A 60,948-nucleotide genomic window follows, 5' to 3' on the forward strand; every position below is an offset into this window, starting at 1 on the left:
AACTGAAACTGTAAACAGCATGGTCCAATGATCGTGTGCACTCTCATTCAAGGACCTTCACCTCAAAGAAATAACCCAATATGAACATCAATGTTGATGTATGACATCACTACCGGTGACCGACTTTTACAAAATGGCGTGTTCACTGTCAACAGTACGCGGGATTTTACGAGGGGACTTTCTCTGATTCAGGGATCGTATATACATAAATGTGACATGTAAGTAATCAGAAACATTTTGACAATCTATGTACTGTTATTTGTTGTTATATTTTTCATTAAAACCAACGGAAGAAGTCAGAAATTCCGATAAATACCGTTGACGTTGTGCGTTATTTTGCGTCAGTCATGGCGTCACACAGGACGGTAACTTTGACAATTTCTGTTGAAAATATCAAATCACTGCAATGTATCTATTTTAGATTCCCTAATGCTACCTACGATTCTCTTCCCATGCATATTCTGAAAATTGAGCTAATATCTTGAACGAATAGACGAATGGATAGTTCAAAATAGGAGAAAATGCTACACTGTGTAAAATCTGAATTTTGCTTTGTTTACATTTCAAACAAGTGCAGTTTTTCGAGCACAGCCTTCGTTTTCACAACTAACATATTTTGCTTGATTTCATCTAGCCCCTTTGTATTGGTGACAAAGACCATTGGTCATTTGATTCTAAAATGTATGAGGAATTCAAGGATGTGTGTATCGCAGCTAAGTTTGAAATATACGTGATGTTACAGGTGTCTCATAAACGGTGTGTAAACACTATCCAATATGGCGGAAAGTTCACTTTGGCGTTCGTGTTTGCGTATTTTCCAAAACATTCGAAACGATTGTAGGGTTATCGGAGACGTTTTGGAATGATCATTGGTGATTTGATAAAATACAGATACCCGTGATGCGATTTTTGAAATTCATTTCTCCGAGTAAATATCCGAAATTTAGATTTCAAAACATACTGTGAATAACGCCGTTGGTGGTGATTTAGTAATGTGTAAAAAATGTCGACATTTACGATGTACATAATTTTCAGAGGTAATGTTCAGTACTTTTGCTTGGCCTAAACTATCAGTGGATGATATCACAGAACACCGAATTTCCCGCCTTATTCAACACTGTGAAGTGTATTTGTGTGGGTGATGTACTTTGAATTTTATTCGACTTCAAAGTGAGGATTGTAGAGGAGGGAACATATATGTCCCTGTGGCATCCAGGGGGTTAAACTTATTCAATGTAGCTACCAGAATAATGTGTCTCGTCAAACTGGAACAGTCCATCGCTGTTGGATGGGTAAGTCTGGTTTCTCCTTCGTTATTGCCCCTCTTCGTGCCTATTACCCTGCAGTCAATGGACCGGAAGGGGTGTTTTAAGACTGTAGTCAGAATGAAGGGTCACTGACATGACGAGGATATTTTCAAATTTGACGTTTTACTGACTAATTCCCTATTTTAACGTGTATCATATGTTCCGGTGTTTGTTCATGGGGGCACTTGACTCGTGTTTATCGCAGATGCCACCGGACACCTGGTATCATCACTATTTGATAGTGATCCATAAACACATGCTTATGACTCTGCTTTATGCAGACATGTCATGATTATGGAAAGGGATTTGTCGGTGGATAGTATTACGTCACAATTGACCTAAAAGGGTTTTCATGTTATACATGAGGTAACTCGAAATGGTCATATTCGATCAAACTTCGACAAACTTAGTTCCAGAATATACACGGAATATCATAAATACTTCGAGATTACCGTGACTGTTTATTTGAAAAGGATTTTACTGCTGTTGCTTTCAGAATGTCTGGTGCCAGCGTTTCTGCCAAGGAAGGGAAATAACTGTACTTAAATTTCGAAAAAGGTGTTTGAAATCAGACTATTCACTCTTTGGTTATACGATCGAGTCTCTTTGTTTAATAGTTACGTAGACAATGTGTCTTTTATGCCCTTAGTGTCAGAATATAGCTAAGACTGACAAAAGTTATATATCTATATCCGTATAGATAACGTTTTTTTTGTATACTGAATCAATGCATGAAGGGAAATATTTATTGAAGGAACTTGCGATAGATATATGTTATAAGAATATATTACTATTATAGAGAGTTTTTCGCTTTGAAAAACCAGTAGAACCATATGAATGTGTTTCCGGAACAGTTATGTACAGCCGTGTTATAAGTACTCTCGCCATGTGGAGTCGTGTTATTGCCACGTCTTGTATAAGTACTCTCATGGTCTCGTGTTATTGCCATGGCTTGTATAAGTACTCTCATGGTCTCGTGTTATTGCCATGTCTTGTTGTATAAGTACTCTCATGGTCTCGTGTTATTGCCATGCCTTGTTGTATAAGTACTCTCATGGTCTCGTGTTATTGCCACGTCTTGTTGTATAGGTACTCTCATGGCCTCGTGTTATTGCCACGTCTTGTATAAGTACTCTCATGGACTCGTGTTATTGCCATGGCTTGTTGGATAAGTACTCTCATGGTCTCGTGTTATTGCCATGTCTTGTTGTATAGGTACTCTCATGGCCTCGTGTTATTTCCATGTCTTGTTGTATAAGTACTCTCATGGTCTCGTGTTATTGCCACGTCTTGTATAAGTACTCTCATGGTCTCGTGTTATTGCCATGTCTTGTTGTATAAGTACTCTCATCGTCTCGTGTTATTGCCATGGCTTGTTGTATAGGTACTCTCATGGCCTCGTGTTATTGCCATGTCTTGTTGTATAGGTACTCTCATGGCCTCGTGTTATTTCCATGTCTTGTTATCCCCCGCCGCGCGAAAGCGCGAAGCGGGGGATATAGTATTCACGACCGTCCGTACGTCCGTCCGTACGTCCCACCTGTTTGTTGCCGCGATATCTCAAGAACTAAACACTGGATTGTCTTCATATTTGGAACTATGGTGTATATACAGACTCCGCAGACACCAGTCGGTTTTGGTGACCTTGACCCCATTTTCAAGGTCACAGCAGGCATATCTGCTTTTGGAGTTGGAAAACAGTGTTGCCGCAATATCTCAAGAACTAATCTCTGGATTGTCTTCATATTTGTAACTATGGTGTATATACAGACTCCGCAGACACCAGTTGGTTTTAGTGACCTTGACCCCATTTTCAAGGTCACAGCAGGCATATCTGCTTTTGGAGTTGGAAAACGGTGTTGCCGCAATATCTCAAGAACTAATCTCTGGAATGTCTTCATATTTGGAACTATGGTGTATATACAGACTCCGCAGACACCAGTCGGTTTTGGTGACCTTGACCCCATTTTCAAGGTCACAGCAGGCATATCTGCTTTTGGAGTTGGAAAACGGTGTTGCCGCAATATCTCAAGAACTAATCTCTGGATTGTCTTCATATTTGTAACTATGGTGTATATACAGACTCCGCAGACACCAGTCAGTTTTGGTGACCTTGACCCCATTTTCAAGGTCACAGCAGGCAAATCTGCTTTTGGAGTTGGAAAACAGTGTTGCCGCGATATCTCAAGAACTAATCTCTGGATTGTCTTCATATTTGGTACTATGGTGTATATACAGACTCTGCAGACACCAGTCGGTTTTCGTGACCTTAAATTAATTTTCAAGGTAACATTAACTTAATTTTCAAGGTAACAGACTCCGCAGACACCAGTTGGTTTTGGTGACCTTGACCCCATTTTCAAGGTCACAGCAGGTATATCTGCTTTTGGAGTTGGAAAACGGTGTTGCCGCAATATTGGTGACCTTGACCCCATTTTCAAGGTCACAGCAGGCATATCTGCTTTTGGAGTTGGAAAACGGTGTTGCCGCAATATCTCAAGAACTAATCTCTGGATTGTCTTCATATTTGGAACTATGGTGTATATACAGACTCCGCAGACACCAGTCAGTTTTGGTGACCTTGACCCCATTTTCAAGGTCACAGCAGGCATATCTGCTTTTGGAGTTGGAAAACGGTGTTGCCGCGATATCTCAAGAACTAAACACTGGATTGTCTTCATATTTGGAACTATGGTGTATATACAGACTCCGCAGACACCAGTCGGTTTTGGTCACCTTGATCCCATTTTCAAGGTCACAGCAGGCAAATCTGCTTTTGGAGTTAGAAAACAGTGTTGCCGCGATATCTCAAGAACTAATCGCTGGATTGTCTTCATATTTGGAACTATAGTGTATATACAGACACCGCATACACCTGTCAGATTTGGTGACCTTGACCCCATTTTCAAGGTCACAGCAGGCAAATCTGTTTTTGGAGTTGGAAAACGGTGTTGCCACAATATCTCAAGAACTAATCGCTGGATTGTCTTCATATTTGGTACTATGGTGTACAGGCGGGGGATATTTCGTCACTCTGTGACAAATACTTGTTGTATAAGTACTCTCATGGTCTCGTGTTATTGCCATGGCTTGTATAAGTACTCTCATGGACTCGTGTTATTGCCATGTCTTGTTGTATAAGTACTCTCATGGTCTCGTGTTATTGCCATGGCTTGTGGTATAAGTACTCTCATGGTCTCGTGTTATTGCCATGTCTTGTTGTATAAGTACTCTCATGGCCTCGTGTTATTTCCATGTCTTGTTGTATAAGTACTCTCATGGTCTCGTGTTATTGCCATGTCTTGTTGTATAAGTACACTCATGGTCTCGTGTTATTGCCATGTCTTGTTGTATAAGTACTCTCATGGTCTCGTGTTATTGCCACGTCTTGTATAAGTACTCTCATGGTCTCGTGTTATTGCCGTGTCTTGTTGTATAAGTACTCTCATGGTCTCGTGTTATTGCCACGTCTTGTTGTATAAGTACTCTCATGGTCTCGTGTTATTGCCATGTCTTGTTGTATAGGTACTCTCATGGCCTCGTGTTATTGCCGTGTCTTGTTGTATAAGTACTCTCATGGCCTCGTGTTATTGCCACGTCTTGTATAAGTACTCTCATGGTCTCGTGTTATTGCCATGTCTTGTTGTATAAGTACTCTCATGGTCTCGTGTTATTGCCATGGTTTGTTGTATAAGTACTCTCATGGTCTCGTGTTATTGCCATGTCTTGTTGTATAAGCACTCTCATGTTACCGCAATGTTTTGTTATATAAGTGCTCTAGCCATGTGGAGTCGTTTTATTGCCACGTCTTGTTGTATATGTACTCTCATGGTCTCGTTTTATTGCCACGTCTTGTTGTATAAGTACTCTCATGGTCTCGTTTTATTGCCACGTCTTGTTGTATATGTACGCTCATGGTCTCGTGTTATTGCCACGTCTTGTTGTATAAGTACTCTCATGGTCTCGTGTTATTGCCATGTCTTGTTGTATAAGTACTACTCTTTGCGTGTTATCGCCATTCGTGGCTTTATTGTTATTGTGCATCGTTGTATCGCAGTTCCGCATCCTACTATCGCTTTATCACGATATCGTGTGGGTTTCGCAAAACGATACAGCGATGGTCCCTCTCGACTACACCATATTCGATTTCCGCCCCGAACAGCTTCGACATCTGGTTAGAATCTGAACAGGAAATGACGATGATACATTTTGTCTTTAGTGATTTGAGTGAGTGAGTTGGGTTTAACGCCGCTTAGAACAGTTTTTCAGTTATATTACGACGTGTCAGCTTAAAGTGATGCAGGCCTCAGGCGTTTACCACTTTGGTGAAACCCACGAGCACGGGTATGGTGCTGACAAACCTAGAAACATAATCGGGGCTAGCCATGATTCGCACTCATGACCATAGTTTTCTGGCGTGCCCAAGGGACGCAACTAACAGCGAATTGCGGCGCCTTAGACGACTGATTTACTGATTGGAGGTATACCCGTACAAAGTTTTGATGACTAACATGCACGGTCAGAAATATTAACTCGGATATGTACTTCAGTTATAAGGGATTATAAGTGAGTGAGTTATATTCATCGCCGCTTGGAACAATAATTTTGTTATATCACGGTGTGTCATCTTGATGCTGGAGGAAAGCCCGAGTGATGCAGATCTTAGATGTTTACCATTATGATGATACCGTAGAGGACTAAGTGGTACTGACAAACCTAGTATCATTACTAGGCTAATCCTGGATTCGAACCTACTATCATAGATTTCTGGCGCGTCTATGGGACGCAAATCAGCGAATTGCGGCGCCTCAGACGACTAGGACACTCGCTTGTACTGATAAATGTACGTATGCATTATTTGTTTGTTTGTTTAGCAATATTCCAGCTATAATTATGACGGCGGTCTGTAAATAATCCAGTCTGGACCAGACAATTCAGTGATTGACATCACGAGCACCGACCTACGCAATTGGGATACACTGACATGTTTCATCCAAGTCAGCAAGCCTGACCACCCGATCCCAATAGTCGCCTCTTACGACAAGCATAGTCGCCTCTTACTACAAGCATGAGTTGCCGAAGACTAAATGGATCCTCACAGGTCGAAATGTATGCCAAACTATACAAATCCATTTGCACTTAAATGTCATAACAGATGTGCAATCAAACCTATGCTAACAGCCGACAAAAAAGATGAATCTGAAAAGATAACAGCCAGAATGTACAATTCTTAACATGCACAAGTAAAGAATTAAAAAAAACCCCAAAAATTGCAGATAAACATAAAAAATGTGTAAAACATTTACTTTTTTGCCTTATACATACCCCCGTTGATTGTTTCTAAATTCAAGGTAACCAGGAAATTACACACACACACACACACACACATATATATATATATTACCTATTGGTCGACAGCATCCTAATCAACAACGAATATCAACAATTTAAACTCTACACTTTACATCACATAACACCATGACATCACACCCACGTGAAAATGCCAGCAGTACACGTATACATCGATTTATTGTCTACATATTATATAATATATATGACCGCCCTCATATAGTTGAAATATCGCTTTGTGTGACGTTAACAATATCTTCTCAGGTTTTCTCAATAGAATGTCTGAAAATCGTAACACTATATAGGTCATGTGTGATTTTGTCAGCCTCAGATTCTTGCACAAAATCAAAGAAACTGCTCACAATTCATACCATTTTATTAAGTACATTCATGATAAAAACAAATTCCCTTCGAGCTATTAGTCATCAATCCCATGATAAATAGTCGTTAACAGTGTTGTCAACCCTACGGGATTTACATTGCAGAGGGTCGTCATGCTGTTCCGGACATATGAATGAATCATATATTCAGACATTGAAAAAGTTCGATGCAATACAGTCAGATGCGACACTAATTTATTCACATCTACAATCAATGAATAATTTATATCTAGATATGCATACATTGACTAAAAGAGAGAGTTTGGTTTAACGCCGCTTTTGACACTATTCCAGTTATATCACGGCGTGTCAGCTTAATGTAGGAAGTCCGAAGTGATGCAGGTCTTAGACGTTTACCACTTCAGTGAAACCCACGAGCAGGGGTATGGCGCTGACAAACCTAAAAATATAATCGGGGCGAACCGGGATTCGAACCCACTATCATATGTTTCTGGCGTGCCCAAGGGACGCAACTCTGCAAAGCGACACACTGTATCTTGAACGTGGACGAGGCGTGATCGGGCTTCCTGTGTTAACGTTTTTGTATTGCTTTGTACCACTTGGACGATGTTTTCGAATGGAATAAGTGGTAGAGGTCTTTGTTAAATAAAAGCGACAAACCCCTTTTCACAATAATGAACAATATCTGCCAAATGACGATTTACGATGCCGACAATATCATTAGAATGTCTTCAGCAACCCATTCTTGTTGTAAAAGGCGACAATGCTTGTCGTAAAAGGCAACTGTAGAGATCGGGTGGTCAGGCTCGCTGACTTGGTTGATGCATGTCATCGTATCCCAATTGCGTGGATCGATCTTCATAAATTCAGTCTCTGGATCGTCTGGTCCAGTCTCGATTATTTACAGACTGCCGTCATATAGCTGGAATATTGTTGAGTGCGGAGTCAAACAACAAACAAACAAAACACAAGTGACAATAACAAATGATGTCAACAGACATTAATTAACTTAAGTTAAATGAAAACATGAAATTATCTTTATTTATGTTTTACATATATAGTTCAATCAGTTTAAAGATAACTGCCACTTTGTTTGTTTTGACTTGTGTAACGTAGACGATAATTAAACAGTTAGAGAGTGTTGTTAAGCATTCGATGCAAAGATAGTTTCACTAAAGTCTTGGAACCGATGGCGTTATCCTGCGTTTCCAAACGTTATAATAACAAATCTGAAAACCAGATAGCAGAACACGCGCCCTTTCAGTTTACCTTAAAAGTTTGTATTTCACGACCTCATAGTCTCTTTCTTTTTCCGTAATCAATAAATGTGATTGTTTGCACATGACTATATTTTCATTATTGACATTTCACTTAATTAAACATGCTACACACATGTATTGAGCAAAGGTAATATTAATCAAATATAGCAGTTTTACTATGCGTTTACATTGTGACGATCACACATAGTTCATTGAATGATAGTGTTCACAGCCCATCTTTTGACATTAGCATTTCCAGAATATATAAAAAATACAATACGAATATTTATATATTTAGGTGCGTTTTGATTACCTGTGCATTGATACAATGCTAGAATTGATTTGATCATAGATAATTGAGAAGAAATATGTTTGTTATCAATATGTTAATATGTCTCGTAAATGCACATGCATATTTGTTTTATTTCGTGTTCGGAAAAGCTCATAAATTATTGTTCCATCATTTGCTAATCTATAATTTGTCATGAATTTGAAGACAGCAAACGAGATCACCACGACTGTAGACTTCAATGATGTACAGATAGTTTGGTGGGGGGAATAATGTCCAAATAAAAATGCGTTACTTTTTCATTGCGAGCAAGGATCCGGAGGGGTCCAATTTTAGCATTTAAGTCATCAATTCCCCGTGTACAACATATACATACATGGACCTTTTATTTCAAAATATGATTATGTAACAGTGATGGAAGATAAATGTTTCAGATAACTTGTTATAAGTAACATTTCAATATGAATTCGTGTCATCAAGCCATGATCTACCAACTAAATCAGAGTCGTCAACGCCAGACAATAATCAGTCGCGAATAACTACCTAAACAGATTCCACTGGCGTATAAGGCAAAATAGCGATAGCACATGTAATCTGAAGTAATGCAGCAGAAACGCTTTTCTTTCAAATTTCATGTGATATTAAATCTTTTTGAGCTACCAAATCAGTTTTGGTTGTTTTGGTTGGTTATTTGTTGCTTAACGCCGCACTCAGCAATATTCCAGCTATATAACGGCGGTCTGTAAATAATCGAGTCTGGACCAGACAATCCAGTGATTGACACCATGAGCATAGATCCACGCAATTGAGATCGATGACATGCATCAAACAAGCTTAAGTCAGCAAGTCTGACCATCCGATCCCGTCAATCGCCTCTTACGACAAGTATACGGCAAGCATGGGTTGCTGAACACCTATTGACGGGTCTACAAAATTAGTAGTTAAAAACTATCATATTCCTACAGTACAAAACTAAATTATTTCAACAATAACGATATTTATGCTGATGTAAGTTGACAACCCTTTGATGAGAAAAATGAAGGAACAGTAGAAGCATATTTATTTTTGTCAGGGTACTAATTATTCAGACGCGTAAGTACGCTTACACCAACATATCCCAAATGCACCTCGCAATAGTTGCAACACAGAGTAAATACAGACTACAAAGAGTCAGATTGTAAAAATAGAGATGTGTTTTACGTTGGGTAATGTTTGCGTCACTCTCCATTCCTGAAGGAAATTTTTTTCTCGCCTCCGTTAAGGAATGGGCAGTATATTGGACATTCTCCGTCATATCATAATACACAAAGCATATTATAATAAAAAAAAATTAAGCATACATATACACATACATGCCCATAAGAAAGGATATGATAGCGCATAGCCATTGAAACTTTCATTTTGAAAAAGGCCATGATGATCTTCGAGAAGCACCGTAGGTTCAGGCAAATTGGGAAATATTTAACGTTAGTTGATCAATTTCGTATTTTCATGTCGGCATGCCATTTGGTGAACATAAAGACATGTAAGTTTTAAAAAATGACAATTTTACATGGGAATATACATGTAAGAAGCAGTACCAATCCTATGAGCATTGTTGCATCGCTCATGTCCTTTAACACATATAACATGTCCCCTGCGGTACCTCTTTCATCGCAGTTGTTTCTATTGCATATTTCATATTTCATACAGAGAATCTCACCCTCGTGACCTTCATATCAAATAGCGAAAACACTTCTAGCGACCTGTTTTTCGCCAAAAGACGAGGGTGAGGTTCTATCTAACATCCAATATCATTCCTCCAACGTTTCCGTTTGTAAACACTAATAACCAATGATTGGGGGTAAAAAGTACAGCTAACCAGCCTCAGGGGCTGAGGGGTAATTTAAAGTGGGACAATGGTAACCAATGACACATTGGGATGCTATTTCACTGCAGCGATATCTCTCAGAAGATATTGCTTGATCTAACTCTTGCGACATCTCCCGTGTTTGGCTTGATAAACGTCATATTTCATATTTAGTTCCTACAAGAACGTTAATTTCGTCACCAATTGTTTCAGTAAATCATTCTTGTCTTTATGAATATAGACATTGACGTGACTCCTGAAATTCAAGAAGGATAAAAGTCCTAAAACATTTTTAACACAACAGTAAAGCATATTCTGAAGGCAATGTCAGTGGGATATTTGTAATCAGCCTCCAGACATGTACAGTGGAAATCATAATAAAAGACTGAAAATGACAAATCCAAAGGTACGGAAACTTCTTACCTTCCAAAATGTAGTTGCAGGTTTACCACTTCACTTATGCGCTGGTCACAATATGATTTGCAATGATCCAGGAACCATTACCACGTTTGATGTTACACGTGGCTGTTATGCACGACAATGCCAGACATATAAAGATAGTATGACACATAAACAACCGTGAAAAGGTACCTTCAAAACCCTTTGTAACACTATGCATGGAATCTACTTTGAATATATCATCTAACAAGACAAACCGCACAGGTTGTTATTAACAGGTGTTCATTTTTAGATGCCACAGAGTTACAGGTGTTAGCTGTGCACCGCATAGAGTGATAACTCATGGATTTAGTTATGGATTTCCAAAATAGGGTGTGACACTTCAACCTGTATGCCATCGATTACATACCTGTGACGCAGGCTTTCCTGCCATAAACGTAATGCATATGTAAACCTATTGATAAAATGTATTGGTTCACGGAAAGTACATATTCACTAAACTACGTTTATAACGAACACGCTTATAACGAAATGACGGATATAACTGCTTTATTTGTCCCGGTCATTTGTTGTATATATGTTTATAAACTACAGACTACGGTTTTAACGAACTACAATTAGTGGTCCCTTTGAGTTCTTTATAACCGTAGTTTACTGTATTTCGAATCTGGTAAGAAATCTATATCAGAAATATGTTTTAAGTTTGACACAAAAATACTAAAACTTCATGTGTAAGTATGATTCTGAAAATTGCAAAGCTATTATCTGGTGGAAGCGTTTGTGTCTATAAGAAACTCCTTAGGAAAATCGACAGACAACTCCATTTCAGGCGCGTATAGTCGAAACGGAACATGACAGATGATGAATACGTGATATTTGTTTGTGTATAACAACATCGACATTTCTAGGCCCCTTCATTAGATGGCCGTATTGAGTTTACGCTTACGCACGCACACACGCTCGCACGCACACACGCACGCACACACACGCACGCACGCACGCACGCACCCACCCACATATATATATGTTCACATAAGGTTGTATTTATGTACAATAATAACAATATTTCATTGGCAGCAAACAAAAATTCTCCATACCAACTTCAACTTTAATCACTGGAAAAATGGAAGTGCAAGAAACTATTGAAATACAAAGAAAGAAGACAGCCATTCACAGAGACCAATGCTAACGTAAAATTACAAAATATCCTTTTTGTAGAATGTATGATGTTTTCACGTCAACAATATTGTTTATACCTCAACTTTAATAAAACATGATGAACATATTGGGTTTTATCTTTCCTTTTGTGATGAGAGGTGCTTGCAAATTGTACAAATAGCAACATCATAAATTAATTACCTTGTTACTCTAAATTCAGTCTTCATTTATTCAGTCACACTTTGTGATGTGAGGTGGTTGCAAACTGCACAAAAACAACGTTGTCAATCGGTAACACAACAGTACTGTTAGCCCCTCGTGACAAACAGAAAGGGTATTTTACATCAGCCCAAGAGAGGCGGCTGAAACTCACATATTAAATAACAGTTACATTGGATCAAACAGGTTACGGCCGACTTAGCGCTAAGATCGCTTTGTGGAACGGGACCAGATTGTCGTAAGTCTATGTTAAAGTAAAGTATAAGAGTTACGACCGACTTACCGCTAACATCGCTTTGTGGAACAGGGCTCTGCATACTTTGACGTGGGCTACTCTGGGATGTCCATTTTCCCTTGATATTCTCCAATTTTCTTCGTATACATCTCTTGAAGATTATGTTGATACGACAATCACATCGTCGTCTCCACTTGGTCACAACCACTCCTCACAGATTTGTAAGATTCGTAACAGCTCTTGCATCCAGCGCTTCCAAGATCGACTCTGTGGTCAAGTGGTAGAGTGTCCCGCCTGTAGAGCGGAAGGTCTTGAGTTCGATCCCCGGCCGCGTCATACCAAAAGACGTTAAAATGGTACTGACTCTTGGCATTAAAGGGCTAAAATAAGTACTGGTCGGATAGGAGTCAGTATGCTGTGTCTGAGTGGGTTGTGAAACTGCGGCGGTGTCTGAGTGGGTTCTGAAACTGCGGCATGTTAGCAGTATAAAGTGCAGGCTAGTACAAGCATCCGTACACACACACACACACACACACACACACACACACACACACACACACATTGAATTCGGTGAAATGTTCTTCGTCTGTTTTGTAGGAAAGGATAAGATGGCTAATTATCAGAATAGGCGACATCTTCATAATATGGAACGATGTGATTCATAAGTTCCTCCCCTGCCCCGGAAAGTGGAAGATTGGTCGTTCGATACCCTGGTCGTGTCATAGCTGTTATTCTATCCTTCCTGTTGTAACTAAGCCTGGCACTTGACATACAGGGGATAAAACCCTGAGTTAGTTTATAGTGTCTGAGTAGGGTATCCATGTTCAACTGCAGCTAGAACTATAACAGTCCAGTCTGATACAAACACATCGTTTTTTATCACTGAATGAAATAACATATTTCACTTCAACTGTGCTTCTGAGCTCTGCACCTTTTTTCAGACTCTTCTAAATTCTTCGCGAAGGCAGTCTATGGTTTTTAGGGGATCCCAATACTCAAGCATCACTGATGTATCTTGTCCAACTGAATTTACCGTCAAGGCTTTGAAAGGCATTAACAAGTGATACACATAAGGAAGAGAATTTATGGATGTCAACTTCTTTATTATGAGGGATACAACGTTTCAAAGTATATAGTTACTCCTTCAAGTAAATCCTGATGCAGTCGTGATATCTATTCCTCCTAGAAGATTAGAAAATGTGAGAAACTCATGTACAGGATTCTTAGCGGCCTTACCGCAATTCACAGCACGTAACCCTTGGTAGTTTAACAGGAGAAAGTATCTCTTTCACCAGTTTTTGGCGATGTTTACAAACTTGTGATCAGACGTATTTATTCAGTTCTACAAAGAGCTTGAGTTTGGGATAGAAAGCAAAGCAAAGTGGGCAAGAGTTCAACTTGGCGGGAGTTAAAAGCTTTTGAATTATCTTTGAACGTTTTCACAGAAGCTTTGTGTAATCAGACTAACGTGGGTCACAGATAGCAAGGGTTGCTGTCAAATTGCTTCTTTTGATGGATCAGTTCATCGTTACAGGATCTTTTGCTATGTGAGTGAGTGAGTGAGTTGGGTTTAACGCCGCTTTTAACATTATTCCAGTTAGCTTAATGTGGGAGGAAAGCCCGAAGTGGTGCAGGTCTCAGACGTTTACCTCTTCGGTGAAACCCACGAGCACGGGTATGGTGCTGACAAACCTAGAAACATAATCGGGGTGAACCGGGATTCGAACCCACAATCATAGGTTTCTAGCGTGGCCAGGGGAATCAACTCTGCACAGCGAATCGCGGCGCCTTAGACGACTGGGCCACCCGTGCCCCCTTTTGCTATGTCAGTGTTCATCATGGCTAGGATGTCTAACATCATGATAAAGTTAAGCTGGATTCCACGAAATCGACAGAAAGATGCGTTGGGGAAATTTGAAGGAACTGGATTGTTACTGATGCTGTCTTCAGGCTGCGAGATCAAATTTGGGGTGCACACACTGTTGACAGATTTGCTAGTCATTCATTCTAATCCTATGATGGGCAGATTCAATTCCTGATCTTGGTGCCCCGGCAAAAAAGCAGTAGATGTTTGTATACAGTGTTGGCAAGATGATATCAATAAGGTTGTCCACCCCTGTGCATTTTGGTGTCAAGGGTTATTAGATATGCTCTACAAAGTAAAGCAGTAAACATGTACCATCTCGCTGAAACTTCTAATGAATATTTTTCGTCAACTTTTCTTCTGTGAATCGTATGTACTCAAGGTAACCTTTATCATATCCCAGAGTGAGGGAAATCTTTATTGAAAAAATCAAACTAATTGGTGAAGATATCACAAGACCTTCACAGTTTCTTTTCTTGGTGGGAGCGACTGCTGCAGCTAACGCAAGAGTTACAGATATACTTTTCTAGCGACATGGACACTGGGCCCCAGATAAGGCCAAAGACGGTCATGTCAAAGACAATGTATTTTTGAACTGTTGAATGTGTCATCATTGTTGGGATAGTAAAAAGTTAAAATAAATCTGCTACATGGACCCGTTCTTTTAATTCGAGTTGCTTCAGGCATTACCCATGAGTGGAGTGAAGGAATGCTGTGCACATAAAAGTGGTGAAGTGCACTGCAGAGGGCAAGGTGTGTGATGCACCACTTGAGGCCTTCACGTCACACTTGCGAGCTGTCTTTGTCTTTCTTTCATTCCGGAGTAGAATAGGTCTTCAGCAACCCCATGCTTGCCGTAAAAGGCAACTATGCTTGTCGTAAGAGGCGACTAACGGGACTCGGTTGTCAGGCTCGCTGACTTATGTGAAGCATACCATTGTATCCCAATTGGGTGGGTCGATGCTCATGATGTCAATCACTGGGTTGCTGAGTGTGGCGTTAAACAACAAACAAACTAACAGCAGTGGGATTCAAGACGCTCTGCAGAGACACAGAACACTACTGTCCCTGGGTACCTCAGGCTAGTGATAGACAACAGAACTCTGCTTCAGGTAAACGTTGCTTTTCGTTAGAACACACACACACACACACACACACACACACAATGGGGATCGATGCTCATGATATCAAACACTGGATTGTCTGGTCCAGACTCGATTAATTACAGCTGGAATATTGCTACGTGCGGAGTTAAGCAACAAACCAACCAACCAACACGAACCTTTTGCACGTGTTCCTAACTCTTTGGAAACTTGGGTTATGAAATGCATGTCCTAGGGCATGTAAACAGTTCATTTAGGACCCCCCCCCCCCTTTTTATTTCGAAAAATATCTTTATTTCTGTATAAATTGCCATTAAAGACTATAAATAGATCTTAGTTGTGAACCCCCCCCCCCCCCCCCCCCCCTTTTTCAAAAAAGCTGTATCCGCCTCTGTAGTACTTGCCCATGTTGAGCAAATCATGAGCAAACATGGTCCTGATCACGATGAGAGTAATTTCTTTTTTTTTGTTCCATGTCTTTGAACTAAAAGATACCAAATCACACGTACGTACAATGCATAGAGTAACATAAAACATACTGCCAAAAAAAACCCACATATTTCACCGTTCATAAACGGATAAACTATTAGTAAGCAAATATTTAGTTTCTAATTTCATAACGTGTCTTTCATGTCGCCGAGGCAAAATACCACTTTCGTCAGTTACAGTTCGCTGTTAGTTTCGTGTTCTCAGCAAGGGTAATTTTACTGTCTCATTCCATTGTTTTATGTCTCTCATTTGATGGGGCAGCTAAAGGTTTCATCACTCCGAAGACCCGTTAAGATTCTGAAATGACTGCTTTGCGTGAAGCTCATTTCTAAACTAAGCCCATGTTTTCTTGAATGTGACATCAGATCAACATGTGAAGGGCTTTAATATCAAGACCGTGTTGTTTTGGAAATGCTTATCTACAATATGGTATTAATATTACAATTATTGAATCTCTTACTTGTCATTTTCCTCATCTTCAGGATTGCTGTACTTTGTTTATTTATGTTTGTTATCTTGTACGGGAGAGGTCTTTAGACTTTTAGAATTTTATGTATTCCATCCTAAAGTTACCCGTGAAGGTTCCGGGGTAGAATAGGTCTTCATCAACCCATTATTGCCGTAAAAGGTGACTATGCTTGTCGTGAAAGGCGACTAACGGGATCGGGTGGTCAGGCTGGCTGACTTGGTTGATACATGTCATCGATCCCAAGTGCGTGGATAGATGCTCATGATATCAATCACTGGATTGTCTGGTCCAGACTGGATTATTTTACAGACCGCCGTCATATCATATAGCTGGAATAAAGCCGAGTGCGGCGTTAAACAACAAACCAACCAACCAACCATCCCAAAGTAAAGACTCATTTCACAGTAAGGTCTCGAGTATATGATTGAGGTCGCTCTAATACATATGTTTGACAGTGTTGGTGAATGGTGAACAGTGTTCGAAATAGACATCGGCCCGTAGGCCCGAGGCCGGCAAATTTGTCCTCGGGCTGATAGTTTTAAATCTCTGCAGGTCCCTACAGCCTGTAGTATATTTTAAACGGTAATCATGGTATATGAATCATAACACTGACATCGTTATGTGACACAGGGTCCGGCTTTAAAGTAACTCTTTCAACACCGTAGCCACGTCAAAATAACATATAGCTTCATGAACCTACATGTCATATCATTCATTTAATAAATCTATCACTGTTCACAAAGTGAACGTATTTTAATACGTATTTCAATTCAATTAATCATATTTTATCAATAGATTTACAATTGTTAACTATTTCCCGCAATGTTAGTGAAAAAAACATGATCTGGGGCACATGCTTCGACAACTGGTCCATAGCGAACATGATCTTTTTAGCGAGCAATGTAAAGACGTTTCACGAAAATCATAAATATATTAAATAAAGTAATACATAAAATCGTCAAACGTATTTCTAAAAATTGTCAACTTACATCTCAGCTACTTTTTCCATCTTTTCCTGCGATTGTGTAATGTCAAATGACATCTCGGCATTCGTCGACCCAATTTTTAATTTTTAAATGTTGTGATTATATTCAAAACTTTATGAATAATGTAGTGATTATCTGCACAGCTGTGAGAGAAATGCAGCGGTTATCTGCAAAGCTATGGTACTGTACATGAGCAACGAGGTCACCGCGCCTGACCACCAGATCCATTTAGTCGCTTTCACCGACGAGCCTTGGTTGCCGGTGCATATTCTAACCTGGTGTACAAAAAAATTAGATAAATGTGTTAATATGAAAAAGAGCATGAGTGTTCTTGTTTATGTTGGTAATTTTGTATATATATGCAAGAAATTGACTTGTTTAAACATGACATGTACTCATACGTTCAGTGGAGTGTTGAAAAGCATATAGTAGAGTTAACAACCACAGCTAAACACACAATGTTGTTGATGACATTAATCTACATCTATGTTACCTACCAGAAAAAGGTTTTGAACTGACCGAGTAAATGGCGTCGTGGGTGGCGTGGTACATTGCTCGTGTTTACAGCGTGGATCGATGCTCATGATATTAATCACTGGATTGTCTGGTCCAGACTCGATGATTTACAGACCGACGTCATGTAGCTGGAATATTGCTGAGTGCGGCGTAAACCAACCAACCAAAAGCGTTTGTTCCCAACGGGGTTCGAAACTGTGAAACCTATACTTTCAGTGACGACATCAGTGTTAAAACACAAACGAACAAACAAACAAAATTTGACTAAATGATGTCCGATGCAATTCCCTATTTTTTCCAAATTATGTTCCAATGTTTTCAGGTTAACTGAAATACACACTTATGCTAAAGTAGGAATCGTACAATGCACTCTATCTTAGGGTTTTATACAAAGGATATTCACGTATTAATTAAACACATGGGCGAGGGTGGTGTTGGTGTAGGAACACATTGTTTCCATGGGTTAATATAAATCTGTCCCAAGAGAGAGGTACATGCACATGTTTGTTGGTTGCTTATGACATCAGGGAGTCTTGTACCTATTCAGAGTTTCCGTAGCGTAAAGGATGGGGGGGGGGGGGGGGGGGGGGGGGGGGGGGGGGGAGCGGGGGGCATCTGCGCAGAAAGCGGAATGTCGGTGGTTCGATCCCCCGGAGGCGTCATACCAAAACACGTCAAAGATCGTACTTGTTACCTGCCTGGAGCACAACATTCAGGGGATAAAACAAGGACTGGTCGGCAAGAAGTCTGTGTAATGTGTTCGAGTAAGACATCCATGGGCTTGTGCCAGTTCACCGACATAACTCTGGACTGGTATTAGTACTGGTCCACGCACGCACGCAACATGAGTGAATTAATATTAATATCATTTCACCTGGCACAGACTCATAAAATTCACATCTACCGTTGTCGTAATGGCGGGCCAGTGTATCTGTAGCTCTCAAGCCAGCTGAATTGGGCACCTAGTGATCAGGCTCCTTGGCTTGCGAGGCACCGTGTCGTGGAAGCATGTGTCATTACTCATGCTCTCCCCGACCCTTGTCCATACTTTCAATCATGATTTTGACTGATCGAGACTCTCATATGTACAGGCTGACTTGCTGTGGCTGGGATGTTGCTAGCTACGGCGTTTAATAAAATCCATGTGCTTATTATAGCGCTAACATATAGTGTAGGCACTAGATCTACAACGACAACGACACTACAACGTCTGCCAATGTTAAAATTCCAACAGCGTATTGATGTAATTACAATAACACGTTCTCCGTCTACACAGACGAGAAGCGTGCATCCCGATCGTGTAAGTTTAACTGAGTTGTCCTGTATAAATTACTCATTGTCATTTTTAGAAATGAATACAGAAACGTAGCTGAATACATTCCGCACAAGACTAAAGGGTAAAATTTGTGACAATTTACATGAACATTTTTTTACCACTTGTCTAATTTTTCTCGATACGTTCAATGATTACTGAAGAAATACACCAGCCTTGTATCAAATGTGCATACATGTATACAAAAAACTGGAAGTTTAAAAAACCCTATGGTTTTCGCCACCTATGAGTAAAAAATAGATGCAAACAAATGTTGTCTTGCTGAATAATGGATTAAAATCAAACTACTAGTGTCTCACTGAAAAGGTATACATGGACAGTAAGCCAAATGTCGTTAGTCATCTTAAGCAAGCCACTCATGACAACGACCTGCAAATGGGCCCCGTATCACAAAGCGACCGTAGCACTTATGTGATCGTAACTCCCATATACTTTAACATAGGATTGTCGCAGCGCTGGGCTCGCTTTGTGGGACGGGCCCCTGTACTATGGTCGTGGTGTATTGATTTATTAACACAGCGTTAAAAACACAGTTAGGCCTAACAAAATCGTACTTGTACTTGAATGAACGTACAGCGAAAGTTCAACAAAACAGGTAGTTGGATTGTTTTGCAGAATTATTGTCCTTTGTTTACATAATCGTTTGAGTAAGACATTGCGTTCACCTGTTGCCGAATATTCCCCTAAACCACCATGCGCACGTTGTCTCCAAAATCCGTATTCATTACAGGTGCCTATAGGGGTTTGGGGCTGACAATTTGTGAAGTACTTTCTGGGTCTTGCGGACCCCTTTATCCACCTGTTCGCAGCCTGAAGACACCCGGACAAGGCCATGGAGTGTTCGCGTGCCACAATGAACCAAGAAATCGCTGCGTCTATGGCGGAGGTGGAAACAGTTGTTAGGGATGATGCACTCAATCTGCTGCTGAACAACACCGACGTTAACCAACAGGAACATGGCATCGAACCAGTGACACGGGAGAAGATGAATGTTCACTTCGACCGTAATGTTACAGGTAGGTTGAATTATTACTACGCACAAGTAACTGGACATGTTTACAATTAGTGCGCGCACACACACATTCACGAAGCCTAGTAATTCGAGCGGGCACAAGTAGAAACTGCTACCAGTCCTTATTCAAGGTTTCTTTTCGACAAGTCTCCGCCTGGATGTAGGCGATAACGGTAGCGCTAGGTATAACACTTTAAAACACATTATGTGATTTGAATTGATGATGCCGAAAGGGCGATATGAATCCTACAGCGCACATTGGCAGCATTTACTGACGAGTTTAACGCCGGTTTTAGCAATATTCAAGCAACATCACGCCGGAGGACACCAGACAAGGGCTTCACACATTGTACCTCTATTGGGAATCAAACCGGGCCATTGCCGTGCCGAGCGAACGCTTTAACCACTAGGCTACCACACCGTAACTTAGAAGTTGAGATCCATGACCCCAACAGTGGCAAATAGAAAAAAACAACACGTTTACATGAACGAGGGAATGCGATAACGCATCTTGACACATGATCCAGACTAAATTACATTATACCATGAATAGACAATAAACCTGAGAGAATGAATACCATTGAATAACTGATATTAACCACCATCTATGAAGTAACAATCAGCTTTTTAGAACCTTGGTAAAGACGGTTTAATAATGTGATAATGTTGCTACATTTAATCATTTGATACTTATCGTCAACTCATTGCCAAAGGAGACATCGAGGAACAATAAATTAATTCGTTGTGGCTTCATTCATCCAGTCGTCTAAGGCGCCGCGATTCGCTGTGCAGAGTTGCGTCCCTTAGGCACGCCTGAAATCTATGATTGTGGGTTCGAATCCCGGTTCACCCCGATTATGTTTCTAGGTTTGTCAGCACCATACCCGTGCTCGTGGGTTTCACCGAAGTGGTAAACGTCTGAGACCTGCATCACTTCGGGCTTTCCTCCCACATTAAGCTGACACGCCGTGATATAACTGGAATACTGTTAAAAGCGGCGTTAAACCCAACTCACTCACTCACTCACTCATTCAGTGCATTTGCCTGAGGATACGGGAACGAAGATTTTCCGGCCGCTTCTTGGAGTACAGCAACATTTGTTTGTTTGATATTTTACGCCACGTGTACACTCAGCTATATGGATGAGTGAGTTGAAATTTAACGTCGCATCGGCATTATTTCAGCCATATAGCGACTCAGCTATATGGTGGCGGTCTGTAAATAATCGAGTCTGGACCAATGCTGTTATTGATATCATGAATATCGGTCCACGCGACTGGCATACTATCACATGCATCAAGCAAGTCAGCGAGACTGACCAACCGATCTCGTTAGTCGCCTCTTCAGACAAGCATTGTCTGGTCCTGACTTGATTATTTACTGACCGTAGTCATGTAGCATGACTATTGCTGAGAAGGGAGATAAACAGCGACAAAACATATTTTTTGATTAATGAAGGTATTTGTGTTTCGAGCGGTAATTCAAATGCTAAAACGTTTTTCACCATAATTTAATAACCAAGATATGTTTCCGATTATGAATAACTCTGAAAACCGAGACAACTAACTAAAAGTATAACCTTTAAAGCTTATCTACATGGTAGATAAACATTTTATCTGTTTAATTAAGATGTTAATGATGAGATTGACGGTGCATGACGAGCTGTTGCCGCTGTCGCATATCGATCTGCCACGATGCTAATGAGAAACTAACCCTCACAACGATACAACGTCAATTCAATATCGTCGCTAACTTCGTGTAAAGCATTGAGCTTGATAACACAATGATATGATCAATGAAGCTCAATAGGGTCATAGCTTACAAATCTGACGGTCACGATTACCTCCCTTTGTTTACACTGGCCTCCCTGTTTGCAACGGACTCGCTTCGACGACCATGTGCACGTTGTCTCCAAAATCCGTATTCATTACGGGTGCCAATAGGGGTTTGGGGCTGGAATTTGTGAAGCACTTTCTGCGTCTAGCCAATCCTCCCACCCACCTGTTCGCAGCCTGTAGAAAGCCAGACCAGGCCACGGAGTTGACTCAGCTAGCGAGCGAAAATGGAAGTATTCGCGTGGTAAAGATGGACGTCACACAGGATGAAGAAATTGCTGCGGCTGTGGCGGAGGTGGGGAAAGTTGTTGGGGATGATGGACTCAATCTGCTGCTGAACAACGCCGGTGTCAACCAACAGGAACAAGGCATCGAACCACTGACGCGGGAGAAGATGAATTATCACTTCGACTGCAATGTTACTGGTAGGTTAATTTATTATGAAGCCATCGTCACTTGATCGCGTACATGTACGAGAACTCGCGTTTCTTGTTTGTTTTGTTTGTTGTTTTCCTCGTCGATGACAGATGATTGCCTGAGGGTTTTTTTATATACCGCCGTTTCATGGCAGGACTACTGCTATGTGGCGCCAAGCAACGGATCTTTTAATTTTTATGGCGGGGACAGGACAGGACATGCTTTCCCTTTTCGCGAAGACCCGTGAAGATCCGGGGTAAAATAGATCTTCAGCAACCAGTGCTTGCCGTGAAAGTCGACTATGCTTGTCTTAAGAGGCGACTAGCGGGATCAGGTGGTCAGGGTCGCTATATGACGGCGGTCTGTAAACAACCGAGTCTGGACCAGACAATCCAGTGATTGATGTCATGAGCATCGATCCACGCATTTGGGATACAATGACATGCATCAACCAATGACGTGCCTGACCACCTGATCCCATATGGACCGACCATTTCATATTCTGGCAGGGATGGGATTTTGTTTACGAAGCTTAGATAATTTATCAGCTGCATTTGGAAAACCATTTAAAAAAAATAAAATAAGGAGTCTAAATATTTCGATAACGCCGAATTTTGATAAAAATGAAAATAACCCAAAACATTCTGACCCGGAACCGGATTCGTGATACCCAAGATAAGAAAATATCGAGTGGGTCGGTGCTGAGAAAGATGGCTATATTTTATGTGGTCTCACAAGATATGTTCTTTTTTCAGCCCCACTGTTGATTTGTAAAGCATTTCTTCCCACACTGAGACGAGCTGCAGACAAGACAGAGTTCAGCTGCAGCAGAGCGGCCATCATCAATCTCTCTTCTACCTTGAGCCTTATCAACTACGTCAATAAGATAAACGACCTCCGCTACCCCTACAACAGCTCAAAGTGTGCCCTCAACATGGTGACCGATATTCTCGCGAGAGAAGTTTCCCCGGACGGGGTGTTGGTGGCAGGCATCCACCCCGGGTGGGTCAGGACCGACATGGGAGGCCCTAACGGAATGATAGATAAGGAAGAAAGTATTTCCAAGTGTATGAATACATTTGCAGCGCTGAATAAAGATTCGTCAGGGTTGCTGTATTCATACACAGGAGATATCTTTGATTGGAATTCCGGGCCCTAGTCAAATGCAACTATGTGATTTGCCTGAAAGTGAAGTGTACCATGCAAAAGGTTGAAAGGTTTTGGAAAAAAATATAAAGTTTCAGTTCGTTTACCTTGTTGAATAAGCATTATATTTCAATATTTATTCAAATAATCGGATTTGATAAAACAGAGTTTGGGAGCATTCATTTTTTGGAAAATTCAACCAAACTGTTCCTTTTTTCACCACAGTCAACAAACTGTTGATTTCAGCCATATTACTGAACAAACTATCTTTTTGAACAAGCCCCCGCCCCACCACATCAAAAAAATCAAATGGATGTTTCTGATTCTGATTCTAAGTATCCTCTTTTAATCCTCTGGATAGTTGGAATTCCCTCGAGTAATGAGTTTCTGAGTTGTGCTGTAATATACTTTTTGATGCAGGATGAGAATCAATATCAAACAATATAAAGTATACGTGACATTTTCTGAATGTATCACGTACTGGTTAGTTAAGATACCTTTTTAGGAACAGATGAATAAATGTGGTTCCAATCTGAAATATGTTGTGTTTGTATTTCGCATCATTTCAAGGAAGAAGGAATACAGGGTATTGGGACAAGGATGACGGAGCTACCTACAGCGGCCAATTCATTGTTCATAGACTTGCCAGAAACCTATGATCGTGAGTTCGAATCCCAGAGTCGCCTCATTATGTTTTTAGGTTTGTCATCACCGTTCCCGTGCTCGTGTGTTTCAGCCAAGTTGTAAAGCCTGTATCATTGCTTTTCTCCCACATCTCCGCCTGGAACACAGTGATAAAACTGAAATACTGTTCAAAGTGGTGTTAAACAAATACTCACTTAAGCGGGGATTATTCCTCTGTCAAAAGTCCATTATCCTTTTAGGTCCAGACTTCGAAACTGAGACAATGTAACTGCGTACTCAGGTAATTATACACTACTAAATTTGCATACATCACTTAGTATTGGTAAAGAGTGAGTGGCTATAGTTTTACACAGCAATTAACAATATTCGTTTCGTATCAAAGTTTGAAACCTCTAATTTATTAAGCACAATTTCTTTTTCTCCTACAAGTAAATGAATACATTTTGCAGCAATGAATAAAGATTGTATTCCTACACGAGAAGCATTTTCAAATGGATATTTTCCGATTGGTATGATTAAATTTGTTTGTTTGTTGTTTAATGTAATGCCACACTCAGGGATATACCAAATATGTGACGGTGGTCTGCAAAATTCGCGTCTGGACCAGATAATCCAACGACGGACATCAGCATCGATCACAATTGAGACACGATGACATGAATCAACCAAGTTAGCAAGCCTGACCACCCGATCCCGTTAGTCGCCTCTTTCGACTGGTAGACTGCATGTACTTACATCATGCAGTAGATTATCATGTAAAGGAAGAAATTATCAGAAAATGTTTACCTCGTCGGCTACGCATTAAGTTTCAATTTTGATACAAAAAATCCGTTTTGATAAAATATATTGATTCTCTATTGACTCTTTTCAGTAATACTGACAGTTGGAAGGGGACATTTTACAGTAATGAGTTTTTTAGTTTCAGGATAGGAACCACCATGAAACAATATTATGAAGTGACATTTTCAGAATGGATAAAGCATTAATTTACTTGAAGGTTCGATTGTTGGAATATAGGAATAGTTGAATAAATGCGGTTCCGATGACTGTTAGCAGTGTTTATATTAAGCTAAAATAGATTTCAATAAATAAATAAAATTATAAGTGAGTCTTTTTTGAGTACCGTCAAATTTTTTGTTTGTTGTGTAACGCCATACAGCAGTATTACAGCTAGGTGATGGCGGTCTGTCAACCCAGTGATTGATATCATGAGCATCGATGCACGCAATTAAGATACGATGACATGCATCAAGCACGTAAACGAACCTGACCACCCGATCCCGCCGCTACGACAACTATAGGATGCTGAAGATCAATTCTAACCCGGATCTTCAGTTCATGCTTCAGTGTTGACAGGTGACCATCGTAACCGTTATGTTCGGCAAACATATCATAGGAGTAGAGGCAGTGTAGTAATAGTGAGTGGGTGAGTTAAATTCATTCACGGTGTTACGTGTCGATTCCCAAAATTCAGTTTGCAAATTAATGCACAGCAATTACAATGGCAGTAAACAATAGAGTGGTAGTACAATATTCAATGGCAATATATACTCACACGCAAAAGAAACGCAAGTTGAGTATGCAGTATACATGTTATATATTTTCAATAGTAAAGACAAAATATACTCACTGGGCAAGATTGACAAAAATTTGACTGAAGACAGTTTAATGGATTAATGATTATGATCTGATTAATGGCAGACGACATCATTGTTTTTCTCAAATGTTAAGGGCTTACACAGTTTCGGGTCAATACCCAAAATGTCAGTCAATACCTGGTGTACTGAAGTCGTGCTGGTCGATGCCGTGGTTGGAGAACAGGACGACGTGCTGGTCGGCGACATCTGAGGTTGTTGGAACGGAGACGTCGGATCACAGTGTCCCGGCTAATGTGTCGATTATGTGTTCCTATGGTCTTTCGAGCACTTTCACTTGCAGTTAGGAACGGATGTCGCTGGTGTTGACGGGTAATCTGCCGATTTTGTAGAAGTGTGGTGACCCTAGGACGACCGCTCCGAGGAAGGTCATCTGTGGTCTAGGTAGCATTGTTCGATGCAGGAGACGGTAAATTGTGGTTATGTTAACGTTGAAATGACGGGCAACATCTTGGACAGACTCTCCAGCTCCCAAACGTCCGATAGCCTGGTTTCTCTGAATTTGAGTTAGGCGTGGCATTGTTGACCAAGGAGTGGTAGGTCCAAGAATCGGCCACAGTTTTATACCCACTACAGTTCGTGACAGTTCGTGCATTTTCGATTTCGCGAGAAATGGGTGCATGATTGAAATGGTGCGTTTTGGCGATTCGTTTTTTATGTTGCGTTTTTACTCGGGGCTTCCAAAATGCAACCAAAAAATTGATAACACCATCAGGCTTCACAACATGCTAAAACTCGTATCAATCTATGGTTCCGTGTTTGTTACCTATTTGCTTAAAACCACTTGCGTTTCGTTTGCGTGTGAGTATATAATATGATGGCAGTGGTCAGCATCAAATAAAAAATATAGTGGTGATAGCAAAAGTCAGTGATAATAGTATATATTCACCCAGCAGCGACAGTGGTTAAGCTTCCGAGATTGGCTAGGCAGGGAAACGGGTATAATGAGCGATCCTCACATGAAAGCTGGTTCCAAAGCGAACATTTGAGAGGCGAAATGTGTAATAGATACGCAAACACGCTATTGTCCCCTTATATACAATCTACCTATCTACTGGAAAATTCCACCGTGCCTTCACCTGTCCATGGGCACTAGAAAATTAACGAAATTTCACCTACATACTATCATGGTCCGCGTTGTACCAGACAGGAAGTATACACACAACACTAGCATCTAAATGTAGTTGCTTCGTGACGACTTATCAGTGTACAAATACAATGCTATGAGCGTCTACCGATACTCAACCAAAAACAATGTAACACGGTTACAATCATTGTTCAACAATAAAATACACTGCCATATAACTCTCTCCCCCTTCGGTGGAAGAAGGTTTGAACGAGTGATAACTATATTTCCCATTCAACCAACTCGTGACAATGCGCCCGCAATAACTTTGTTTTTCCCTTTGATATGGTTCTAAAGCGATGAAATGCACGAGGTGCGAAATACGACACAACCCGAGCCCGTCAGTCGCCTCTGATGATAAGCATAGGTTGCTGAAGATCATTTCTAACCCGGATCTTCACGAGTTGAGAACAGGAAAGAGTGCCGTAAGTTTGGGTTCAGTGTTGATCAAATGATAATTTTAGCCATTGTTATGTTATGTAAACATATCATAAGAATAGAGGCAATTTAGTGAGTGAGTTAATTAAAATTAAACGCTGCATCGGCATTATTTCAGCCATAAAGCGACTAATGTATTATGTATGTATGAATTATTCAAATGCCATTCAAATGCTGAAGACCCGTGAAGATCCGGGGTAGAATAGGTCTACAGCAACTCATTTTTGCCGTGAAAGGTGACTATGCTTGTCGTAAAAGGCGACTAACGTGATCGGTTGGTAAGGCTCCTAAATTGGTTGATGCATGTCATCGATTCCAATTGCATGGATCGATGCTCATGATATCAATCACTGGATTGTCTGGTCCAGACTCGATTAATTACAGACCGCCGTCATATAGCTGGATTATTGCTGTGTGCGGCGTAAAGCAACAAACCAACCAACTAACCAACTAAATGCTGAAATGTTTTTTCACAGTAATTTTACAACCAAGACATGTTTCCCATTGTGAACTGAGAAAAAAACGAAGCAACTAACAAAGAATAATAACGTTTAAATCTTAGCTACATGATAGATCAACATTTTATCTATTAATTAATCATTTAATGGAAAGGTTGATGGTATATGAGGAGCTGTTGGTGCAGTCGCATAACACTCTGCCACGATGTTAACGATGAACTGACTCTCACAACGATGCAACAGCAAATTGAATATATCGTGTGCAGCATAATGCTTGAAGCGCCAGTGAAATGGTCAATGACTAAGGAATAGCTTTTGGGTCCCCGCTTACAAATCTGACGATCGTAGTTACCTCCCTTAAATTAAACGTCCGCTTCTGCTCCAACGGACTCGACGACCATGTGCACGTTGTCTCCAAAATCCGTATTCATTACGGGTGCCAATAGGGGTTTGGGGCTGGAATTTGTGAAGCACTTTCTGCGTCTAGCGAATCCCCCTACCCACCTGTTCGCAGCCTGTAGACAGCCGGACCAGGCCACGGAGTTGACGCAGCTAGCGAGCGAGAATGGAAGTATTCGCGTGGTAAAGCTGGACGTCAGACAGGATGAAGAAATTGCTGCGGCTGTGGCGGAGGTGGAGAAAGTTGTTGGGGATGATGGACTCAATCTGCTGCTGAACAATGCCGGCGTTAGCCAAAAGGAAGAAGGCCTCGAACCACTGACACGGGACAAGATTAATTTTCACTTCGACATTAATGTTACTGGTAGGTTAATTTATTGTGAAGCGAGCATCACTTGTTCTCATGCATGTACGAGAACTCGCGTTTCTTGTTGGTTTTGTTTGTTTTTGTTTTCCTCGTCGATGGCAGATGATTGCCTGGTTTTTTTAAATGCCACCGTCACATGACAGGTGGACTGCTGTACGCCTGGCAACGGATCCTTTAACTTTTATGCAAATTCTTTGATTGGACAGGACATGCTTTCCCTTTACGCGAACACCTGGTGTCATCACTGGTTTTCAGTGATCCATTCAGATGCTTTTCACCGCTATTTCGCTTCTTACAAACAATGGAATCTGTTTCCACGGATAATCGAGACTGCATCGTTGTTCTCTGGCGTTGACTTTATGTGTTTTGTGTGTGTCGCTGATCATTTTGGTATGTGATTTGTTGACTCTATGGTCATTACCTTGACCTTGAGATTTTACGGCTGCATATTGATTACATATAACAAGCCATGCATTCATAACTTATATTGGACTAGGTCTTCAGTTGAATAGACTTTGATTGGCTTTATTAATTAATTGGCTGAATAAATAAAATCTTACAAACTATTCAAGTTTGAAATAACCCAATCCTGAAATGCAAGCGCATGTCTGTCTTGTATTTAAATATGCCTTACTGACGTCTATGTCGAGGAGAGTAGTCTTTAGACGACATTATGATGACATTAATAAACTATACACGTAACATTCCCACAATTGTTCACAAGTTAAACCCGTTGTGTTATAAAATATGTGCAATGTTGCCCGAAGTCTCGTCACGTTCAACCAGATGTAGGTGAAACAGGTGGTCTTGTGGTCTCAAGCACCGACACTAGATCAGACGGGGGCCGCTATGCGTTGTTTGGATTCCTCTCGACTATGCCCTTTGCTCTATCACCACGTGGCCCGTGCCCGTGCCTGTGGTTTGTTTGTTTGTTGTTTAACCCTACACTCAATGTACCAGCTCCATGACGGCGGTCTGTAAATAATCCGAGTCGGGACCGGACAATCCAGTGATTGATGTCATGAGCATCGACCCACGCAAAGGGATCGATGACATGCATGAACCAAGTCAGCGAGCCTGCCCACCCTAACCTGTTAGTCGAATCTTATGGCAAGTAGAGTCGCCTTTTACGACAAATATGGGTTGCGGAAGACCTATTCTAACCAGGATCTTAACGGATCATGTCCGATTGTTTGTTTGTTGTTGTTTAACGCCACACTCAGAGGGGGTGGGATTTTGTATGCTGCATGTGTAAAACCGGATTAAAAAAAAAATGAACCTAAATATTTCGATAACGCCTTTATGTGGTCTCACAGGACATGTTCTCTTTTCAGCCCCACTGTTGATTAGTAAAGCCTTTCTTCCCACACTGAGACGAGTCGCAGACAAGACAGAGTTCAGCTGCAGCAGAGCGGCCATCATCAATCTCTCTTCTACCTTGAGCCTTATCAACTACGTCAATAAGATAAACGACTTCCGCTACCCTTACAACAGCACAAAGTGTGCCCTCAACATGGTGACCGATATTCTCGCGAGAGAAGTTTCCCCGGACGGGGTGTTGGTGGCAGGCATCCACCCCGGGTGGGTCAGGACCGACATGGGAGGCCCTAACGGAATGATAGATAAGGAAGAAAGTATTTCCAAGTGTATGAATACATTTGCAGCGAATAAAGATTCGTCAGGGTTGCTGTATTCATACACAGGAGATATCTTTGATTGGAATTACGGGGCCTAGTTAAATAAAAAACGTTTGTTATTTTCCTGAAAATATATCATGCAATAGGTTGTAAGGTTATGGAAGAAATTATTCAATCGTTTAATTTTGTTTTCCTTGTCGAAAAAGCTTTATATTTCAGTGGTTATTCAAATATTCGGATTTAATAAAACGGAGATAGGGAAGATCCATGTGATTTGAATATTTCACCATGGCCAACAAACTGTTCATTTTGGCCATATTACTGAACAAACTATCTATTTAAACAAGCCTACGCCCCGCCACCATCAATATACATCAAATGGATGTTTCTGATTCTGATTCTAGGTATCCTCTTTTAATCTTCCGGATAGTTGGAATTCTCTCGAGTAATACGTTTCTGAGTTGTGCTGTAATATACCTGTTAATGCAGGATGAGAATCAATATCAACAATATAAAGTATATGAGACATATGGACCACGTACTGGTTAGTTAAGATTCCTTTTCAGGAACAGATGAATAAATGTGGTTCCAATCTGAATTATGTTGTGTTAGTATTTTGCAAGAATGGTGACATCAATTCAAAGAAGAAAGACGGGGAAATTAGACAAGGATGACGCAGCCAATGCATTGTTCATAGGCAACATTGTTCCTATGATCGTGGGTTGGAACCCCAGATTCGCCTGATTATTTTTTTTTATTTGTCAGCACTGTTCCCGTGCTCGTGTGTTTCACCCAAGTTTTAAAGCCTGCATCATTGCTTTTCTCCCACATCTCCGCCTGGAACGCTGTAATATAACTGAAATACTGTTTAAGTTGTGTTAAACAAATACACACTTACTTAAAGGATTCTTAAAAAGGTTACTACACAGTGACGATTCCGATCTCGACGATGTTTTGCATAGACATCATATAGACTGGTATGCTGGTCATTTGCGTATTATGTGTCATAATTACAGAGTAGATATGGAATTAATGTTTCAGCTGTCACAGTAAAACGTGCAGTCATAATTACCGTAAAGTTACACCACGTCCATATGATACAGTAAATGCTCAAATCGCAATGTACAAGTAAATTATTTTAAGATAATATTTAAGACTTTTATAATGAGATGTTATAATACTTCTTATGACGAAATGTGCCCAGTAGAAGGATCGAATTTGGGCATAAACTTTTCTGTGAAATACCGTTACGTCAGTCAATGCACGGACACTAGCACAGTATCCCTAAATTCGTTTGTGTGACATATCAAAGAGGAGAAGCAATGAAAGAGTGCATCGAAGTTCAGTTTTATGACATTTTCAATTTCCATGAACGTCTAAAATATTGGTAAGCTGTTGTAATATTTATTGTGGAATATACATGTAAAATAAATCAAATAGTGAATGTAAAATGTAAAATAATTATTATATTTTAGTGTGCATTTAAAAACAAATGTGTCATAAATAAGAAATATGCGAACAAACAACAGTCAGGCCCACAAGACGATAACGAACCAATTCATAAGTACGTTCCTTCAAAACTGATAATAACTATAATCAAAGAAAATATAGCTGCATAGATTAGAATTGACATATCCTTATCACTGTTATGCATTAATTATTAAATATAATCGTCAGTGAGTGAAAAAGAAATATTCTTCATTGCTTTATAGTTGTAAATGACATGAATATAGTGATCAGTTCCAAAGCAAGACCTTCAATCAAATTAAGGATTAACTTGCACAAAACTGGATGTGTAAATATTGTATTTGCATACCCTTTTTAACATACAAAAGTGCTCGCAGTGTGACATACCGTCGATTTAACAGAAAATCGATTGTCCCATACCATCATGTGAGGTGAGGCAGGTGAGGCAGGTGAGGCGAGGTGGAATGGGGTTTAACGTAGCGTCCAAGGTTATTGCACTTCTTGCACTTATATAGCGACGTGTGTGTGTGTGTGTGTGTGTGTGTGTGTGTGTGTGTGTGTGAGGGGGGGGGGGGGGGGGGGGGTCTGACTTTGGCGGAGGGCAGAAATGGATGCATGACTGATGAAGGACGGGAGGTACAGTCTGACTGTGATGGACAGAAAGGAGAGTCTGACTGTGATGAAGGGCAGGAAGGAATATCTGACTGTGATGAAGGACGGGAAGGAGAGCCTGACCGTGATGAATGACAGGAAGGAGAGCCTGACCGTGATGAATGACAGGAAAGAGAGCCTGGCCGTGATGAAGAAGAAGAGGAAGTAATGTCTGACTGTGATGAAGGAAAGGAATAAATGTCTAACTGTGATGAAGGACAGGAAGGAGCGTCTGACTTTGACGAAGGACAGAAATGGATGCCTGACTGATGAAGGACGGGGGGTACAGTCTGACCGTGATGGACAGAAAGGAGCGTCTGACTGTGATAAAGGACAGGAAGGAGAGCCTGACCGTGATGAAGGACGGGAAGGAATATCTGACTGTGATGAAGGACAGGAAGGAGAGTCTGACTGTGATGAAGGACGGGAAGGAATATCTGACTGTGATGAAGGACAGGAAGGAGAGCCTGACTGTGATGGACAGAAAGGAGCGTCTGACTGTGATAAAGGACAGGAAGGAGAGCCTGACCGTTATGAAGAAGAAGAGGAAGTAATGTCTGACTGATAAAGGACAGGAATGAATGTCTGACTGTGATGAAGGACAGAAAGTCGAGTCTGACTGTGATGAAGGAAGGAGTGCCTGACCGTGATGAATGACAGGAAGGAGAGCCTGATTGTGATGAAGAAGAAGAGGAAGTAATGTCTGACTGTGATGAAGGACAGGAATGAATGTCTAACTGTGATATGAAGGACAGGAAGGAGCGTCTGACTGTGATGAAGGACAGGATGGATGCCTGACTGATGAAGGACGGGAGGTACAGTCTGACAGTTTTGGACAGAAAGGAGAGCCTGACTGTGATGGACAGAAAGGAGCGTCTAACTGTGATGAAGGACAGGAAGGAGAGCCTGACCGTGATGAAGAAGAAAAGGAAGTAATGTCTGAATGTGATAAAGGACAGGAATGAATGTCTGACTGTGATGAAGGACAGGAAGGAGAGTCTGACTGTGATGAAGGAGGGGAAGGAATATCTGACTCTGATGAAGGACAGGGATGAATGTCTTCCTGTGATGAAGGACAGGAAGGAGAGCCTGACCGTGATGAAGGACAGGAAGGAGCGTCTGGCCGTGATGAAGGACAGGAAGAAGATACTGATCATGATGAATGACAGGAAGGAGTGTCTGATCGTAATGAAAGACAGGAATGATCGTCTGACTGACATTAAGGACAGGAAGGAATGTCTTACTGTGATGAAGAACATGAAGGAGTGTCTGACTGTGATGAAGGACAGGATGGATGCCTGACTGATGAAGGACGGGAGGTACAGTCTGACAGTGATGGACAGAAAGGAGAGCCTGACTGTGATGAAGGACAGGAAGGAGAGCCTGAGCGTGATGAAGAAGAAGAGGAAGTAATGTCTGACTGTGATGAAGGACAGGAAGGAGAGTCTGACTGTGATGAAGGACAGGAAGGAGAGCCTGAGCGTGATGAAGAAGAAGAGGAAGTAATGTCTGACTGTGATGAAGGACAGGAAGGAGAGTCTGACTGTGATGAAGGACGGGAAGGAATATCTGACTGTGATGAAGGACAGGAAGGAGAGTCTGACTGTGATGAAGGACAGGAAGGAGTGCCTGACCGTGATGAATGACAGGAAGGAGAGCCCGACTGTGATGAAGAAGAGGAAGTAATGTCTGCCTGTGATGAAGGACAGGAAGGAGAATCTGACTGTGATGAAGGACAGGAATGAATGTTTGCCTGTGATGAAGGACAGGAAGGAATGTCTGACTGTGATGAAGGACAGGAAGGAGTGTCTGACTGTGTTGAAGGACAGGATGGATGCCTGACTGATGAAGGACGGGAGGTACAGTCTGACTGTGATGGACAGAAAGGAGCGTCTGACTGTGATAAAGGACAGGAAGGAGAGTCTGACTGTGATGAAGGACGGGAAGGAATATCTGACTGTGATGAAGGACAGGAAGGAGAGTCTGACTGTGATGAAGGACAGGAAGGAGTGCCTGACCGTGATGAATGACAGGAAGGAAAGCCCGACCGTGATGAAGAAGAGGAAGTAATGTCTGTCTGTGATGAAGGACAGGAATGAATGTCTGCCTGTGATGAAGGACAGGAATGAATGTCTGCCTGTGATGAAGGACAGGAAGGAATGTCTGACTGTGATGAAGGACAGGAATGAATGTCTGCCTGTGATGAAGGACAGGAATGAATGTTTGCCTGTGATGAAGGACAGGAAGGAATGTCTGACTGTGATGAAGGACAGGAAGGAGTGTCTGACTGTGATGAAGGACAGGATTGATGCCTGACTGATGAAGGACGGGAGGTACAGTCTGTACTGTGATGGACAGAAAGGAGCGTCTGACTGTGATAAAGGACAGGAAGGAGAGCCTGACCGTGACGAAGAAGAGGAAGTAATGTCTGACTGTGATGAAGGGCAGGAATGAATGTTTGCCTGTGATAAAGGACGGGAAGGAATGTCTGACCGTAATGAAGGACAGGAACGAGCGTCTGACTGTGATGAAGGACAGGAAGGAATGTCTCACTGTGATGAAGGACAGGAAGGAGTGTCTGACTGTGATGAAGGACAGGATGGATGCCTGACTGATGAAGGACGGGAGGTACAGTCTGACTGTGATGGACAGAAAGGAGAGCCTGACTGGGATGGACAGAAAGGAGCGTCTAACTGGGATGAAGGACAGGAAGGAGAGCCTGACCGTGATGAAGAAGAGGTGGTAGTAATGTCTGACTGTGATGAAGGACAGGAATGAATGTCTGACTGTGATGAAGGACAGGAAGGAGAGCCTGACCGTGATGAAGAAAAAGAGGAAGTGCAGGAGAGATGGTCTCCCCGACGACCCCGCGCTGAATATAGAGACCATTTCTAGATCTCGTTTCTTCACTCTCCAGGTTTCGCTGAATCGTTCACGAGTGTCTTGCTACTGAATAGTCTCGTTCGAAACTCAGGTTTCGTCAGTAAGTGGTTTTCGGGAGATGGTTCGATCTAGATTCTGGCTTAGTCTTGTTGTACTGAACTAAACTTAGTTACTAAGGTTTGTAATACTCAGTTTTGCTGGTAATCCAGGGATAACCAACCTTCCTGTGATATTGTCTAGCTATAAGTCTGAGTGACTTATTTTAGGGATAGACCGTCTGTGTTTATTTCCCGTTATTTTACCCAGCTGAGATTATTCATTCATCATTGAGTTAATTGACTCAGGTGGTAATCGGCCGCAACCGACTTACTTGGCTGTCTATGCATCTGATCACTATCTTGTCAGAGTGTTGTTTTAACTACTCCTTCTATTGCCGTAATATAATTGTTTAGCTTAATCTTTCTGATCATTCAGTTCCGACGTTCATACAGTTTGGCCCTCACTCTATGAAGGTTCATACCCCAATGAACTCACTCAAAGTGAAAGTTATTTATTAAATGAATGACAAGTCTACTGACAAAACCTACGACATGCGCGAAAACTGTGACATAAAATCAAAGTACAGTAAAACTGATCTACAGCAACAACTCGAATAAATGAAAACCGTGAGAGAGACAAACGAGCATGTGATGGCATACAATTTTCTATTGTAAATCAAGTTCACTCACTTCTATTTGTCCTAACCGCCGTCGCTTCTGAAACCACCACTCACCCCCGCCCGGAGAATTGCCCGTGCCGTCGATAGCCAGGGTAACGCCAGTGAAGCATCCTTAAAAAGCTTGGGTTTACCTTTCGTGTAGCAATACTGTGCCATGAAGTCGGGATCCCATTCATAATTCTTGTTTGAGAAATGTAATTAGCATCATGTCTTTGCTTTTTACATCAGCACGTGGACAATACGCCGGGCATAGCTTTCTTCTTGGCAGATCGCGGGGAAATCCATGAAAATGAAGGCCAGATGTATGCACTTCGTTATATATAGCTTTGCGTCACTTTCTAGTGCGTACCACAATCAACACAAAGCGGTCTGTCTGGTATCACGTCACAGCCACAGAAGGCCGACCGCTAAAAGAAAAATATGCACACGGGTTGGCGGGGCCAAAGTGTTCTTGGTTTGGGTGCACAATTATCATTATTACGAATCAATTTCAAAATTCGATTATGCAGATTTGGTATAAATTCATGTTTGAATGACATTATGTAATAAAAATGTTCAACTCATTCGTAGCCTTTTAAATAATCCTTTAACTGGAGACTATTCCACTGTCGAGAGTCCATTACCATTTTAGGTCCAGGCTTCAAAACTGAGACAATGTAGCTGCCTACTCAGGTTATAATACACCACTAAATTGGCATACATCACTTAGTATTGAGTAAGGAGTGAGTGGGTACCGTTGTACGCAGCATTTAGCAATACATGGGAAGCATTTTTAAATGGATATTTTCCGATTCATATGATTTGTTTGTTGTTTAACGCCACATTCAGCAATATTCCAATTATTTGACGGAAGTCTGCAAAAATCGCCTCTTAACCAGACACTCCCGTGATTGCCATCATGAGCATCGATCCACACAACAGGGATATGCTGGCATGCCTGATCCTGTTAGTCGCCACATACACAAGACACATGTAAGACCACCTCTTTCAAAATATATCTATATCTACCTCTATTTTAACCGCAGAATATTTGTTAACTTTAAATCTAGGGCTAAACTCGCAACAATCGCCAGTAACTTGGGGAAGTGTAAATCCTGCTGGGGAACCATGCAGGTAGCAGAAGTACCGTAAGTCCCCTTGGTCCCCAGTTTGGTGATCTTGACCTTGTTGCTGGTGATCTATAGCCCCATTTTTATATTGTGTCGTACCTCAATAATCAGATATTTTTAATGTTTTACAACTAGTTTTAAGTCCATCTGTGATATATTGCTAGTTATTATACTGTCCCTCGTCGACAGGTTTTATACCTATTGTGTAACTTGTTCAAGTCACATTATGGCTGAAATATTGCCGACGTGACTTTAATTAAACTCACTCACTCACTACAAAAGGCACAGTCGCTGTTCATGGCAAGCATGGCTTGCTGAAGACCTCTTCACGGATCTTCACGGATTGAGAACAGTCAAGAGTGCCAGCAGTTGCTGCAGTCGCATATCTCTGTACCACGGAGTTAAGGATGAACTGACACTCTCAACGATTTAAAAGATCGTTTCTATATCGTGAGCAGCATGACACCTGATAACCGTATGAGATGATCAATGAGAAAAGAATGGGGTCACCGCTAAGAAAATACGATCCTAGTTACCTCCCTTTGTTTACACGTCCGTTTCTGTTGCAACAAGACTCGCTTCGAAGACCATGTGCACGTTGTCTCCAAAATCCGTATTCATTACGGGTGCCAATAGGGGTTTGGGGCTGGAATTTGTGAAGCACTTTCTGCGTCTAGCGAATCCCCCTACCCACCTGTTCGCAGCCTGTAGACAGCCGGACCAGGCCACGGAGTTGACGCAGCTAGCGAGCGAAAATGGAAGTATTCGCGTGGTAAAGCTGGATGTAAGACAGGATGAAGAAATTGCTGCGGCTGTGGCGGAGGTGCAGAAAGTTGTTGGGGATGATGGACTCAATCTGCTGCTGAACAACGCCGGTGTGAACCAACAGGAACAAGGCATCGACCAAGTGACACGGGAGAAGATGAATTTTCACCTCGACTGCAATGTTACCGGTAGGTTAATTTATAGATGAAAGATGATTGCCTGTTTTTTTTACATTCAGCCGACGCTTGGCAGGAGTATTGCTGTGTAGCGCCTGGCAACAAATCCTCTAATTATTATGCAAATTCTGTGAGTGGTGGGGTTCGACGTGCTTTCCCTTTTCGCGAACACCTGGTGTCATCACTGATTTTCTGTTATCAATTCATGTATTTGTGAGAGCTATTTTGCCTGTGACGTACAATAGAATATGTTTCCTCGGATAATCGAGACTGCATTGTTATTCTCTGGCGTTGACTTTACATGTTACGTATGTGTCTAGATGATTCTCTTGGCATGTGATTTCTTGACTTTATGGTCCATTATATTATTATTGAAGCATAGCCAATGAACTCATTACCTTGAGAGGGGCGGTCGGGTAGCCTTGTGGTTAAAGCGTTCGCTCGTCACGCAGAAGACCCGGGTTCGATTCCCGACATGGGTACAATGTGTGAAGCCCATTTCTGGTGTCCCCCGCCGTGATATTGCTGGAATATTGCTGAAAGCGGCGTAAAACCATACTCACTCACTCATTACCTTGAGATTATACTGCTTCATATTGATTACATATAACAAGACATGCATTCATAAGCTAAATTGGACTCGGTCTCCTGCTGATAATACTTTGATTGTCTTTTTAAATTAGTTGCCTAAATAAAAACAAATTACAAAATATTCAAGTTTGAAATAACCCAAACCTGAAATGTAAGATAATGTCTATTACATCATGCTTATAAATATTCCTTACTGACGTATATGTCGAGGCAAGTGGTGTTTAGATGACATGTATGAGGGTATAGAAATATTGTAACATTTCGACAATAGTATTGTCTTTTGAAGCCGTTATGTCACAAACACTGTGTTATATTGCCCGAGGTCTCTTCACCCGCAACAAGATGTAGGTAATATATGTGGTCTAGTTGTCTCAAGTGCTGACACTCTATCAGACCGGTGCGCTCTGCATGGGTTTTATTCTTCCCGATTATGCCCTTTGCTCTGTCAAAACGTGTGCCGTGCCAGTGGTTTGTTTGTTGTTTAACGTTACACTCAGCAATATTACAGCTATATGACGGCGGTCTGTAAAAAATGGAGTGTGGACCACACAGTTCAGTGATTGATATCATGAGCATCGATCCACGCAACTGGGATGACATGCATCAATCAAGTCAACGAGCCTCACCACCCAACCGGTGGGGTTGGGTGGGGTGGGGTTGGGTGGGATTTGGTTTGGCAGCTAGTCAGCTGCAACTGCAATACCAGATTTAAACAAATTATAATTATGAGCCTAAATATTTCGATAACGATGCCCCCCTACCCCCCCCCCCACACACACCATCCCTGATATCAAGAGTGATGTTTTTGTTCGGCAATCAATGAGAAAGGTGGCTATATATATCAAGACAAGTTCTTTTTCAGCCCCACTGTTGGTTTGTAAAGCGTTTCTTCCCACACTGAGACGTGCCGCAGACAAGACAGAGTTCAGCTGCAGCAGAGCGGCCATCATCAATCTCTCTTCTGTCTTGAGCCTTATCAACTACGTCAACAAGAAAAACGATTTCCGCTACCCTTACAACAGCTCAAAGTGTGCCCTCAACATGGTGACCGATATTCTCGCGAGAGAAGTTTCCCCGGACGGGGTGTTGGTGGCAGGCATCCACCCCGGGTGGGTCAGGACCGACATGGGAGGTCCTAACGGAATGATAGATAAGGAAGAAAGTATTTCCAAGTGTATGAATACATTTGCAGCGATGAATAAAGATTCGTCAGGGTTGCTGTATTCATACACAGGAGATATCTTTGAATGGAATTCCACGCCCTAGTTAATTGCAACGTATATGTTATTTTCCTGAAAATATATCATGCAATAGGTTGTTAGGTTATGGAAGAAATTATTATATGTGCGAAAATATTGTTTACCTTGTAGAATAAGCATTATATTTCAATGTTTATTAAAATATTCGGATTTGATAAAACGGATTTAGGGAAGATCCATGTGATTTGAAAATTCACACAAATTGTTCCGTTTTTCACCACGGTCAACAAACTGTTCATTTTAGGCATATTACTGAACAAACTATCCATTTAAACAATCCCCCGCCCCACCACCAGCAATAGAAATCAAATGGATGTTCCCATACTGATCCTCTTTTAATCCTCAGGATAGTTGGAATTCCCTCGAGTAATGTGCTGTAATATACTTGTAGATGCAGGATGAGAATCAATATCAAACAATATAAAGTATATTAGACATATGGACCACGTACTGGTTAGTTGAGATTCCTTTTCAGGAACAGATTAATACATGTGGTTCCAATCTGAAATATGCTGTTTTTGTATTTTGCAAGAATGTTGGCATCATTTCAAAGAAGAAAGACAGGCTATTGGGACGGAGACACCTACAGCGGCCAATTCATTGTTCATAGGTTTGTCAGGAACCTATGATCGTTGGTCCGAATCCCAGAGTCGCCTGATTATGTTTTTAGGTTTGTCAGCACTGTTCCCGTGCTCGTGTATTTCACCCATTGCTTATGTCAAGCTGGAACGTCGTAATATAACTGAAATAAAAACAACATAACATAGCTTTCGGCCATGGGAGCCATGTCAGAGGGGTACTCAAAGTACGTTATCTAGACTACCAGTTGTCGGACTTTCATTTTTGTGGAAGCCTCGGTGGCTGAGTGGGTGCCTCACACTGGCAAGTGTGGGTTCGAATCCCGGATGTACTTCACTAAGAAAGTGTTGTCCCAAATATAACATTTGTTACATTTGACCACTTTCTAAATGGCATTGTGTACTTATAACTGAAATACTGTTGAAAGTGGTGTTAAATAAATACTTACTCACTCACTTAACTGGAGACTATTCCACTGTCGAGAGTCCATTACCATTTTAGGTCCAGACTTCGAGACTGAGACAATGGACATGCACTACAGTTATAACGAACTAAAATTAGTGGTCCCTTTGAGTTCTTTATAACCATAGTTTACCTACACTGTGAAGTAGTTTTGTGTGTGTGGAGGTATAAATGTAAAAACCGGTCATTCGTCACCACTCCCCTCTCTCCGTAACCTGCAAGAAGACTCGTCCTCCTATCCATGAATGTTATTTGCGAAAATTCGAGAAACCAATCAGAATGCGCGTATGATTTCAAGTTCTTCGTCAAAGAATCCCTCAGGAATCATTTTTGATTTGACATATGTCTTGCATCTAAAAATATACCCAAGACAGATTTAAATATGTTCAAGTATACTGTATCATTCCGCACGTCTCGATGTGCTTTAAATTGCATCTGAAATATATATATTATAGAAATATATGTGAACCATCACGCAACGAGTTGACAATTGTTTTAGGTATGCCCCTTTCCGCCAAGACGGAACCCGGTCACAAAAATGGCCATGAGAGGGGCACGAGTCGCTATTCGACTTGCCCCGGAATAACACGAGTTGGTCACGAATGAAAAGCCGGTGTGTACACTGTGTAAATCCGCCAGATGGTGTGCAGAGAATCATCTTCCAACACGTAGTCAGCAGATTAATTCCAGATTGGTGAAGGCACTTGATACATATACGATGCATCCCGTGAAGATCCGGGTTAGAATAGGTCTTCAGCGACCCATGCTTGCCCTAAAAGGCGACTATGCTCGTCGTAAGAGGCGACTAACGGGATCGGGTGGTCAGGCTCGCTGACTTGGTTGATGTATGTCATCGTATCCTAATATCGTAGATCGATGCTCATGATGTCAATCACTGGATTGTCTGATCCAGACTCGATTATTTACAGACCGCGGTCATATAGCTGGAATATTGCTGAGTGTGGTGTTACGCAACAAACAAACAAAACGTAATAGGCTTCTCCACTCCAGTGTTAGTACATCCTAATCTACCCAACTGTATAAACTTTGCCTCATACATGAATATATGCTTGTCTATCAAACTTTGTTCATCACTTGCTTCATAACGGTGATAGAACCTACACCGAAACGTCGCTCCTAATTGTAATAAAGACGTTTTTCATCCATATATCTTATCCTTACTTATGATGTTATATTTTAAAAATTACCAATCCAGATTCATATGTACGATTAATGATAGGTTTAAGCCATGTTTTAAAACAGTGATAAACATACCTGTGACAAATAACTCTGAAATAGACTTAATATAATATAATTCCCAAGTGGGACTGGTAAAGACCTTTGGGGAAACCGCCGTTCATACGGTACCGTTCAAACAACTTGTATGACAACCCCCGTGATAACACATTTAAAGAATATGCACAAAATATCACAACTGAAGGTTAATAATATATGCATATGGAATAAAGATGGGTATGAATCATATATGTTTACCTAAGTGGCATTTAGACAGGCTGAGTGATCACACGATTGCCATAGATTTCCATTTCTTTTATCATTTCAACATGTCTTTTTCTTCATATGGTATTGTTATATTATTTCTAAAAAAGACCAAGACTCCTAGTTAGAGTACGTACCAATCAACCTTTACTTGATGCAAGAGTCGTCTAAATGAATCCGAATTACAGGTTCGTTGACTTGATTGGTAGATTGTGTGTCATCGTACCCCGACGGCCTCGGACTTGCCTGGGCCAGACTCGATTATTTACAGGCCGCCATCATGTTGCGGTGTCAGACAATTCTCATGGCAACAATACGTAGGTTCATATGATGTCGACCCGTGAAGATTCCGGGGTAGAATAGGTCTTCAGCAACCCATGCTTGCCGTAAAAGGCGACTATGCTTGTCGTAAAAGGCGACTAACGGGATCGGGTGGTCAGGCTCGCTGACTTGGTTGATTGCGTGGATTGATGCTCATGATGTCAATCACTGAATTGTCTGGTCCAGACTCGATTATTTACAGACCGCCGTCATATAGCTGGAATATTGCTGAGTGCGGCGTGAAACGACAAACCAACCAACCAATCATATGGTGTCAAGTGTCAGGTTGTGTTGTTTGTGCCCATCGTGATCAATGGACGTAAATGCATTTTGTTCGCAGATGAGATGCTTTATCCTCCTATCCGCTACGAAGCAGGGCAGGGGATGTAGGTGTCGGTTCAGACGTTAATGGGGAAAAGTTTTTTCAGAAACTAATACAGATTTTTTTATTTTGCATATATCATTGAGTGATATATGATAAGTGAATTAAGTTCGAAATCCATCACAAAGTGACAGTGACTTTATAGAGATTTGTGTTAAGCCGAGTCGAAAGCGATATAGAGCTACATAACAGCCGTATTGTAATCACCAGATAGCTAGCTATCTGGTGGTGATACTCGGTCAAAGTAACATCAGCGATCGAAGGGCATCCACATTTTTTTTCAAGAGAAACGGGGTTTCTAGACAGATAAATGACAAAACTACACAATCTCGCATACTGAAGTCTCGGTCACAACATCATTATATTAATAACATATATTTATACATTCACACCTTTTTTAGAAACTAGATAATTTAGTATTTGGCGTAATTCTATACTGCAAGTGTACATGTATAATATCCAGACGCTCACGCGCTATCAGTGTCACTGATACGGCCGCAGTATCAACAATGACTACATTAGGTATGTGCATGCTATGATAGCAAACCGATTTACTCATGAATATGTTAGCGAGAGGTAAATACAAGGAAGACAGGATTGACGTTTGGATTTCGACTTGTATACTACTCAAAACAAGTTGAGGACCACCCGATTCTTTCATATTACTATAGTTAATCTGTTATGCCATGACAGATTAACTATAGTAACATGAAAGAATATGGTGGTCCTTAACTTGTTTTGAGTAGAATATTTTTGCGATGCGACCTTTCGTTACAGATGCATATGACCAGTTAAGGTGCTTATAAGGTACTGGTATCTGTACCCAACCGTCGTATCAAAATGTTATTTGTTTTTACATTTATTTGTTAATAACATACTCGGCAATATTCAGCTCAATGACGCCGACCCGAAAATAATAGAATCTGGATCATACAAACCAGTGACTGATATTGTAAGCATTGTTTCAGGCCGTCGGGGTTCGCTGATACGCACTCAACTAGGTCAGCGAGTCTTCCTACATGATCAATTAAGTCGCCCTCTACCCCTGAAGTTCCGGGGTAGAATAGGTCTTCAGCAACCCATGCTTCATGATGTCAATCACTGGATTGTCTGGTCCAGACTCGATTACTTACAGACTGCCGTCATATAACTGGAATATTGCTGAGTGCGGCGTTAAACAAGAATTGAAACAAACAAACTTAACTGATACTACAGCTTCTAAATGTCACTTCAAAAATACATGCATAGATTTATATACACGCTTATTCCATATGACTTAATTTAACAATTGTGCCCATTCATTATATGTATCTTGAAATGCCGATACCTCAAACGAAATTATAGTATTAATAGCCAGTAGATATGGTAAGTATGTGCGATAGCTCGTGAACAACAATGCTACGAATATCCATGTGTATGATATGTACGTATCCATAGGCACACTTATCTTGACCCTCATCCACGTGTGATTGACTCAACTGCCATATCGTATATCTCTATACATCAGACATAGGTATTAACAGTTAAATGTTGACGGTATTTTCCATACAAATCATCAGATTTGAGACCATTTAACGTAGCTCAAACTTCAGCAAGGATTATGTATATTACCTGATTGGCCTTAGAGGACATACAACATGGGAGGGACACAGTCAGGTGAGATGTAACGTCTTAACGTCGCGTATGTAGGTTAGTGTTTGTTTGTTGTGTAACGCCGTACTCAGCAATATTCCAACTATGTGACGGCAGTCGGTAAATAATCGAGTCCGGACCAGACAATCCAGTGATTGACATCATGAGCATCGATCTACGAAATTGGGATACGATGACATACATCAACCAAGTCAGCAAGATTGACCCCCCGATCCCGTTTGTTGCCATTTACGACAAGCATAGTCGCTTTTTACGGCAAGCATGGGTTGCTGAAGACCTATTCGACCCCGGATCTTCACGGGTCTTACAAAATATGGATACGTTGCATACATCATCTAAGTCATCGAGCCTTGCCACCTGATCCCGTTAGTCGCCTCTTACGCATGTATGGGTTGCTGATGACCAAGACCTGATTTTCAGGTGAACTTTTGATTTGTCTTTGCATGTGTATCATCTGGTATCATCTGGAATCATCTGGTATCATCTGGTATCATCTCCATTTGACAGTGATTCATAAACACAAGTTCACGATAAAGTCGGAATCGTACAATCGACTCCTCCTTTTGCAGAGATTTCTTATGAATATGGAATGGGTTCTGTCGTTTGTATTTAGACCAACAATCGAAACAGGGCACATCTGGGATTTGAACTCGCTGTCAGTGATTCATGGAACAACTGAAGGGACGCAATCACTGCGACAAGATTCATATAAGGTACACCGCGGTACGATGACATATTATCAAACATGTCACGATCGTGTAGCTATCTCTTAAGCACGATACAATATACTTCTGGTTCATCGATCACTTGATCGTCTAGTTTGTTTACAGGCTGACGGAATACTGCGGTGCGGCGTCAGGCAATAAATATTTACTTTTTTATTCAAATTGTATGAATGGCGGGTGCTTCCGGTAGGTCAGATATGCTTTTCCTTTGCGCGAACACCTGGTGTCATCACTGATTTTCAGCGATCCATTCATTAAATTTTCATATTTATTTTGCCCTTTACGTCAAATGGCATCTGTTTCAGCTGATAGTCTAGGCTGGTTATTCTCTAGCATTAACAATTTATATTTACATATATATTGAGGCTAGTCTAACCAGTAATTCATGGAAATTGGATCTGTCCTACATGTATGTGTTATAGGAGCCTGCGTTAGTCGGTTACTAAATTGGTAGCTCATGCAAGCAATCACTGTTTTCCGCCATTCAAGACTTCAGACGTTCGATTCCAGACCCGAATAGATCGCCCACACGCCACGCATACCCGAAGAGCTGGCTAAGCTTGGTTAGGGTGAAGGTGTGACTAGGTTGTGTCACCGTCCCCCGATGTTGTGGTTCGAACCGCGGGTTTGTCTGGCCCAGACTCACAAACACAAACAAACTCACTCTAATCTATTTTTACAAGGAGTCTTTTCCTTGCGATCTGATCAAAGGTACTCCATACTGAGATGGGGCTGTATCGTATTGAAGGAATCGTAACTTGGTCAATAAATTGATGAAACAGTGGTGACGTGACTTCAAATTTTAACTGAATCACTCATCATTATTTGACTTTTGATCCCTTTAGTGTTGATCGATTCAGTTGCTTTCTCATATTTCAGCACTATCCACATCGAAGATACTGTCTGATAATAAGTGAGTGAGTGAGTATGGTTTTACGCCGATTTTAGCAATATTCCAGCAATATCACGGCAGGGGACACTAGAAATGGGCTTCAAACATTGTACCCATGTGGGAAATCGAACCTGGGTCTTCGGCGTGACGAGCGAACGCTTTAATCACAAGGCTACCCCTCACTCATTCATCGTTATCTCCATACTTAAAACGATGTGCCGGTTTTTTCAGGGAAGCGATCTTCACAGCCTCTTCTATATGGCGGTAAGAAGTCTTTAATTTCCTTAATCTTATTCAAATACTACTATAATCGTCCACGCAAAATTTTACTTGAGAGGCTGAGAAAAGTAACATGAAGTAGGCCAAACTATGTCAGATGTATCAAACCTATTCCAGAGCACGCGCTAGTGTTCTGGTGTAGTTGCATGCTTCTACGACCAAGCACGTGATGACTCAGGTTGGAAAATAAAAAACTGGCATTGAGAATTCAAGTAAAAATATTCATATCGTAGTTAGCTAAATGAACGCCCCTACGTATATCAAGCCACCCTGAGTTGAGTCTATAATGTTAGGCAGGTAGAAATTGTGACTACAAACACTTCATTTTAATGTAATTATGTATTTCTATGGATCTTACCACTGATCATTGAGAACTCAAGTACATTGTATGTTACTCTGTCATTTATATTTATTGAGTTATAATGTTGGCATGAAACATTTTAATGAACAAAGTCAGTGAGTAGGTATGGTTTTACGCCGCTTTGGGCAATATTCTAGCAATATCATGGAGGGGGACACCAGAAACGGGCATCACACGTTGTTCCTATGTTGGGAATCGAACCCGGGTCTTCGGCGTGACGAGCGAACGCTTTAACGACTCGGCTTCCCCGTTGCCCCAAAGAAAAAAGTAGTAAACACGAATGTTCAGTATGTACCTGTATCTTTTCCCTATTTGCATCCATCGGTTCTTCCTTAAACGCTTATTAATTTTTTATTGCACGTCCCCGTTCGAACGATATGAATTGAAATAAATAAAATAGCTTCCCGGTCAGTATAAGCTACATGTACATATGAAATGGGATACCAAGATGAATACGTCATATTTCTAAGTAGTTCAGCTCTGCACTGTATTTGTCTGTTTAGTTAATTATAATAAGGTGCTTTTGATTGTGTTTATCTTAAATACTTTATTTATGTACGTACATTGTACATGTACATTAGATATAAATAGTTTCATTCCTCGGATCACCTTGCCATTGACACGGCAGAGTAAAGACCATACTGACATTTATAACTTCTACTATATACAGTACCTGGTTTTGTTATAACGGGGTGATAGTGACCTTATAACAGGGTGATAGTGTTATCTACATTTTATCTGAACAGCGGTAGCAACTGTAAGCAACACCGGTCTTGTTAGATAAGAAGGGTAAATACAGCTTCACTGTAGGATTATTATTATTTAATCATATAATACTGCTTAAAATCTTATCAACCTCATTTACAGACGAGTATGACACCCCAACAGCTTCGACCCTGTACTGCTGTTGTCTTGGAAGAAAAATAAAACTGCCCATAAAGTATGGAAGTGACCAAAAACAACAAGCATATCGCTTGCAGGAATACCCCATGTTGATAGATCCAGGTACATTTATCAACCCCTTACATATTTACTCTATGAAGATGAAGTCAGGAATGTGATCTACCCCTCACACATGCACTCTCTGTTGGTGGATCGTCTCCTTACACGAGTATTTCATGGTGATAGATCCAGGGGTATTATTTATCCCTTACACATATATCCCATGTTGATAGAATCAGATACACTATCTATCCCTTACATATATACCCCATGTTCATAGATCCAGGTAACTTATCTATCCCTTACATGTATACCCCGTGTTAATAGATCCAGGTATATTATATATTCCTTACATATATACCTTATGTTAATAGAAACAGGTACATTATCTATCCATTACATATATACCTTACGTTGATAGATCCTTATAAGTTATCTTTCCCTTACATATATATCCCATGTTGATAGATCCATGTATATTATCTATCCCTTACATATATATCCCATGTTGATAGATCCATGTATATTATCTATCCCTTACATATACCCCATGTTGATAGATCCATATAAGTTATCTATCCCTTACATATATGCCCCATGTTGATAGATCCAAGAAAATTATCTATCCCTTACATATATACCCCATGTTGATAGATACAGGTACATTATCTATCCCTCACATATGTAAACATGTTGATAGATCCATGTACATTATCTATCCCTTACATATATACCCCATGTTGATAGATCCAGGTACATGATCTTTCTTTTACATATATACCCCATGTTCATAGATCCAGGTACATTATTTACATCTTACATATATACCCCATGTTGATAGATCCAGGTACATTATCTATCCCTTACATATATACCCTTGTTGATAGATCCAGGTATATTATATATCTCTCACATATATACCCCGTGTTCATAGATCCAGCGGGGGCACAGGTGGCCCAGTCGTCTAAGGCGCCGCGATTCGCTGTGCAGAGTTGCGTCCCCTGGATACGCCAGAAACCTATGATTGTGGGTTCGAATCCCGGTTCGCCCCCATTATGTTTCTAGGTTTGTCAGCACCATACCCGTGCACGTGGGTTTCACCGAAGTAGTAAACGTCTGAGACCTGCATCACTTTCCTCCCACATTAAGCTGACACGCCGTGATATAACTGGAATAATGTTAAAAGCGGCGTTAAACCCAACTCACTCACTCACTCATAGATCCAGGAGCATTATCTATTCCTTGCATATATACCTTATGTAAATAGACCCAGGTACATTATCTATCCCTTACATATATACCCCATGTTGATAGATCCATATAAGTTATCTTTCCCTTACATATAGACCCCATGTTGATAGATCCAGGTACATTATCTATCCCTTACATGTATGACCCGTGTTGATAAATCCAGGTATATTATATATCCCTTACATATAAAGCCCGTGTTCATAGATCCCGGAGCATTATCTTTTCCTTGCATATATACCCCCGTGTTGATAGATTTATGTACATTATCTATCCCTTACATATATACCCATGTTGATAGATCCAGATAACTTATCTATCCCTTACATATATGCCCGTGTTGATAGGTCCAGGTATATTATATATCCCTTACATATATACCCCATGCTGATAGATCCTGGTGCATTATCTATCCCTTACATATATACTTGTGTTGATAGATCCAAGTACATGATCTATCCCTTACATATATACCCCATGCTGATATATCCTGTTGCATTATCTTTCCCTTACATATATACTTGTGTTGATAGATCCAGGTGCATTATCTATCCCCAGGTGCATTATCTATACCCAATGTTGATAAATCCAGATACATTATCTATCCCTTAGATATATACCCATGTTCATAGATCCAGGTGCATTATCTATGTCTTACATAATTATATACCCTGTGTTGATAGATCCAGGTACTTTTTCTATCCCTTACATATATACCCATGTTGATAGATCCAGGTATATTATATATCCCTTACATGTATACCCCGTGTTCATAGATCCAGGAGCATTATCTATTCCTTGCATATATAACTTATGTAAATAGACCCAGGTACATTATCTATCCCTTACATATATACCCATGTTGATAGATCCAGGTAACTTATCCATCCCTTACACATATACCCCGTGTTGATAGATCCAGGTTCATTGTCTATCTCTTACAGATATTACCCATGTTGATAGATCCATATAAGTTATCTCTCCCTTACATATATACTTGTGTTGATAGATCCAGGTACATTATCTATCCCTTACATATATACCCCATGCTGATAGATCCTGGTGCATTATCTATCCCTTACATATATACTTGTGCTGATAGATCCAGGTGCATTATCTATCCCTTACATATATACCCCATGTTGATAAATCCAGATACATTATCTATCCCTTAGATATATACCCATGTTCATAGATCCAGGTACATTATCTATGTCTTACATATATACCCTGTGCTGATAGATCCAGGTACTTTTTCTATCCCTTACATATATACCCATGTTCATAGATCCAGGTACATTATCTATCTCTTACATAAATACCCATGATGATAGATCCAGGTGCATTATCTATCCCTTACATATACATGTATACCCTATGTTGATAAAGACCAAGGTACATTATCTATCTCTTACATATATACCCCGTGTTGATAGGCCCAGGTACATTAACTATCTCTTACATATACGTGTATACCCTATGTTGATAGACCCAGGTACATGATCTTTTCCTTACATATATACCCCATGCTGATCCAGGCACATTATCTATCCCTTTCATATATACCCTATGTTGATGGATCAAGATAAATTACATGAGTACCCCAATTTTATATTTCCGAAAGGGACATGCACATTTTATATGAAAGAAAGTATGAATATGTCAAAATAAAGATTGGGTGGTGCTTCACTCTTGTCCAGGTGTATATATCATTATTGGGAGTACCCTCTTCCAACAGTCGCTTTCCGGGTCCACTCTGCTGTTGCTGATAAGCGTTTTGGAAAGGCCATGATCAGGTTTGTTGAGCGTTCTGGACACGTGTCGCTCCAAGACACCGAAACCGATGACGTTACAGCGGTCAGTCCTCTAATTGTCTTCTGTCTCAACAACAGTTCAGTTGACGCAGATGCAGGCAGAGCTCTCAGCGAGGCTAGAGGTCAGCTTAAGACAAGTAACATCTCAAAGCATGAATGTTTCATATAAACAAGATAACATTTACCAAGATTGTATTTCACGAGAATATATTCTAAAATGTTTCAAGCCATTTGTATTCGATACAAAATGATTTATAATAAAACCAGAAGCATGACAGAAAATCTAAAGACAGGCCAGATAGAGACAGGAATTTACACTGTTTTATTATATATTTCCAGATAAAGAAAACAAATCATCACCAAATTAATAATAATAACCTTTACTTTCTGTTCCTGGTTAGAAGAGACCATTTACGCATTAAATGTTTGGTTGCGATATTGACGTTCGGATTGCATATAAATAATATGTATCATGCTTTAAATGCTGAAGCTTAATATAGGACCACTTTCAAGATTATCCAGATGCCTTTAATGTTTGTAACGCTATACAAAACGTATTCCGTTCACGTTGATTTGGAGTATGAAAAGTGATGACCTTTATGTTCGTCTGTTTTCAGAGGGTAATGATGTGTTTCTGGTGGTGATCAAAAATGTAAACCCAAGCTCAACCTACAACAACACCCTCAGTCTCTCTGCTAAGAACAGGCGCCGCATTGGTGGGTGTGGAATACTTACATACTCTACGGATTCCAGGAAGTTCCAGGAAACAGATGACAACATGGACATGTTAAGGCGATTACGTCACTTCTTACTGGACGCAGTTGTTGAAATTGATTAAGGACTTAGTCTTTGCATAAACATTTAAAACGACGTGCTCCAAGAAACTGTCGCTCGACAATCAGTTATGTGCAAGCCTTATGGCTATGATCTTAAAAGACGACAGACATTTGTCGTTTGCTTTATACGTATTGTGATGACAAAAACTGATGTTTAATCTTTAAGAATAATTTACAGAGGCATTAATTGTAAATTAATGTACATCCGATCTCTTTACTCTAAAATGTACCAGAAATCTAGCTTACACGATGTAGATCATTGGGATCGCGTACGTGTGAATGATTGTATATTTGCATGCATTGTGACATACATTACATTGTTTCTGTCTGTGATTGAGTGAGTTCGTGTACCAGGGTTCATTGTACAGCTGGTATTTCAAACCTACATGTATATGAAACGAAATGGGCTCTGCTATCTGTGCGTGTATTAACTCAATTCCATGTTCTTAATGTCCCTCTGAAAAATATAATTTGGTCGCGTATGAGTTATTTCAGGAATAAACCCTGCATTTAAAATCAGTTTGCGTCGCATTGGTGAACATATATTTACATATATCATTGACTTTTATATTTTGAATTAATTTACCTGTATTATATCAATTAACGGAATGACTATGACGAATCGTTTTCATGGTTTTATCACATAAAATTTTACATTAAAGTTTTCACCGTGATCTACAATGTACCACGAACAAAATTTACACAAATGATGATATGTAGGTGCCGATCATCTCGATATAAACATACTCTGTTGTCAATAACACATTCGCCTTTTTGTTTCGTAATAAATTATATTATTTTAATGTTTGTTTGTTTATTTGTTTGTTGTTTAACGCCGCAGTATCCCAGGTATATGATGGCGGTCTGTAAATAATCGAGTCTGGTCCAGACAAGCCAGTGATTGACATCATGAGCATCGATCCACCGCATTTGGGATACGGTGACATGCATCAGCAAAGTCAGCGAGCCTGACCACCCGATCCCGTTAGTTGTCTCTTGCGACAAGCATAGTCGCCTTTTAGCTCAAGAATGGGTTGCTGAAGACCTATTCTACCCCGGATCTTCACGGGTCAAATATTATTTTAATAACTTAAAACGGCTTTGTGATAATCATTTTGTGGTGGAAAATCACTGTTGTTGCAATTGCGTCATTTATTCTCTGTTCTGTGGTTACATCTGCATTCTAAACATATCTGTGTTGCACATTTACATAATATATTCAACACGGTTTGGATTATCGGAGGTTCCAAGCCAGTAAAACATACCTCTGATACCTCTGATACATTCAAACAACCACACACAATTGCAGATGAACGTACTCTTCTATGCTTATGCTTTTGCTTGTTATTAATATTTTCAATCCCGGTAGTTTAACAGCTGATATAAACAATTGGACTTTTAAAATGGGAATGTAAGGCCACTAGACAATTTAAATGCACGTTCGAGAAAACAATGTGGGTTTTTACTCGATTATAAACGACATCGAGAAACCATACATTTCACATTCACAGTGTTATATTACCCTACACTGTCTTATACTATAATAATGAATAAATAATAAATGTTTTTGGTCGTCTTCAAAGATCTTTGCTCTATTCGATAACACCTTATACATACAAATACTACTTATTTCCATCAAGCTTGAATAGATGTCTTCCCTCCAACGTTCTTTGAAAGCCATGTTTTATATATCGAAAAATTATACATACAGTAGAATATGTGTATCTATGCCAATAAGTAATTGTATCAACAGAATCCATAAATTGTGTCTACTTTGTCAAAATCCATGAGTTCGCTGCATTATGACGTCATTTCTCATTACGTCATTTTGGCATAATACGAAGTGACGTGACGTCAGTCCTGTTTTTCGCCATTGGGAAGATATGCATCGATCGATTGCTGGTGTTAGAATTATGCGTAAAATATACTTGTCTGTACATTCACATTTCGTATTAAGCGCATAGTATAGGTATCATGTGTCAAGTCTGTCCCTTCCACTGGAAAAGAAATTTGATATGACGATACAGGTGACCTTAACGCGTATTGTTTACGTATCAGCATCTTATCTGAACAATGTGATTTCAAAGGTCCCTTACACAATACAATCGCTAATACCGAGGTAAGCATGACATCTATTTTCCTTCTTGTAACTATGCGTTGTTTAAATTTGACAACGAGGACATAACACAGTATTTTGGTTTCACTGCATATATGTTCATGGAGGCAGTAAGAATCCGTGTATAAACTTAAGCATGTGCCATGCCATGCAATGTTACAGTGGTAGCGTGTCAAGTTTGTTTATGCGGGAGTGTCCTTTTATCTGTTGACCTCACAATGAATCTTCGCAGCTTGGATAAAGCATGACTGTGACACCCCCCTGGATGAAGCATAACTGTGACACACCCCTCGGATGAAGCATGGCTGTGACACACCCCTTGTATAAAGCACGACCGTGACACTCCCCTTGGCTGAAACATGGGTAGCTCAACATCAGGTGATGCATTGTGCTGAAGTTCTTTAATCAAGATCCTTCACACAGGGAATTTGACATAAGCTAAATAAGTGTACAAAAGTTAAATCAGCTTGTAAATCACACTCCTGCATGTATACATGTATATTGTTCATGATGATAAGCGTCCCTTGAACACGCCAGAAACCTATGATTGTGGGTTCGAATCCCGGTTCGCCCCCATTATGTTTCTAGGTTTGTCAGCACCATACCCGTGCTCGTGGGTAAACATCTGAGACCTACATCACTTCTGGCTTTCCTCCCACATTAAGCTGAGACGCTATGATATAACTGGAATAATGTTAAAAGTGGCGTTAAACCCAACTCACTCACTCATTTACTCACACATGGTTATAAGGGGTGGCGGGGTAGCCTGGCCTCGTCACACCGAGGTTTGATTCCCAAAATGGGTACAATATGTGAAGCTTGTTTTTAATGCCCCCGCCGTGATATTACTGTGATATTGCTAAAAGCGGGGCAACTCACTCACTCATAATGATAAACGGTCTCATAACACACCTTGTTTATTGGCAACAAGGAATACACGTGTATTCACACAATGCATATTCCTTCATGATCATGATCACTGTGGTGTATACAAATACCGGTTAAATGTTTAGTTATATTTCATAATTCATGTGTTTGAATATGGCGTGGGAGGAAAGCCAGAGGATATATAGGGTGTAGACGTTTACCTTGGGTCATCGTATATCGTATTCACCTCAGATATATCTCAAACACTTGTGTAACGATGTTCAGTTGACATAAGACAAATCAGTTCATTGGGAAACGTGCAGTAAAATAAACATGAATTTTAGTTTCATATTATGCGAAGGAAGAATCGACCCTGATTAAGAAGGTAAAAGACAAAGTCAGGCGAAAGTGTAAGCTGAATCTGAAAAAGGTGTCAGCCCGTTTTCAAGCCAGCCCCCTACTTCTTTTCTGCGAGGTCACAACTACCATCGATAAGGCTGTCAATGACATCGTTAAAGAAGCTAGAGGTATCATTTCATATTGAATTCTTGACATGCACAATTCAACGAAGAATACCCATACGCACAATGGCATTAAATAAATTAGAATTTGATTTCATTTCATAACAACACATAACACATGACTTACAAATTGTTGTCTACTTGGCTTTGAAACTTAGGGACCGACCATTTTATATTCTGGGATGGGGGTGATGACTAAGATTAAAAAAGAAATTGTCCTAGAGAATGCTTAAAAAATAAATATGCTTCAACCTGTCAAAACAGGACATTTGTCTGTCACTAATTATAAAATGCATTGTTGCAATATGTTGTTTATTTATTTATTTTTTTAAAAAGTAGTAATTGGCCTAATACAAAAATAGAGAGAATATCCCATGCGACGAGTGAAATATCATGCTTCTCTCATCAAGTAACGGGGAACAGGTGATATTTTCATGAGATGAGACGAAAAATTATATTTCACTCGACACATGGAATATCCTATTTATTATATACTTTTTGTGTAGTTGGCTACCGGAAAATTGAATTATTTCATAACAAATCGGAAACCTTGAAACGTAAAATGTCCCTACCTAACACACAGGGTCGTTTCACCATCCCTTGTAAGTGCGACTTTAAATTAATTTAAATTAAAATCTGAAAAAATATAAACAAAAGTAACAAAAAAATATTTGATGTCAAGTAACAAATGTTGCGCCTTTTGGAATGAACAGCCTCGATTAACGAGTTAAATGTGAATTTACAGTTTACAACAAAACAATTTCAAGAGTAATATTTTCCACCACTCGAAGCAATATTACATGTAACGCCATAAATAACCATCTGTCACTATTTTGCCTTGTCAATGCGGAAGTCAACAGTTTGTGTACGGGCTAGACAATTGCGATAAAGGGAGCTAATTGGCGGGCAGGTTACTCTCGTAAGACAATAGTTCCGTCGAAGTGTAATGTTCACTGCAGTGAAATATTAAGTCTGATGTTCAGTGTTTTTGTTCACTGCAGTAAAATATCAAATGTTATGTTCACTGCGATGAAAATACCTCTTTTCTGAACTTCAAATTAATATGATTTTGCAACTGTAGCTGAACACTTATTACTTACCCATACAGAATCCTAACACCTTCCCCGAATATTTAATGATCGGTCCCTCACAAACGCTAATTAGGAGGCCTGGTTGTCTACTCTGCTTTGAAATTAATTACAAAAGAATACCGCAAAAATACCAGAACCAGCTCCTTTACCTTCAGTCATAATGGACACTCGTTACTATTGCAAATCTTTGATATAATTCTCCTGTTACTACGTTCATTGCAGGTGGCGATGATGTTTTTGTGGTCACGGTTAAACTCAGCGATAGACACCCAGGAAAAAACAAGCATTTGTCCGATTTCATAGCGGAAAGCACAAGGAGATTAATTGGAGACGCTTGTGTGTTCTTCTTTGACATAAACCTTGCATCAACTGATTTCCAAAATGACAATAAAATTGCCTTTTATGGAATAAAACGGTTCATGGCAGATGTCAATCCAGCTGATAGACATATGATACTACCTCATGTCACTTTTCAGAGACATCCCTTCCTCAATGAGCCAGGTACATATAATTACTTATATAACATATTGTGACCCTATATCATATAGTGACCCGCCAAGAGAAAAGGGACCTTTTGGGTGCTAGGCTACACTTGTGCTATGACGTCATCAAGACGTTTGACGTCAGCTTCCTTTAGTGAAGATCGCCATGTGTGATGTCATGTATTTCTGTAACAAATATGAATTGAAGCTTGTGAATTGTATATTTATATTCCGAAGGTGCCGTAGTTTAAAAATATAATGAAAAGTCAAAATGAAAATTTTCACCCATAAGGTTCCTTATCTCATGGTTGGTCACGTATGCTGTTTTCAACAAAGCGTCATTCGTAACAGGACACAACAACATGATTATTTGTTTATTTTAATTTGTCATCGAAGAGTAGCTTGGGGATAGCTAAATATGAAAACGTTTGCATTCCTCACGTTGGACATGTGCATTTTAAAGGCGGCCATGTCAAGTAGTTTGCTGTATTCTAGGCCAGACCATATCCATGTGCGTTCAACTTGCGCCTATTGTTACAGTGCGCTTCATGTAGGCATGGTATATATACAAACGTAATCACAAAAAAACAGTGCTTCTAGTAGACTAGAAGGTGCATTGTTGTCGTAAGTCATTATACATGGGACAAAATAAGAAAAACTGATGTTCGCTTTAAATTACATCATGAGTGAGTGAGTGAGTTTGATTTTACGCCGCTTTTAGCATTATTCCAGCAATATCACGGCGGGGGACACCAGAAATGGGCTTCACACATTGTACCCATGTCGGGAATTGAACCCGGGTCTTCGACGTGACGAGCGAACGCTTTAACCACTAGGCTACCTGACCGCCCCTAAATTACATCATGAACGTACACATAATGAATTGTATAGCACGTTCCTCATTTTTAACTTCGACAAATTTTCACCAAACATAACAAATATTGAACGGAATTGTCTTTGTGTTATTGTATACAAATACTTCTCAGACTCTAACAAGCTTTTAAATCTTTGATCATTGTCAGTCGATAACTACTAAGTCTTGCTTTCCAACATAGAACTTCACTCCTGGTACAAACTGTTAACTAATAAATGTTTGAAAAGAAAAGCCGCTGTATTGCCACAAAAATAAGGGAGGATAACAGAGAGTTGAAGTGCGAACATTTGTGGTACTATATCCGGCATTGTCAAGATACAAGAACATATTGTAAGGTGTAAGGTGGTACATCTCCTTGTATTAACACTGTAGAACATGTACATATATGATTAGACATTTACGGTTCATTTACAGTTTTTGGGTTATATGTCTTCGTTTGTATACACGCTGTAGATATATAAACGTACCATTTTTCAGTTTGCTTCTATTTTGAACCTGGGAGTCACATGGAACAAGACACACTGACCTTCGTGCAGGAGGTAGGGCAGTTCCCCTTGCAGAAGTGTGCCAGATCTGACGTCAGGTCTGTCAGCCCGCTCATTGTGTTCACACTTTGCTACACCCGTGTTGATGAGGATGCTAATTCAATCCTCAGACAAGCCAGAGGTAACCTTTGCTTTATTTAGGGAACATGTTCAAATGCTAGTATTAATATGTCTTACTATGTGTTGGGTTAGTTTGCTTACCGAAAGATGGAGTCGATATATGGCTGAAATAATGCCTGTGCGACGTTAAATTGTAACTCACTCACTCGCTGAGAGATGGCCGTTTAGATTTACTTTATCATATGATAAGCAGAGATATATATATATAGACAGTGATTTATTATTTTTATTTTTTTTAAAGTGCAGTGTGTATTATTCATGATCCATCATAAAATTGGCTATCACTATTCCCTCTCATACACCTCAAAATTCGAGACATGCGTTCGGTCAAACAGAGTGCAGTTTTCATATCAATTGTTTGATAAAGGTTAGCGCAGTACCTCTAAACATCTGCATTCCTAACGATGACAGTTTTAAGAATGCGTTCAAAATATATTGACAACGACTAAGTGACTAAATATGCAGTATATGTTCTTCAGATGGACATGACGTGTTTCTGGTGGTGATAGAAAGTGCCTACAAGCACTCAGCAATCACAATCAGCAATGAACCACATCTATCTTCAAGGACCAGAAGTCGTATTGGAGAGAGCGGCACTCTGGTGTACTCACTTGACTGCAAGAGCTTTCAAGAAACGAGTCAGAATATGCAGATAATACAAAGATTACGGAAGTTTCTTATCGACACGGTGGAAGCAAACAAATCCAATAGTTTAAGAAGATCAAGAAGTACTTTAGAAGATTGCCGTGGAACACTGCTTTGAACACGAAAATATGACAGTTCTTGGCAAGTGTCTTCTCCAAAAGCTTGTCTTTTCACAGTTCAGGGGAGGCGAAGGCTCCTTCCTTAGCCCAGACGAACAGAAACTCGATATTGAAATATCGTTTATATTGTAAGAGTAAATTGACTGCACACCCCTTATCGCCACGTTTAATGAGAAAAGTCCCATGGTTCGAGGAAGTTTCCCCTCAAGCTTTTCGTGTGGGATGGCGGTGTACAAAGTTGAAAATTCAAATATTTTGACGTAATTGCAGTTGCTGCTTTTCTGAGATTGCTAAACTTGAAGTTAGTTCCAGTATCTGAGAATCCACTCGTCTCAAATACTTTCTATGGATCATGTGAAGACAGTTCTTTGATTGTATTAATGAATATGGAGGTACATTTATAGCATTATATCCCTCTCTTTACAGATATGTTATTTGACATCCAGTACAAAAGAGGAATGGACATATCTTCATGCTTTAGAACCTAGCCTAAAGGTGATAGTGCTGATGCATGTTTGTCACAGATGTACTCCTCTGTTACCAAACCTGTGGACTTTATTTGATATGTTACTTATACCAAGTTCTTTGATCAAACAAATAATGAAATGATGCTAACATGCTACAGATATAGGCCTTGTCAGTTGGAAAAAGTACAAACATGTAATGTAGGGCAGCCAGACTATGGATGACAGCTGGCCAGGACAGAATGACTTTATTGCAATTCTGTGTCCAGTTTTCGGTGTGTGCATTCTAAAAATGACACCATACCCACTGACTTAACCTACTCTGAAAGACAATCAACAGTTTCCTATTTTCTATTAGCCCATGTTTGACATACGCTTCGATAGCATCCATAATGATTGTAAATTGGTATTGCAGTTCACGATATTTTGGGCTATATTTAAATAATTTGAAACTGACGAAAAGACAAACCCCTGGAGCCATTCTCGTGGTTCACGTGATCTCAAATTACGCGCCCCTGATTTCCATCAACCAATTTGATTTGCTAGGCTGTACGGTCTAACGGACCAATGAGAATGGGAGTTAGAAACCAGCCTCAATGTTGGGGTCGATATCAACAACATGGCGGCCAGTTCCATTGATTACCATTGAGTTTGCAAGAAATTCAACGCTGAAAACCCCAAAACGTTTTTGATGGAAAGGATGTGTTCATGTCCACTGAAACTGGCGGTGGCAAATCCCCCTTACCAATTTTTGTTTTCCTTATTTCGAGATTTATTGGTCGGAAAATGTTTTAAGGAAAATCATGGGTGGATATATTGAGATCGCGAGACCTCGCGAATGGATCGAGAGATTATTGAGAGTAATTTACCGAAATGTGAGCCCTGGACATATTGGGCATGAGTTGGTGGCGACGTTTGTTTATATGATAAATAAGTTGAAAGCGTAAAGACCAACATCACTTCAGGCTTTACTCCTTTCAAATAGAGACGCCGTTTTAAGTGGCGTTAAACTAAACTCACTCACTAACTCACTATGAGGGCCCAAGTACAGAAGCAGATCTTATCTTACGAATGTAAATATTAATTAGAACAAATCGAATGTGTGTAATTAAATAAATTCATTAAAACATGTTGACATATATCTTCCGCAATACCTTTTATCCATACAGGATATCCGACTTATGTTCACGG

The 60,948-nt window shown here is 40.4% G+C and overlaps 6 protein-coding genes across 6 annotated transcripts; 5 read left to right on the plus strand and 1 right to left on the minus strand.

The window, feature by feature from the left end:
• Positions 1 to 22,048: 22,048 nt before the first annotated feature.
• Positions 22,049 to 24,094, plus strand: LOC139461821 (C-signal-like). Its single transcript, XM_071243300.1, has 2 exons — positions 22,049 to 22,437; positions 23,185 to 24,094. Exons 1-2 carry the CDS (start codon positions 22,074 to 22,076, stop codon positions 23,586 to 23,588), a joined length of 768 nt encoding a protein of 255 aa, XP_071099401.1. The 5' UTR covers positions 22,049 to 22,073; the 3' UTR covers positions 23,589 to 24,094.
• Positions 24,095 to 28,295: 4,201 nt separating this feature from the next.
• On the plus strand, positions 28,296 to 30,398 carry LOC139461529 (C-signal-like). Its single transcript, XM_071243012.1, has 2 exons — positions 28,296 to 28,660; positions 29,998 to 30,398. Exons 1-2 carry the CDS (start codon positions 28,297 to 28,299, stop codon positions 30,396 to 30,398), a joined length of 765 nt encoding a protein of 254 aa, XP_071099113.1. The 5' UTR covers position 28,296.
• Positions 30,399 to 33,151: 2,753 nt separating this feature from the next.
• Positions 33,152 to 35,307, minus strand: LOC139461530 (uncharacterized). The gene is made up of 3 exons (XM_071243013.1): positions 34,912 to 35,307; positions 33,238 to 34,763; positions 33,152 to 33,155 (listed from the first exon to the last, which is right to left on the minus strand). The coding sequence occupies exons 1-3, from the start codon at positions 35,305 to 35,307 to the stop codon at positions 33,152 to 33,154; spliced, it is 1,926 nt and encodes a 641-aa protein (XP_071099114.1).
• A 2,399-nt stretch (positions 35,308 to 37,706) lies between these two features.
• On the plus strand, positions 37,707 to 40,504 carry LOC139461822 (C-signal-like). The gene is made up of 2 exons (XM_071243301.1): positions 37,707 to 38,081; positions 39,523 to 40,504. The coding sequence occupies exons 1-2, from the start codon at positions 37,718 to 37,720 to the stop codon at positions 39,924 to 39,926; spliced, it is 768 nt and encodes a 255-aa protein (XP_071099402.1). The 5' UTR covers positions 37,707 to 37,717; the 3' UTR covers positions 39,927 to 40,504.
• Positions 40,505 to 44,650: 4,146 nt separating this feature from the next.
• Positions 44,651 to 52,677, plus strand: LOC139461823 (uncharacterized). The gene is made up of 5 exons (XM_071243302.1): positions 44,651 to 44,819; positions 46,665 to 46,697; positions 47,941 to 48,078; positions 51,002 to 51,199; positions 51,695 to 52,677. The coding sequence occupies exons 1-5, from the start codon at positions 44,801 to 44,803 to the stop codon at positions 51,913 to 51,915; spliced, it is 609 nt and encodes a 202-aa protein (XP_071099403.1). The 5' UTR covers positions 44,651 to 44,800; the 3' UTR covers positions 51,916 to 52,677.
• Positions 52,678 to 54,265: 1,588 nt separating this feature from the next.
• LOC139461824 (uncharacterized) lies at positions 54,266 to 59,483 on the plus strand. The gene is made up of 5 exons (XM_071243304.1): positions 54,266 to 54,407; positions 55,241 to 55,423; positions 56,731 to 57,009; positions 58,342 to 58,530; positions 59,009 to 59,483. The coding sequence occupies exons 1-5, from the start codon at positions 54,389 to 54,391 to the stop codon at positions 59,290 to 59,292; spliced, it is 954 nt and encodes a 317-aa protein (XP_071099405.1). The 5' UTR covers positions 54,266 to 54,388; the 3' UTR covers positions 59,293 to 59,483.
• Positions 59,484 to 60,948: the final 1,465 nt, after the last annotated feature.

This window comes from Haliotis cracherodii, unplaced genomic scaffold (genome assembly GCF_022045235.1).
Source record: "Haliotis cracherodii isolate W230 unplaced genomic scaffold, xgHalCrac1.p SCAF_15, whole genome shotgun sequence".
In the NCBI taxonomy this organism is placed as follows: domain Eukaryota; kingdom Metazoa; phylum Mollusca; class Gastropoda; order Lepetellida; family Haliotidae; genus Haliotis; species Haliotis cracherodii.

Bases quoted from the DNA above. Each gene is read 5' to 3' on its own strand.
- LOC139461529 (XM_071243012.1), top strand. From the start codon at position 28,297: ATGTGCACGTTGTCTCCAAAATCCGTATTCATTACGGGTGCCAATAGG. The intron at 28,661-29,997 runs GTAGGTTAATTT...TTCTCTTTTCAG, and splicing joins CTTCGACATTAATGTTACTG to CCCCACTGTTGATTAGTAAA.
- LOC139461823 (XM_071243302.1), top strand. The intron at 46,698-47,940 runs GTAAGAAGTCTT...CCTCATTTACAG, and splicing joins ACAGCCTCTTCTATATGGCG to ACGAGTATGACACCCCAACA. The intron at 51,200-51,694 runs GTCAGCTTAAGA...GTCTGTTTTCAG, and splicing joins AGCTCTCAGCGAGGCTAGAG to AGGGTAATGATGTGTTTCTG.
- LOC139461821 (XM_071243300.1), top strand. From the start codon at position 22,074: ATGTGCACGTTGTCTCCAAAATCCGTATTCATTACGGGTGCCAATAGG. The intron at 22,438-23,184 runs GTAGGTTAATTT...TTCTTTTTTCAG, and splicing joins CTTCGACTGCAATGTTACTG to CCCCACTGTTGATTTGTAAA.
- LOC139461822 (XM_071243301.1), top strand. From the start codon at position 37,718: ATGTGCACGTTGTCTCCAAAATCCGTATTCATTACGGGTGCCAATAGG. The intron at 38,082-39,522 runs GTAGGTTAATTT...GTTCTTTTTCAG, and splicing joins CCTCGACTGCAATGTTACCG to CCCCACTGTTGGTTTGTAAA.
- LOC139461824 (XM_071243304.1), top strand. The intron at 55,424-56,730 runs GTATCATTTCAT...CGTTCATTGCAG, and splicing joins CATCGTTAAAGAAGCTAGAG to GTGGCGATGATGTTTTTGTG. The intron at 58,531-59,008 runs GTAACCTTTGCT...TATGTTCTTCAG, and splicing joins AATCCTCAGACAAGCCAGAG to ATGGACATGACGTGTTTCTG.
- LOC139461530 (XM_071243013.1), bottom strand. From the start codon at position 35,307: ATGGTCTCTATATTCAGCGCGGGGTCGTCGGGGAGACCATCTCTCCTG. The intron at 34,764-34,911 runs GTCAGACATTCC...TGTCCATCACAG, and splicing joins CGTTCCTGTCCTTCATTACG to TACAGACTGTACCTCCCGTC.